Below are 72,089 nucleotides of genomic sequence, written 5' to 3' on the forward strand. Positions count from 1 at the left end.
AGGCGATGTTTCGAGTAATGGCCCTTGTTTATACAAATTAGATAGAGTATAACCTTACCCTAAATTTCACCTATGCGTTTTTTGATTAGTTATTCATGGCAATGTGACTGTATTAACGGTATGTTGAGTTTTTTTTCTCATACACTACTCCCACTGCAGTAGCAACATTATTTGTCTTGTATGTAAAAAAAGAGTTAACTTAATGTCGTGGAATAATGAATCTGTTTTCCATTATGCATATTTTCTGTCTTAACAAATGGCATTTACAATACGCTATAATTTAGATTTAAATTCGTCTTACATGCAACCTATTCTCTCTCAGTGGATGTGTCTACAATAGCAGTTGGGGCATGGCTTTCCTGGGGAAAATTGGCATCTTTATTTCTTGCTACCAGCAGCCAAATTCTATATAATTCATAAACAGTATTTTCTATGCGCTATGTATTATAAACGGTATACACGGCAAGTGACTATATATGGAAGTACTTGTACTGCACACGATATACTGTAGTTTATACACACTAACGTATTTGTCTGTGGGCTGCCAGTGGGTATAAATCGAACGCATGTGTGTGCCAACATGCCCCTCTTACACGAGTGCGGGAATTGCTGTGTTCTGCAACAAAAGCACCGCGGGGGAAATGGAAACATAGCAAAATAAATCTGGGTTTTAATGGTGGAGGAATCCAAAGTAATTTAAATTGTAATTTTAATGCCCCAAAACACGCGGTTGTATGTACAAAAGAACGAAATGCCAGGGTGAAAAGACTGAAAACGATCCTAACTAAACGTGGTTATACTGATTGAGAGTTTGACTAAGCAAGTATATTCCACAAGGTAAGGTAAATGTTTAAAACTTTTAGGCACATCAAACATGCCTCAGAGCATGTGAAACATGCAATTATATTAATCGAAAGAACCATTAGCAAAATGAATAAAACACTTAAAAGGACCCCCGTGGTATATATAGGGGGTGTTCTTACCGAAAACATTTGGTCAACCAGCGGAATGCGTTAACACGCTTACTCTGCGTGCTAGAATACTGCTGGCTTACAAAGCATAGAAAGCTGATAATGCTATCAACTAATAACATATATTTTCATGGGATGAAATGGAATGGAATGTCAACGGATGTATTACTCATAACACTGAAAAGGAGCTTCATATTTTCATGATAACACGCAAACTATATGCAGTACCCAGGTTTAAATTCACACTTGTACAGTATTCGAAAAAGTACTCTGAGGATAAAAGTTATTTCGGTCCTTCGTAAGAATCTATACTCTACGAACAGATGAAAAACGTAACATCTCGGGAACGGCAAGACAAATAAGTCATTTATATTTTGTTGATGCACTCAGGTGCACAGTTAATGCGTTTTAGTCTAAATAAATTACGCGAAACGGACTCTATCCAATTACAGTTATAACACATTAATCATGGCACACGATGCCAATAATGACCCTTAAAAGAAGAGAAACCCATTTTTGTAAAATCGAAAATTGTGCGGTGGATACTCCGTTGGCAGTGGTGCAGACACAAATAACGCAAAATCAACAAATTCGTCAATAGCATTGCCCCTAAAGAGGAAACTTACATAATTGGCGACCTTTTGGGTAATGTTGCGTACTTCAAGGCAATGGCGCTAGTGCGTTAAGTTACTTATTGGGCATAAACACCGACAGGGTAACTTTAACTCAAATAAGTCACCGTACTTTTTTGTTATTGTAAAATCCACTTGCTCACTCACACCGTCAAACCAGTTTCACTCCCTTTTTAGTACCCCCCCCCCACCCCCAAAACGTTCAAGTGAGCAGCAGGTGATGCGTGTGCGTTGTTGTTGCCGCAACCACACAGTAGTAAACGGAGTCTCAGTGCAATCGGCAAGAGCCACAAACACAGGAACACAAGACGTTGAGGGCGAGGGGGGGGGTGGAATGAAGCAAAAGCAAGGGCGTGCCTTGCCCGCGAGTATTCGCGCATGTGATGCATTTAACACGCGCTCGCTGCGTGTCAACAGAGCTCGGCGGCGAACATCAAAGGCGCCGGCCCGGCAGCCAATGGGCTCGCTCCTCTGCCGCTCGGCCCAAGCTCATTGGCCCTCATCCGCCTCGGTCCTTGTGCTCTTTGCTCTGCGGGGAGGGGGTTTGGGGGAAGGGAGATCGGAGAGTTTGGTGGTGGTGGTGGTGATGTGGTGGGTGGTGGGTGGTGGGATGTGGTGGTGGTGGGTGGGTTAGGGGGTGGGGTGGTGGTGGTGATGGGTGGTGGGTGCTGGTGGGATGTGGTGGGTAGATTAGGGGGTGGTGGTGGTGGGTGGGTTAGGGGGGGGGTGGTGGTGGTGGGTGGGTTAGGGGGGGGGGTGGTGGTGGTGGGTGGGTTAGGGGGGGGGGTAGTGGGTGGGTGGTTAGTGGTGGTGGGTGGGTTAGGGGGTATGGTGATGGTGGGTGGTGGTGGTGGGTTAGGGGGTGGTGGGGGGAAGAGTAGGAGTTTTATGGGTGGCTTTTGCAGTAAATTAAAAACGTTAACGTTAATTTAAACACCAAACGCATGCAAATATGTACGGTGGTGTTATGTCAAGTTGCGTTGTTTTGGTTTGATGAAGACGTGCGTGGGAGTCTGGTGGGGGGGGGGGGTAATTGAATTGACGATAGATGAGGGGGGGGCTGTTATTATTGGTGGATATTGCAGTATATAAAGAAAACCGTGCATTTAGAAGAAAACAAAAAAAACACATTAGCAGTTTAGTGTCGGATAAGGCGTTTCAATGTAGTCGTTGCTGAAATGTTTGATAAAATTTTTGGGCGGATATGACACGCGGTGTTGTTTCGTTTTAAGTTTTTTTTTGTTATAGTTAAGAGAACAAAAACAAGACGTGGAATGGTTAAACATGTGCCGCGTTTGCGGACAACCCCCCCCCCCCATTCTTTCAGTCACAAACGACAGTGTGTTTAAACATAAATGCTAGGGCAATGTATCTTTGTAGGCGATACAAAGAAGCAATGAGCACTTTTTTTTCTGCTCTCCCCTCCGTTTAACTCTTTAACCGATGTCCGATATAGACTGTAGCAGCGAGCTTCTACACGGATGAGAACAGCGACTTAAAATTGACAACGGAGAGACACAGACGAGCAGCAGCAACAACAACAACAACAAAAACATCGCGTTACGGAACAATCTTTGTCATCGTCGTCTATAATAATAAAAACCCCAAACCCGTATATTTAAACAAAACCACCCGATTTAAAACCCAAGCTTGTCAATACAAACCACGGACACGCGCGTGTCGCCTGCAAGGGCTTCAGCTTAACATTCAACGCACAAAAGCATCCACTGGTTGTCGTAACAAGAAGCCTCCGCTATACTTTATATCCTTTATGCATATCGGCGCTTTAACGATTACGCCTGTGTTCCAGCGGAATAGTTGCTGTGTCATTTGATTAGGGTTATTTCCTCCCCCACCACCACCACCTCTCTCCTGGAAGCAGCTCTTTCTCTCTGGCTTCTCCCTCCTCCTCCTCTCTCGCTTTTCGCCTCTTTCTCTCTCTCGCTCTCCCTCCCCCACCACCACCATCACCACCACCACCACGACGACGACTCCCCCTCGCCTTCGGGGGAAGCTCGTGTGAAAAAAGAGACTCGCACACAAGCGCCCTCGAATGGAGCGGAGGCGGGTGGCGAGGATTTGGGGGGGTGGTGGTGGTGGTGTGGGTTGTGGGGGTTCTAGGCCAGCCCTGACTGATGGGAAAACAGTTTAGCTTCGCACAGAACGTGGCCCGTGTAATGCATTATTAGCGGATACAATTATCACTGAGAGGGAATGCCCCCTTTAGTGCTTGTGCGTGCGTGTGTGCGGATAACGCTGTTGCTCAGACTGACGCGTCCGTGGATGTAAAATGAACTCACATCAGCAACTTTTGACCGTCTGACGTGCCGGGGGTGTCAACATTCCGACCTATTTTACTTCGCCGCTGTCTTTTTTAAAAAGAAAAAAAACCGCGTGCGTCTGCGTGTGCCTCTCTGTGCGTGTGTATGTATATACCTTAAAACCTTAAAACAACAGTTATTGGCTTCAAGCGCAACACACGCGCACACAGAGACGCATCACGCCGATTTTAGTGGCTTACCACCACCACCACCACTACTCTTTCGCTCTCTCCCTCTCGCGTTTTTTTTCTTTCTCTCCCCCCCTTCTCTTTTTCTCTCGATGTCGCCTTTTGATGTGGCATTGCTCTTGCGAAGACAGAAGATGAACAAGGTAACGGTTGAACAATAGATGCTTTCACTCCACGGTCAGCGAGAGTGGCACGGAGCCAGACCGACATTTACAACAAGAACAAGAAGTTTGTGTTCAACCAGAAGGAGAAAAAGCGAGGATTTGAACCGTGTTTGACAGGACTTGTTTAGGAGGAGGGGGGGGGGTGAAGATGGTGATCTTAGTTTATCACCGCCGAGTTTTCTTGGGATTGCAACCGGCGGTGTTCTTATTTGATAATCCTCATCGCGTGCTGGATGGATTAGCCGCCGCGGTTTTAAAAGGAGGGTGGTGATACTTTTGGATATTTTTTTTTGTTATCTCCCACCCCCCCTCTCTCTTCTCTCTCTCTCTCTCTCCTCCGTTCGTGTTTGTTTGTTTGGGGCGGCCGGAACCCGGCGTGGGAGAGACATCACTGCGTCTGGTTATGTTTCTCCACACCTACTTCCACTACGACTACTACGAACGCCGCCGCCGTATCGCGTCCTGGCCGCGCTGCCTCTGCATCCTCTCTGCTGCTCCTCCTGCCGCTGCTGCTTCTCCTCCTCCTCCTGCTCCTGCTTCTTCCACGTCCTGCAAGCGGCGACTGAAATCGTTTGTCGTAGCCGGGGGGGAACGACGACAACAACAACTGCAACAACAACTACTACTACTGCTGCTGCTGTTGTGAATGTGAGGACCCATGGAGTTAAAGCGAGCGGCGGCTGCGGCGGTGGTGGTGGTGGCGGTGGCGAAGGAGCAGCAGCAGCAGCAGCAAAAAACTTGTTAATGCGTTTAACGGTGACATGTTACGCGTTTGGAGGGGCGCCGCAAGTGCAACGCGCCTCGATCGCACTTGCTAAAGGCGCTGTTCGAATCATTTTACTCTCTCTCTCTATCTCTGTTGTGTGTGTCTATCTCTCTCTCTCTGTCTGTGAGTGTCAACATTTTTTGTCGGATCTAATTTGTCAGCATTTGGGTGGTTTTACGTGCGCGGGGGAGCCGCTTGCTAAAGCTGTATTATTCAGCTTTTGACGTGCGGCTGACTAATCGACATCATCAGACCTTCATGGTGCCAGGGCTGCGACTGTGTTGGATACCAGCATGTCCGTGGTGAGCGGTGCTGCATTAGGGGAACCGAACCCGGTCGATGCTGCGTACGATAGTGGCGACGACTGGGAAATTGGCGTCGGAGATCTGATCATTGACCTGGACGCCGATCTCGAGAAAGACCGACAGAAATTGGAACTTGGTGGAGCAGGAACCCTGGTGGGCAGTGCCACTGCAGCCGCTGGTGGCAATCGGAAAGAAGCAGCAACAGCAGCGGCATCAGCATCAGCAGCAGCGGAGTGTGTAGCCACTACCGACTGTTCTGGGAATATTAATCCCGACATAGCAGCTGGGACATCTCTGACGGAGAGCATGAAGCTCGCTGCTGCTGCTGCAGTCATGCAGCCAACCCAGACGAGCCCCGAAAAGGGCGGCAAATCCAAAGTGAAGCGAAGCAAAAACTCCAAAAACGGGAGGAGGTCGCCCTCATCGGCGGCGGCGGCATTCGGCGGTGCGGAACGTGGCGGTGCCAAGAAGGTGGTGGTGGTGGACGGGCAGTCGGTGCGATCCGGAGATGTGAGTGCATCCTCTCTGACTACTACCACCACCACGACCAACAACACCATAAACACTTCCTCCGGCAGCGGCAGCAGCAGCAGTCGGAGTAGCAAGGAGGAGAAGCCGACCCGAGCGGGTCGTGGAGGCTCCAAGAAGGCGGCAGCGGCGGCGGCGGCGAGGAAGGAGAAGGAGGATGTGCTGCAATTCGTGTCTGGAGGAGGGGCGCTAAGCGGTGGTGGTGGTGGTGGCAGCAGCCCTCAGTTTCGGCTGGGATCAAAGGGAGGTCCTTGCCACAGCGACAGTCTCCAGGGCAACAGTGTCCTGAGCAAGGAGGTGTCATGCCGTCTCTCCGACTTCAGCAAGGCGACGAATCTCGACTCGGGCCTGCTGGGCAACTGCATCATCGTCAAGCAAGAAGACGACGCGGATAATGAAGACGTGCCCCAGCCCGCAGCCAAGAAAGTCAAGAGTGAAAAGGTGAAAGTTTTGTTTTTACTTGTGCCCCCCCTCCTCCCCAAGTTGTTTAGCCACTGCTCTCGTTTGCTGTTATCCTTTTGGCCGTGATTGTGGGTTTTTTTTTGCCCCCCTCGGATGTCACAATTCAATGACTACCTGGATGCCTCTGCACCAGCTACCACTTTTTTTGGTGTGGATTTTGTTGTTGTTCAATCGATGAAAAGCAATTGTGGGATGAGTTTGTGCAGTGGAGGTGGTCACCCAATGTGTGTAACGCGATTTACCTGGGTCCCTTTCAAGTACAGTACTTATAGACTGTATAGGATTTTAAAAGTTACAGAAAAGTGCTTTTCTCATTTGAAATCGAGTACTCCACAGTGGCAGTTTCAGCAATTGTAAAGTGTTAATTATAAAAAAATGTTGAGATATTGATAAGCGAGCTGTAACATACTCGAATTTAACTCACGTTGTGTGAGGACAACATGCCATTGTTGCATCGTACCGTATAACGTTTGCCTTGATGTGCAGTGATTGAGCATTGAACGTTATACAAAGTGATGCTATGTGTGTACGTAATGGAACGTGCCTGTAACAGAGTGCCTTACATGATTATATTCACGTGAAAGTTGTGTAATAGCTGGAGGAGCCCCATTTTAGGAAACCAAGAACCTGTGGTGCTTACAGTGACTTTCTCTTCCAGCTGATTTATGGTCTACAGTACTTCAGGATTGAGGACGTGTATCAGCTTTATTAAGTTAATTGTAAAAATGGCACTGGTTAACAAGCTTGATTTTAAAAGGAGAAATTAACTGTGTTATAAACGTCCTCTGTCGATGGACAGGGCCATTGTTAACGTATTAATAGCTTTTAAGAGTCGTGAATACATTTTAATCTTTGACACATTTACCAAAATAGGACTTTTTGTTTTGTAATACGAGACACTTCAGTAAGATATCGCCAAGATACAGTACAGTACTTGAACCAGATTTCTGAAACTAGTACTTTAAATTAGAAAATATACTTTGCATTTTAAATATAGTGGTGTTGGTTGTGGAAATGCCAGGTAATCTCTGGGGTTTGTTTAGGCATACTGCTGTGTCTTGATAAATGTGACATCAATTTAACGTTGACCAGCTAATAACTTTTTATGGTTCAAAATCATGTTCATGGTATTTTAACAAAGTTGTACTATTTAAATGTGGCTGGTAATTGGAATTATGTTGAATAATTAACTCTTTTTAGAAAGTTTCCAATGCAATTGCAAGTTTATTTGGTTAATGTTTGTGTAATGCAGTACCAACATGGACTTGGACTTTTGTACATGTGTTCAGTCAAACAATACTATAGTCAGCTAGATGTTTAGAAAATGCTGAGGTCAGCAGCTTCAGTTCCACTTATAGTAACAACATCCAAACAGAGCTAAAAGCGTAAAACATTTTCTGGTTTCCTTTTCCCTTACGTAACTACTTAAACTTTGTGGAAATTCGTTTTGCTTACAAAAATATTTTCTCTTGGCACAGTAGCCTCAAAGCTACAATTCTGTTGGCTGAAGTTGTTTCCTAAACTGCCAATAGTATTTGCTGGCCTTGAGCAACTTCAGACATGCTGTCACATGGTACCAGAGAGTAAAAGAAGGCATGTTGAGGTCATGATAAACATGCCCCTGTGTGTCTCAGAAAAGTGTTTTGTCTGGCAAAGTATCCCTCTGTAAGAGTTTAACAAAGTTGTACTATAGCTTCGTATTTTCTCTCTCACTCTCTCCATGCCATTACCCTCATGCCCATAAAATAAATGTCAATATTCAGTAATTAAGTCGTTGAGCATAGATGGTATATTTTAGCATAACTGGATGTAAATTGAGTACTCTATACAATGTAATGCAGCAGTACATCTCAAATGTTCTCATATTTATATCTTTCATTTTGTTCAGCTTACTTTATGCACCTTTTAAAACCGCTTGCAAAAGAACCCAATTGAACTACTACTTTCAGGTAAATTAAGTGATATTGCGTGGTTGGGTGAGGTTTTTTTTCGGTTGATTGAGTGGAAGAGTGAGGCATTTTGTGCAACACTCACTGGCGTGTTCGTTTGAAGAGCAGCTTTCAGTTGCACTTGGAATGTTGAGACGCTTTGCTGTTCTGTGAAACTCCCTGTCTCCTTGATCTGCTTGATAAGGGCACTCAGCCCCTTTAGCCACTTAGACAATAGGCACTTTCAGACTTTGCTTTGCCACTTATTGTTAGCAAATTTCACATTTAAGGCGTGATTCTTTTTTTTTAACCCAAGGACATGTGTTTCTCATAAATGATGCAAAACAGCCCTTCCTTGAGCAGCTGTTATGAGGTCAGAGCTAACATTTCAATATTAAAACACATTTTACATATTTAATTAGCGGTCACATTTGTAATGCAGTCAGGGTTGATATTTGTAAGTATTCGATGTGTGTATACAGTGCATGATACAGAACAATACTGCTGTTGAAGTACACGTCACTGGATTGTGTACTGTATTTCAGTATATACTAATGTTACAGTGCTGCACTGTGATTGAATGCCCCTTACAATTACTCTCCTGCATAGAAAAATCATACTGCAAAGTACAATAGGAAAGCACATATTAAGGTAATAACATTAATTTTACATGTTTTTTTCTGATAAGCGCAAAACATTTGGGCGGTGATCGAAAATTATTATTTAACAGCAATATTAGGTCCTTTTTAAGAGTCGGCATATGCATCTTCCATGGCATACACATGTATAATTTACAAAAAAATAACGTGTGAACACAGTAAGTGCTATATTCGCAAGATATGCAGACAAACTGTTGGTGAATGGGGACGTTGCAATGCTTGTGCACAAGGCTGGTGATGAGGGTAAGGTCGTAGGTGAGACGAAATGGCACAAAAACAGTGATTAATCTGGGAAATTGCTAAAGGGAAAATCTTGAAAGGTGCTGAAATCTTGCTTCCAGTTTCACCATCTGTATGTTGCTTGCCAGGTATTTAAGATACTGAATACTGCAGTATTCAGTATCTTAAAGTGAATAATATTGCAAGCTGTATACAGTATTGTCTCTTAATTGGGACTGGTTAGAATCAGGATCAGAATCTTTATTTATCCTGAAGAAATCCGATGAGCTGTGAAGCTCTTTTTCACAGATGTCCAGTAGGGGCGGGTCATAAAGTTACAACGAAAAACAATTCAATGGGCAAGTGGTGAGTCACGTATGTTGCAACAAGTCTGACATTAAAACAGTGCAAGTGTTGCATTTTGAAACCCATTAAGCGGTTAATTTTGGTGTTGGAAAGATCTTCTTGGTTCTAAAGCTTGTTCCCTACGTTGGTGACTTTACCGAAAGAACCAAGAAGATGAATCCCTGCAGTCACGAAAGCTTTAAATTGTTGGAAAGATGTTAACTGTTGACCCTAATTTTTTTCAAAGATCTGCAACAAACTCCACAAACCACAGTTCCGTACAGGACTTTTGTGTGGTTCACGATCCCCTCATTGTTTAAGATATTAAATCCTGTTAAGTTGTTTATGTACACCACTGGTTCATTCCACTGTTAGTCATGGTGGTTGTTTAATCATGCTTCACCACACTGGTCAGCGCAGAATATTTGTGAATGGGGAGGGTTAGTGGATGAAGGGACAAGGTTGCATATTATTCACCTGGCCAGGACTCTAACTTGGGTGTCCAGCCAGGTTCGTTGAACAAGTGCACTCACCACTGCGCGATTATACCGTGACGCTAATTATATTTCGTATTGCGACAGTGCTGTAATAGTACGGAAGCCAATAAAGCATGTTCCGTACGTTGGTCATATTAAACGCAGTAGTTCAATATCGGTCACGTGGAATGAATTTGATACTCAAAATGTCCAGCGCTAATGAGCTCAAAAAGGCAATGCCTGGTGCCTAGAAAAGATTCCATTAAATATTTTACAGTAATTATTTTCATACTCGATTTTGTGATTACCTTGAGATTACCGAGGAGTTGATTCAAGACGGGCAATGTGACAGTCACAATTTACTTTTATTACAGATTGTAAAGCATTGTAGGGACATTTTTTTTGTATAATTGTAGTGGTGATGTTAAATTGTCCTCAATCTCTAGTTTGTCCACAAATCTTCACCAACAATGAAGTCTACAGTAGAGCGCAAGACCGTAATACTGTGCAGTAATTCTGTAATTTGTATGGCTTTGTTGTGAATGTCAATGTGGAAGGGTATACTAAACAAGCAAGACTGTTTTCACTGGCTCAGTTTTTATTAACTTAGACAGGGCTGGAACTATGGTGATCAAATTCTGTCTCTTTTACATAGGGTTGGTGACAATAACATGGAGAACTGGCCTCCTTATTAACTCTGGCTGTGTTTACACACACATCAGTTTTAATTACATCCGGTTTCTGAAACCAATCTGGAAACAGTTGTGGCACATTTACACAGCGTTTTATTGCCGTGTTTTAAATCATTTTAAGTCCGCCTGTTCACTGAAAACAAATATAAAAGGGCTTCCAATGCATATTTACGAAAACATTTTCCTTACTGTATTCTATTTGTATAGATCATGAGATACGGGTGATATATGCAGCGCTTGGAAAACTAAATTAGCGTCATGTTTGTAAGATTTGTAATTGTACCTAAAGTGATTATGACCACCATCACTTCCAAGACATTCCTTCTCAGGATCTCTGTAATTTGATTTGGAGTAAGAACAGTGCAATGCTTAATTGCAATGTATTATTTTGTTTAATAATATATTCACCTGCTCGTCCCCACACGAAACAGCGTTTTATTTCCTAACACTGTACAGTACGCCCACACTACAAACTCCTTTACTTTCATTTCATATTTTAAACAGGTTCCCATGGCCAACAGCGAAAACCTTGCTCTTTGCAAAGTCATTTTTGTGGAGGCTGAGTTGTGTTTTTGCCACTCTACCATCCCTTCGAAGTCACCGTGATGCGAATAATATTTAGCCTCTTGATCCACTAGGAGCGGATTTCACGTGTTTGATTTTGCACACTGGAGAGACACCGTGCACAAATGTTGCTGCGTGATAATCAGCTGCTTTTTCGGCTTAATATGATTTACAAAAACAATTATGATTTTCCAATACAGTGACAGGCACTTTGCATTACTACAGTTCACAGCAGAATTCCAATAATCCTTGAATCACTGTAATGTGTGGATCACTGGCGGTTCAGAACTCCTCCCCGTAATCCGTGGTGGATAGAAACCGCTTCTGCAGACCACAAACCGCGATCCGTTGAAGTAGGTGGGGCAAGTGCAAAGCTGTGGGAGCAGATCTGCGGGGAAAAGCAGGATTTATGTAATGTTTAAATGTTTATTTGTAGACATTGTTATTAGTTTTGCCATGGCGGTTCAGTAGAACATAATATAGGTTTATTTTTTACTTGGATATCAAGTGAATTTTTTTTAACGAGACGATTTTTTTTCTCTATTTGGGTCTTAGAAAATTCAACCTCATTCGCTCATTTATTGTGGATAAATAAAGCCACATGCCTGCGCTTCCCCCGTAATCGATTATTTTTTTGCACGGATGTTTGCTTCCATAATCTGCGGCTCACCACGTTTCTGTGAAATATTCGTGGATCATAGAACGATCCATGGATGATATGGTCTCTTCATATTAACGTAGGTTATTGGAGGTCTGTTGTAATGGTCTGTCTTCAGTGGGGACGTTATTTTGTCAAATGGACATTCAGTGGCATCGTCTACCATTTGAGATTACAGTATTGTCATTCTTTTATTTTCATTAGGCATTTGAACGTGTGCTGACTGCTTGCATAGATTAACAGCATGCGTTCATATTCAACCCAATTGGCCTAAGTAGGATCTGCGGTACTCAATACTCTTAACGACATCTTCACCAGCCTTGAATCTCGTCGCCATTATGCCCAGCATGTTCCTTGACAGCATTTAATACTGGTTGACTACAATGTAACATTACAAATATTAAAATGCCTACATGTTCAAAAGGTTGTAATCAATTGGATCCACAGCTACCTGTCTGACCGGTTCCAACTAGTCTCCATTAATAATGTCTTCTGAAAAGATCCCTATTTATTAAGATGAATCTGCAAGGCTCTGTGCTCGCCCTATCATGTTTTCCCTGCATGTGAACAATCTAGAAATCTAAAACGTGCACCCTGGCATTAATATATTTGCCTATGATACAACCCTGATGGTCTCTGGAAGTCAAGGGATGAATTGCAACTACAGCTGTAACAGGCCTTTGATAACTTATAACTTGAGCTTAATGGCTTAAAGTTAGTCGTGCTAAAAAGGCCAAAGTCACGTTCTTCGGCTACTCCAAGCCTAGTTTTCACTGCCTGCGCATTGTGTCTCTGGACTCACATCCCATTGAACAGGTTGATAACTTTTAGGTATCAAGGTGTTATATTGGACTCGAAACTGTCCTTCAAGACCCACATTAATACTTTGGCCTACACGAAAAAAATGTATTCCTCTACAGAAATAAAACAGTATCCCACCTCAGCTCCATCTTGATATTTTCAAAGCCATCATCATCCCTATTTTTGCAATAGTGACATCCTCTACCACCTCGCCTCTGAAACCACAAAAAAACATCTTGTTCCATTATACAACTAGGCCCACGACTTTGCCCTTGACGCTCTCTATTGAACACATCATTGTAACCTCTATATCACCTCCAATTTGTCCCCTCCCCCCACATCCAAAGAGACCACTGGGCTGTTTTCATCCTAAAAGTCCTTTTAAACAAATCTGCCAGATATCTAAATCACCTTCTAACCCGGCAAATTCCTCGCCGCAACCTCAGAAATACCTCCCCGTTCTTATTAAAAAAATACCATACGTTAAAACTAGATTTGGTAACACGTCCTTCCACGCTGCTGCCCCAACGTTACTGGAAAGCCCTTCCCTCTCAGCTTTGGCTTGCCTCCCTCCCTTCATTTCAAATCTACTCCGAGCTCAGAGTGCACAGTTCTGCGGCACCTGTACCCAACCTGTTTGCGGTTACATTTTCACATTCCCCTTTAGCATGGTTGGCTACGTACGGTGCGAAAGAAGTTCAACATACACGCATACATGTTTTGCATGCACAAATATAAACAAATTGACATCCTTGAATGGTGTTTTAATGACTGACCACACATTTGCATGTGTTTGTATGTATGTATGGGTGCTACTGTGTATTAGATGCCTGACTGAATTTACAGTTGCTCTGCTGTGGAGGTGTGTTCTCACACCTGTGGATCTATATTACAAGTCGGACTCTTAGTGTGGTATATGACATGTCTTTTTCCCCCCATCAAATATTACTGCGTAATATTTTTTGTAACTTTCTTTTCTGCGCAATACGAAAAACATTGCGCCAAATAATGAATCACTCGCACGTTTAGTAAACAAAAGGCATTTACAAATGCAGTACATTACTAGAAACACAAAAAAGATGTGTTAGGAAAACAGGCATTTTTGTTAAGCTCTCTTTTAAAGATCATTAGATGTTGCGGCCATGTGGCTGTTTGGTGACGCAACTCTATTACGCCCTCCGCTTTAAATGAGGTTAAATCACGCACCCAGGACCTTTGGCACTCTTCCCACAACAACCCCATGAAATTCAAAACATTTACCTCTTGATCTGCATGAGGCCCTAGTTACAATAAGACCTGGGATGTAGGTTTTTTTTTAGAAGTGCTAGCAACTGTTCCTGAAGTGCCTTGGGACATGTGCATGCATGTGCAACAACCTTCTGAGGTGGGTTTTTTTACCCTCTTCTCTTACACATTTAGGGGGTTATTAACCTTGTATATAGGTCAGTAACTTCTTGCCTTTGGGCAAGGAGTCTTTAGGCAAGAAGTCGTTGGATTATTTTTCAACAGCAGCTTAAACTGTTTCCATTGGGCTTTTCATGCTTAAAGTCCACATGGGTAACTGCTGTTTACTCTCATGCCCGTTTTAAAAACTCATTGTTTTTGTTGGAATACCTGGCGTGTTCATTACATTCCACACTTGCTGGTGGTCAAAGTTACAATGTAACTTTATTTTTTTTTACAAAGTAAAGAAACCACTTGTTAAGCCTTTTATTTTTTCATTATCTTTTCGACACTTGTATTTCAGGTTTTTAACTGCAGTAAAATATAATTGTTATCAGCATCATTTGTAGCATGTTATTACTTTATGCAGTATTTACATTGCAATCATATGAAAAACTTTTGCATTGCATGAACAAGTTAGAGAGTAAATGGCATCTTTGTGAAAAATTATTATGGGATAATCCTTGTCTTATTAAAATGCTAAATCATGTAACAAATGTAATGTATTTCCAATGCAAAATGTTGCCAACTAGCATCAGGGGTTGATGTTTAATTATTTCTTGCAAGTGATGTTTGTTAAAAGCAAAAGAGCGTTAAGTCATTTGTTACAGTGAGAGTACAGCCAGCTAATTCTGCTGTAAACAAGTTAAAGATAATTAAGTAAGCAAAATTAAGTTGCAGCTACAAACATAACCCATTACAGTAGATGTTGCTCTTGATTTGGTAAATGTTATTCTAGACTGTATTGAGAAATAAAAATACTACTGTACTGTCATTTCATCATCATCAGCCTTGATCAATCCACTGCTGGATGAAGGCCTCTTCAAGCTGCTGACACCTTTCACGATGCTGTGATGTAATAATCCACTTAGCACCTGCAGAGCAATTGATTTTTGTTTTTTATTAAGCTACCTCCTCCCGTGGGACGTCCTCTCGGATGAATTCCATTCCTTGGCTGCCACTCCGTCATTTATTTTTGACCATCGGCCACAATCACTTCTAGTAATGTATCCGGCCCGAGCGCCACTTAACACTCGTTTACTGTGGCACAGAAAAAGAATACGTAATAATTATTCCTGTAAAATTGTAAAAATAATAATTGTAACTCGTCGAGAACCCATTGCGCTGCAATGGAAAATAAGAGACCCGTAATTTTCATACTATTCTCACAATCCTGTGCTCGGAACACTAAAAATAAGCTGCTTTTTACGTAATAAAATACTTAGATAAGATGTATTGTGAAGGTTTTTTTTATATATATTTGAAGATGTAAAGAATAGTTTGGTGAAATATTCTTCAATTACATTAATGGCACGTCCAGTTTAACAATTTTAAATTTACCGTGTCGGTCTTCTATATTACTTCCTCCCGCCTCTTCGGTTAAAGCTATTTATTACGTCTTCCGAACTTCTTCATCCACCTTTTCAATGCACTTCAATGTTTATTTGTCACACGGAAAATCTCGTTTAGCCAGTTACCCAGCAAACTTCAGTGGCAACAGCACGCAGACACGAACAACAGAGTTATTGTTAGGGTAGAAAGGAGCCCATCTAGCAGCCAGCCATGAAACTTCGAGACGTGTTTTTTTTATCGTATGATTGAACAACATTGAAATTTGTATAGCATCTAAATGCAGCTGCAACTCAAGACAGGGACAACGCTGGAGACGAAGGTGAAACCTGCATGGGGCATTCATGAGGAGAGTGAGGAGACTCATGGGAAAGATCGCAATCCCGCAAGCATAACCCTTGGCCAACGAGGCCAAGTCTAGGGTCGGCAAAGTCACTGGGGGCAGCATCAATGAGTCCCAGGGACAATGGAGCTGCCAGGGCAGTGCTGGCATGTCCCAGACACCAGGGCAGTACCAATAATTCCCAGAGAAACAGTAACAGGAAGGAGAAACACCAAGTCCCATGGTAACCAAGCTACCCAGGACACTCAGAGCAGCATGAGTGAGGCCCGGGGCAGCCAGGGCAGTGCCAGCGTGTCCCAGACACCAGAGCAGCACCAATAATTCCCAGAGAAACAGTAACAGGAAGGAGCCAACACCAACTCCCATGGTAACCAAGCTACCCAGGACACTCAGAGCAGCATGAGTGAGGCCAGAGGCAGCCAGGGCAGCACCAATGAAGCCCATTGATGGAGCAATGGGACTCGTTGGCAATACCAATGAGTCATGTTGCTGTACAGCGTAGCTTTCTTAAGCAGAATACTGTGCTGGATATAGTACAATACTTTTTGGAGTTTTGGTGTGTGACGAAACAATTACGATTGCTTAAAGGTCACGTTTAAGATGCTTTCCTAATAATTTAATTCCCCAACAATGTATGCAATGCTTATCTCCCAAATGGCCTTGCCACATCTTTTATGGCTATGTGTTTATAGGCCAATTTGTTGTTTTATTATGTGTGCACACGTGCTTAGTGTTGTGCTGTATATATATTATAAGGGCAGTTTACTATACACGTGTGTGTTCCTGATTTGTTGTTACAGGTATTGTAAGTTTGTTTCCAAGAATGTTCAATTGAAATGTAGAATATGTAGATTACATGCAGACTCATTTGAAAATTGTAGGACCGTTCTAATGCCGATCCCCATAGAGCTGTCCTCCCCAAGCACATCCTCAGCTGTGTTGACGTTACAGACAGGTGACGCTGATGAAGTATTTATAACCAGCGGAGTGGAACACGAGTGTTCAGATGTGGTGGGGTGTGACTGGAAACAAAATTAGTGTGGGAAGCGTCCGACCAAAGTCCCTGGCAAGTCTTTTGTGCGGCGCTCACAATGCTTGCTTGCCATAGTGGTTGCTGAAGCCCACTCTGTATGCTCGTTCTCCTGCCCTGTGGGTCAAACAAACTTTCGGTGGTTGAACTGCCAGTGACCTCATCAGCGCTGTCAGTTTTTGTGGAGAGAAGATCTGAGCTTTGGGCAGCGCACTGTGTTGACCTAGCAACTGTTTGGTACATTTGAGGCCATTTAATTTTGACCCGCTATGGCTTTTCATATCAAAGACATTTAATGATTATATATTTGCCCACCTTTTTGTATGTGGTGCATGGCCTTGATGTTTGACCAATCAATGGCAAGCAATTAATTTAAACATCCATATTCTGGTTAGGCTGTAACTTTCAATACATCAGGACTGATTAGTACTATATGTAAATGTATACCAGAATATTTCATGGAATCGACAGGACTACTGTAGTTACATGTGTAGTAGGATTGCACTTAAGGTGTCATCATCATCATCATAAGCCATGATCTACATGAAGACCTTCCTCACGCTGTATATTCCAGTTTCACTTGGAAAAATCCATCCAGGTCCTGCAACTGAGTGTATTGCTCTGTCTTTGCTTTGGATATCCTATTGGGTTTCCTTCGTTGGTTGTCACTCTATGGTTAGGCTCAGTGTGCCCTGCCCAAACCCACTTACTCTTCTCAACAATGTGATGTCTCTAACTTGTGTGTCTCTGATCCACGTGTCACTATTTCTTTTTTTTTAGAATTCCAAGCATGCACCTATAACTGTTTCTTTCTGCACTGTTCAGCTTTTGTTCCATGCTATTTGTCAATGTTCATATTTGTTCATGGATCATAGCAGCTAATATGCATGTCCACTGATTAAAAACGGTATCCTTTCAGCACATGGTTTTCTTGCTTTTCATTCCTGAGTTCAGTTTTACAAAAACACTCAAACCTGCTCTTGTCCACCTGTTTTTTCATCATCATTTCGATCCCATTCTGCCTTTAGTAACTACACTAGGAATGTGTGCTCGGGTGTGTGTTCCAGTTGTCTCCCAACAGATACCTCAAAATATCTTCATTTCCGTACTTAAGATGTAACACTCTAAAATACATTGGCTCAATTATTAAATATTTGTTGTTGTTGCAACATAGCCTTTGCGGTGCTTAAAATAGGCTGTGCGATTGCTTTAAAGACCCACTTTTGTCTGTGAGAAGACCACCCCCTCAGTCATTTTCAGTGAATGAATAGTGTGCATGTTGAAAGCCCACAAGTGTGCCAGGCAGGGGGAGCTGGGATCGTGTGAGTGTGTGGGGGGAGGGGCACATACGGACCAACATCGTGGACGTTATACATCCTCGGTCGCCTGAGATCTACGGTACTTGCTCGAGGCTTTTGTTTTTGTTCTGTTCCTGTTTTATTTTTCTCCTTGCCCCTTTTTTAATTGTCATCTTAAACACGTGGGTTTTTTTTTGTTTGTGTGCACGCATTTGTCCTTTTAAATGAAACCTATTCTTATTTGTCCTTTTGTTATGTTCGTCCAACAGAGATGTACATAACTGTAAATGATGGTCTCTGTATTGGTTTCACTATACTGTAATTACATATGGTTTATTCAGCGTTATTTACAGTCATATTTGTTAAGCAATGTGCAAAGTATAATGATTGTCTCTGTGTACAATGGCGTGCAGTAATATTTCATTTAGTCGAGTTTGTATTACTCTTCTGAACTTAATCTTTTATCGCGCCAGTATTTTTAGTCTTTATGCCACCACATTTTGTCTGCCAATCCTAAAATTCGCGATGCCCTTTGTGGTCCACTCGAACGTCGACACATTGGGGAAAATTAGCGAATTTTAAGAATCGAACGGCTAAAACCCCTCCTGAAAATACACATCGGGGTTTTTGCCACTGATTTGAGAAGTTTGCTCGCTTAAAAAAACTCACTCAGTGATTTTCCACCAGTTTATTTCATTGACAAATTTAGTTTTTTTTTATCGCTATACATCGTCAAGTAAGAGGATCCACGGATAGTGTTTCCCACATCAATGGAGATTAGAGGAGTTTAACTGAATTATGTTTAGTACTGCAACTACTTAATCGAGCAGTAGATTAACATATACGACTGTAAATTGTTTCTTGTTTAGTTGAACCACGTGATGTAACAAAAACATGGCATCTTTACACTGCAGGTGCAGAAGATGTGCTGTATAGATTTAAACTCGTTTAACTCACTAAATCCATTATCTTCAGGCTTTCCGACTACAGTATTTAATTGAAACACTGTACTCTATTGCTCTACAGGAAATTAATTGCTACAAACATGCCACAAGGTAATTCTATGCTTGCAGTTTCAGCTGCTCTGGGAATGTGGATTAAAAATGCTTTTTTTGTGTGCAACCCGGCATCTGCACAATCACATAGCATGTGTTGTTGCTTAGTGTCCATGGTAATGCAGCCCACTTAATGGTTTATAATAATGTAATTTATAACGTGGGGTCGTGGAGCTGTGGCACAGCAGTTGGTGAACTGTGATATGAACCCAGAAACTTGATTTTGATTTACAGCCACGACTAAAATCCAATTGGCAAGTGATGACTGTGAGTGTTTGACCATACTGCCCCCTTCTACCATTCAACGTATACTGACCAGCGTGGTGAAGTATGGTTCAACAATGCCCATGAACTAAAGTCGTATGGAGCTCATAGTCCAGCAGTGGATAGACGAAGGTCTGTACTGTGCAGTGTTATGTAATGTACATAATCCCATGAGTGTAAGCAAAGCTACAGCATTTTAACAGTATTGAACACGTGTTTTATTGTCTGCCTAGTAATTTATATTCTCTTTTATTTAAGCTGTGTGGTTGCTTTTTGTTTTGTTTAAACACAATTAGCCGTTGATTTAATTGTACCATTATCCAGCTGCCAGATGCACTCTAAAGCAAAGAGGCAGTTTTTTCCCATACCTCACTCAAGAAGTTGCAACACAAATTAGTGAGCTTTTAGATCCAGACATCCTGTCCTTATGCGGTTGTCATTTCCGTCTGTTTTGTTCAGGTCACGTTAAGACTTGCCACTCCTATGAAAGGAGGTGTAAATTTAATCACACACCATCTAGATCAAGTAGTCAAGGTTATCATGACCACATATACTGTTTTTTTTAAAGGTTTTTCTATTCAAAAATAAATCCCCTACTGAGATGTACGGTAATTTTTATTTTATCAGTCAACTCTCATTTTCGCAGTGTTTATTTAACCAGTGTTTAGGGGTGTTTTGTCAGAACAAAAATATAAATGCAGCTCCAGCTTGTTTAGTTTTTCGCAGAAAGAAAGCTGAAAATAAATTCGTGCAACTTTTTCCTGAATATCACCTTGTCACGTTCTTAAAATGTTGCAAAACATCTGTTAAATAATGCACCGTCTCATTGCTCATGTTTTGCAACACAGTTTGTGCGTTACTGAGCCAATACAATCTCTCACAACCCATTTTGTCTCCAATAAAGTGTTACGCATGCAGGCCCAATCTCAGGGAAGCAGCAGGGGATACAGTAAAGACATGACACCAGCTTGGCCTATACAATATTTAGCAAAAATATATATGCTGCCATTTTAGTGTGCATACGGTCAACATAAGAACCCAACGTAAATATAGGTGACCATCCTTTTCTGTCATTAGGACATTGATCCCAGTGTTATTATGAAACATCTACTACCTTTTATAGGCGTGAAACAAATTCAGCGGCGTTGGATCAGATTGGCCCTGATGAACACGTGGACTTCTCCAGGACAAATCGGTGCACTTGTGCTTTGTGCAATAATAAAAAAAAACATTTTGAAATGGTGTTTGAACAGAGTTGCAATCGCATGCAAATATTATACTCACTCATGCCGCCCATGTTAAACAGCAACGTGGAGAACATTGTCAGGGTGCACTGCCTTGGTGTGCGGTATAAGTCTTATTTTGTATAATCAGGTGAGAACTGGAGAGACCGGGATATTGATTTACAAGGATTTAGGGAAATGTTGGTACTGTACGTATAATTTACTGTTCTATGTCTTTTGTATACGGTAAACCTTTTACGTCCTAACAATAGCGTTCATTATAAAACACATGTTTTATTGTAATGTATTGTATAAATTGTTTGTGGCACTAGCCAAAGCGCCTTTTGTTCATTTAAAGTGTCTCAAAAAATATGATTAATATAGGTCGTTGGGGCCAGGATGTGGACATTAATTCCAGTGTATTGCTTGGTAGAATGATCTCATTTCAGAAACAACAAAGAATTTTAGCTGAAGACATCGAAGCAATTATAATGCTTTGAGCTCCACGCTACCAAAGTGCAGCCTGTCACAGCTGCTAATCCTGTAATGGAACAGAATTTGGTGGTCTGGTGTCAGAAAGCGTGTTAAAATAAAAGCTAGGAACTCAATGGCAAAGCAAGGGCTGCGGCAGATAATGGCATAGCCAGCAGGGAGGAAAGCCTTCATGCCTGACTAAGCACTGAGTAGATTGCTATTGATTGGAAGCAGACATCTCGATAATGTTACTCTGGCCCTGAAAGGCACTCTTTGTCCATGTCATTTTTGGGGGCATGTATGGAGGTCCCTAAGATGGATAGGTTGTTGTCTACTTTGGATTCTAAGGATTCAGCAAACATGTCATAAGACTAAAAATTCCAAACCTGGGGACCTTACAACACATTTTTTTAAATTGTTGTTTTGACTTTTAATGTTTTTAGGTTTTATTTTGGCACAGGTAAAACCCATTGGGTAAATAAATAGCCATTTTCAGTCGGAACCTGGTTACATCATATGAACCTGGTTACAGCAACAACAAAACACGTGAACAAAACAATCCAAAAACAATTGTACATGGTCAAGTTCTGAGTGGCAAAGTTGTTTAGAACACGGTTATAGAACACATCACATATAAAAAAGAATGATTGTTAAAATAACAACACATTCTCAACGATAACATTTTTCACGATGTAAAAGTTGATGTGCTGTTCGACTGTTTAGCTGAAAAAATGCAACCCAAGTAGTTTTACTGCAGAAAAACTACACTTACAGATTTGCTTGTTAAGCATGTTTAATGTGACTCAAGATTGTACCTCAAGATTGTACCTCAAGATTGTACCTCAAGATTGCACCTCGATATGAAACTTACAAAAATAATTCAACCATTTACCTCCGTAAGAATAGCATGAAAGTCAAACCTGGTTTCAGATTGGCATAAACAACCTTTTCATATTTGAGCAGCTGGCCTATATTATTACATTTAGACATGATCTGGTAGTTATTCCCAAGATATTTTGCTGGCATCTTTGAGGGGAAAAAATGTAAGCATCTCTAGATAAGAGTTATATACCTGTAGAAACCAAAATATTTATACATCCAGAAAGTGGTAGCACACACAAAGTGGTAGAAAGGAAAGGGCAGAGTCGAGATTTGCATCACAACTAATGTGGGGCTGAATGTGCTTTGATGTAGAGTCCTGATTTAAAATGTTTTACGAGTCATGTTAAAATTTCAAGGGCATTCACGACAGTAGTTGATTATAAGTAGGTATTTTTTTTAAACGGATTGATTGCAGTGTAACACTGGAATAAATTACTATTATATTTGATTCACTTTGTCGAGTATCAAGGTATTGTCATGTTAAAACATGCCAGTTGACTTAAGCAGTCATAGCCTTTTGTGGGCTGTTTTATCGTCTTGAGCCATCTATCATTTTGAGAGTAAGTGGGGGAGCGCACTCTTGTTTGGACAATAGGGCATCACCCCTATTGTTAAAATAAGAAATAAAATAAAAGCAACAAATACAGCCTTGTGTTGTTTTTTTAGGAGGGTTTGTGCTGTAAATGAGTCAACGGACAATCTGTTCAGCGTTTGTGTGTTTCAGGTGCACTTTAAATGAGTTTCACGTTTCAATATTTTTTTCATCCACACCAAGGTCTTCTCTCTCTGTAAAGGAACACATGTATTTAAAAAAAAGGGTGCCTTCACTGTTTATGTCAGTGACAACACTTTTACAACTAATCTTACTTCAAATTTAACAGTTTCAACGAGTGGTGAAAATGTGTGGTCTGTAATTTTAGAAATGATCGCATATTTTTGGATTTGTAGTTGGCACTGGCAATGCAGCATTATTTTGGCAACAATTATTAATTAATGCTTGATGGCAACAAAATATATTGATTTAAAGTGCGTGCCCACACAACGCTGACGTTATATTAGTACACAGTACAGCATTTTCAAAATATACCGCTGGGCAATTTGCACAAAATCCCATTCATTGTTTTAACTTTCTAGTTCGCAGAGAGCGAACAAGTGAGGTTTGGCAGGAGTTGTTTTTTTTGTAGCGAGCCAGAAAGAATGCCTGTTGAGATGGACATGTCTGCTAGTTTCAGTTATAACAAAGCATTTGTTTTAAGCTCGTTTGCAGTCCCCAGCCAAACATAAAGGCCGGCTGGGGGTCCCACCAGCACTCTGCTCTTTCCAGCCATTGGCGTCATTTGCAGTCTCCTCTCTCGGAGGTTTTTTCTTTTGTGTAAATCTCTTGGCTTGACTTTTCAGAAAATATGTTGGTCAGAGGACACCTGAGGTTTGGGTTGATCGGCATGTTGAGCATTAAAAAAAAGATCTAATTGCTTGTCTATTACACTGAAATAGCCATAGATTGTTTTTGCAAACATTTGCAATGGTTGTACGAATATTAATCTGTTTATATATTATAATGCAGTACTGTGTGTACTGTGTAGTTTTATATTGTACTGTAGTGTAAAATTGTAGAATACTTGTTTTGCAGTGCTATAGTTTGTAGAATTAATGTTTTTTCCATCTCCAAAAGCCACACACTGTGAAATTGTATTGGTTTGTAAAATGTACGTTCATGTACAGTACAGTCAAACTCCATTTATTCGTAACCCGATTATCTGTGAATTTGATTATTTGGTACCGTATTGCCGAAACCCAGTTGTCTCTTTCAAATATCCGGGGTCCAGACCATGGTTAAACAGAGTTACTTGGCAAATTATTCCAATTACTCTATTTTATCCATGGTCACGCCCCTGGATAAACGAGTGAATCCCCAGTTGGGACCCCGGATATTTGGAACCGGGTTGCTGCCCCCCCTCCCCACCCCCATTTACCCCCGAGATAAATGGAGTTTGACTGAACTGAACATGAACGTACATTGTAAAGAGGTATGTATATTTCCATCATCGTCATCTGCCAAAATAAACCTCCTTCCCATGCGGCCAGCATTTCACGATCATGTTATGTAATAATTGGAGCGCCACGGTGCCGAGATGTTAACTATCTCACCTGGTATACAGGAAGTCGTGGGTTCGATCCCAATCCGTATGCCTGTATATTTGGAGTTTGCATGTTCTACCAGTGTCCGTGTTGATTTTTCACGGGGTCCTTCGGTTTTCCCTCCACATTTACAATTAATGTGAATTTTGAGTATTTGGCTGCTAGAAATTTTTCACGTGATAAGCCACTTCGTTGAGCTATCATTTGTGACAGGTCGCGTCTGAAAAAAGAGCTATACAGCTCAGTGGGCCTTACCTGGTAAAAATAAAAAGTATAGTTTATGTAATAATTCATCCAGCACCAGCATATAAGCTGATTTCCTCGGTGGTCATTCTCGTGCGCACGTTCCTTTCTTTAGCTGCCACGTACCCCCAAAACACTTACATTTTACACTGCACATATGCAGTGCTGTATAAAAAAAAAGTTAGCCCTGTACATAACATTGTACATGTGTGTAATGTACATGTTTGCACTATTGTATTCCACAAACAATATACGGTAGTCCACCATATTGTTAAATGTTATTTTCTCTGAAAAAAAAGTTATTGGAAAATATATTATATTTCTCCTGGTTGTAATAGTGTTGAGGTTAGTAGGCGGCGCATTGAGTTTGATGCCCACTCACAGCCACCAATACCAGTGGCGATTATTTGAATTGGTCCTGGGCCTCCTCTAGGTCGAATGAGTACCTGGTGCGATGTATAATGTGATGTGTAAATATTGCCACTTGGGAAACAAAGGTGGCTGGGTCTGGTACTGGCCACCCACCCCTTTGTGTGTTGTGCTTGTCTTCACAGGTGCTCGCTAACAGCACTTGCCTCAACAGTCTGTTAAGGCTATGCAGGGAATCTTTTTATTTGTCCATTTCATTTCCCCAGTGTTTATGTTTGAACGCAAATTGTGTTTTGGACGTATCTAACAGGATGGGGCCCTTAAAAAGCTTTTGTCCTGCTTGGAATTCACATGGGGTCTGTAAAGGCTTGGGAATGGGGAGGGGGGGCTTTGTGATTCATTTGCTAGTTCACTGATGTCTGCTTTCCCCAGTCGACTGTCACTTCCTCAGCTCCTCCCCTTGGATCTCAAGGGCTTTTACCCAGATGAGGTTGAAAAGCGAGCTGTGGCTGACTGCAATAACAATCTTTGTTTCAGTAAAACTAAAATCGACAGCTGTGCAGAAATGTTGAGCGTTTAACAAGAATTTATCTTGGAAGTTTAGCTATGTTGACATGCTTGGTGGTTGTACTTAAGAAAACATGTTAACGAGCTTTATCATAATAAATGTTGAGTGGTTGTATGTGGTGCAAGCAGCATGGGCAGATGACATTTGTAGCTGAAAAAACAATGCATTTTTCATAAGTCATGGTAAAATATTCATGCTTTGATGGGCTAATAATATCCTTTTAACATTTAACTTTTGCTGGAATAGCACATTGACATACAAGTGAATAATGGACATCATTTCATACATTCAACATTTTGAAGCCACAGCTATTTAAAATGAATCATGCGTACTCATTAGTATTTTGTTCACTAAATTCCATGACATTTACTATTTTACTCTACCTCGGTATGAAATTTGCAATAAATAATGCGTATATATTTTACATTTGAAGTGCCATGTGGAACAGGGACGTAATACAACAGTGTATGTTTAAATGACTTTACCTGCACAGGTATTGCCCTTAAAGTATCTAGATTAGGAAGACTTTGTTCTAATTTAAATCCATACAAAATATAATTTTAAAGCAAATCATTGACTTATCGCATGGGCATGTTTCTATTAAATTTGCATCATGTGGGGTGGTCTGACTGCTTGTGGAGTTAAATGCATTGTTGCTTTCATTTACACAAAAGAGCTCGGCTTCAAAAAAACAGCAATTGATTTCCCTGCTTAAATTAGCACTGAGGCAGGCGCTTTTCTCTTTTTTACAGCCCTGAATCAATTGCGCAAATTCCCCATTTCTATGGCAGGTGCAGATCTCCACATTGGTCAACCACTGTTGAATTTACCCACAAAGCGGTACTCATTTTGTTGACCCTGGAAGGATGATGGGTTTAGTCAACCCCCAACCAGGTTTTTAACTTGCAACCTTCCGATTGCGTGCCGCTTACTCTGCAACTGAGCCACCTGGCCAGTGATGACAGCTGTTAATATGACTTGCAGTTGACATTGATCAATATAAAATGTTGCAGATCCTCTGTGAGCTTGCATGTCGTTGAACAGTCATTGCCTTTTAAGGGCTTAACGTGTAGATTGAACTGCGTATGCTATTTCGAATAACTAAGAGAAAATGTATAAACATGTACAATAATATTTTTTTCAATACAATAGTGTATTTACTATACATTAGGAGTGTTATTTATTGTCTTCTAATATATTCTAGCTCTATTAGGCACTAATAAATAGATGTCTCATGGGGTAAAAAGTGAATTCTTGCTTTCATTACCTGGGATCACAATACATACAGTGCAGAGGGTTACACAGAGAAGCAATTACCTGGCTTTGCTTGAGAAGAGAAGCTATAAAGTGTAATGGCTTGTGCCCAGAAGCAATCGTGCGGGTGTATGAAGTCAGATCAATTACTCTGCCCTGTTATAATGACATTTAATTCAAAAGCCCAGGTGCAAAATAGCACCGTATAAGGCCATTCTTAGCGAGATGAAATTAATTGTAAATTATAAGCAATGATGGAAAATAAGTGCACTATGGACAAACTGTGGTAATCCCATTGATTTATAGTGACGCGCACCATGGTTCAATAAATCGCAATGATCGCTGGAAAAGTGTGCGTTACCAGCTTTGTCCGCAGCACCGAGTCCAGGCCACCGTTAATAGCTGTGACAAATTATATCAAAGCCCTCTTTGTTCACTGGGGGTGGTTTATTCATGCGTCACTGGTGTAATCCGCAGCTGTCCCGCAGCAGGCTGACAGTCTCCACAGAGTCTGAGATGGCGGGTATTGGCATCTCTTTGTTTTCATGCCTGTTCTTTTACACAATATGAGCTCATTTTTCAATCCTTGTTTTTGTTTAAATGTGTCAACATGCTGGTTTTTTTTTACTTTCGTACTGTGCTTTAGTCAGCTCCAGTGTTTTATTTAAATAGTGTGCTAATTTTAAAATCAAAGGGCTGTGTAATGCATTAATACAAATTATCGTTTCATATATTCCATAGAATATTGTATACATCGTAATTGTCATCAGCCATTCTGTTTCACTACTGCATGAAAAAGTCACTGGCATCAGCATCTTTTAATAATGGAAAATCTACTTGCACTTCATGTCATCATCTTTCCTGCCGCTAAACATGTTACTTCCTTTGGCTAAAATTAACTCATTAGTTTTATAAATTGCTGGTCGTGCATTATTGCTAAATATTCTGCTCAGCGTATGTTTTCTGCCAGATTCTGTTGGGAATAGTTGAGTACTAAATTAACATTATATTCTACTGTTGACCACATACAGGGTATCGATCAAATGAGAGAACATTTTAATCAAATACCACTATGCTTGGCTTTTATCGATTATGAAAAGGCATTTTATTTATTGAATATGGAAGCAGTCATCCAAGTTCCTCACAAACCAATCCATAAAAAATGAACATCAGAACCATGTATAAAGAACGGACGTGTGTACATTGAGAATGCACAATGAGAGCTGTGAAATAGAAACGAAGAATCGAGCAAGGAGATGTGCTCTCACCAAGGTTATTTACAGCAACATTAGAATATATTTTCTTAAATTTACATTGGACAAAAATATGGATATTGAAGTGCTTCACAAAGAATGCTGCAAAGTTGATCTCAAGATAATTAAGCAAAACAAAAGTAAAGTAGAGTAATCTACAACACATTTTCTTAGGAAATAAAAACGATGAAGGGATGCAATGTTAATATTAAGCAGACAATCAAAAACGAGTAATGAAACAGGAGTAGAATTAAATTAAGAGTATGACGGAGTGCCTTTGGAATTTGAAAATTATAAGGAAAAGGAGCATAACCAATGTGGCTGCATCCTTTTATCGATCCTGAGAGACAGAAAAAGAAACGCAGGGATTGGGGGAACAAGCACAAATCGTATCAACTACAGTATAAAGAAAAGTAAATGGCCTTTGATAGAACATGTTGCAAGACAATGCGATGGCCAATGAATGAGATTTGTGGCGGCTGGAAACTCATCCAAGAGGACGACCACCGTGGAGATAGCGCAGTGAGATTAGTTCATTAGAGTGAGATGGGTGGCAGCAGCACTGGACTGTGAGGAATGGGGATTCATCTAGCAGTGGGTAGACAATGTCCGATGATGAACACATTATGTATAACGTACTGATAATTCAAAATAATATCCAGAAGAATGCTCTATAACACATTTGTCAAGGGAATATTTGACCATATTTGATCTGCCTGCCTTTAAGCGCTGTGCGTGTGGACGTATGCGATCATGCACGTTTCAAGCTCAACGTTCCTGTTTTGCTATCGATTAATCAGCTGTTAAAACAACCATTCTGATTAATGATAATCAGGTCTTTGGTGATTTTATGGATATAATGGCCTGTTTAACATGCATACCGGGCTCTTTGTGAAAATCCAAGCAAGCGTTGTGAAGCAAGTGACCTGTTAAAAGTTGGGTCTGGCATGTGTTTGTTCTGAAGGCCATTAGGCCTGGGCATGCTCCACTGCCAGCACTGGGCTACATCTCGCTTGTAGAACAACCCAGGGCTAAGTAAACATGCCTGAAGTGCTCTTCAATTTCTTAGAAATTAACACTGTAGTGCCAACTACTGGATTCGAATTCAGTACTGTATTTGTAATGGATAAGCAATCTCAACTAAGGCACGAGTATAGTCCTCTTTTGCTAGCTGTTAATGCAGCAAAATAAATGATTGTATATATTTTTACTTTTAATTTACAAAGTGTACAATATCCTAGTAGATGTCTAATGCATGATGAAATACTCAACTCATGCTCTAAATTTAAGTTTCCATGAAACAAGGATCATAGCTATGTTGTATGAAAGGTAAATTAACATGGGAAAAAGCAGAGGGCACACCACACTTGGCAGTGTGGGTGGCAGCTAAGGCATCATAAATAACTAAATGATCATTAATAAATTTGCCTTGGTTTTACATTCACAGCCTATTTTTTATAAAATTTTTAACGACAAATGAAATTGCCGTATTCTCTGGATTATTAAGACACTCTGAAAAGTGAGATGGACCCCCAAAACTTGAACCTGGTGTCAAAGTTATACACATCCGACACGCAGATACCTACCACAGATCATATGTCACATCCCAAACGCTTGCTTGAAAATACAGGGAGGGGGAAATTGCGTCATTCTGGAGAAGATGGCATTATAGTCCTGGACAGATATGAGTGTTTAAAAAAAAGTGCCCTGTAATGGTTGATTATTTATGCCTGGAGCCCCTGAAAGGGCCGCGGGTAGCTTGTCTGCATTTTCCAGTGCGAACTCTGTAATTTGTACCCTATAAGGCCTGTTCAGCCATCTACTATTTAAATGCTAAGTCTCTGGGTGCCTACTCCCTTAATCCAGCACCCACCCCACTTGGCATGCTTGAATAGTAAACCTTTGGGATGCACGTTTGGGGGAGGGGGAGTATTTGTAATCTGATGTTGGTTTTAATGAATGGAAATTAAAATTGGTAAATGCCGCCTCTATCCCGCGTCCCCTGCTTTTGTGTCAGTGCCTTGATAGCCCAGGTGAATGCTGAGGAGATCTTGTTCAATGAATATTACCTTTACACTGATGTTCAATAACATCACCAAAAGCAAGCCTATGTGTTAAAATGCACTCTTTAACATTCGGCTAGACTGCCTATTTTGATAAAATTTAGTATCTTGACTTTAAAAAACGTTATTTTTTTCGTGGTGTGTGTTATTAATTAAATAATTTCCCAGGTCATAGTATCGATTTCAATCTCAAAAATTGTATTTACCCAACACATTTTTGTATTTTCAGCTGTGTTGCTGTGTTAATGAAGCAAATATATATTAAAATAGCACCGGACTTCTAATTTATACTTTACAAAGATATGCTTAATTTATCACTTTCAAAGTGCAATAATTAGTTTGAGTTACCTATCGGTCTGCCCAACCATTATAATGTTTAATTTTTACTTAACTTTCGTGACTGCAGGAATTCATATTCTTTGGTTCTTTCGGTAAAGTCACGTAGATAGAAAAAAAATAACTTCGATGTTTCGATCACAACACAAGCGATTGTCATCAGATGGATCGTCATCAGGAGCGATCGTCATCAGGAGGATCGCTTGTGTTGTGATCTAAATGTCGTAGTTTATTTTATTTACTTTTAGTTTTTTCTATCAAGGTGACTTTACCGAAATAACCAAATAATATACGTTATAACGTTGTATAAAAGTAACTGCCACCTGGATTAGTTAAATGCAGTTTTGTATGTCTTTGAATTTCATCTTGTATCATATTAACTTTCCAATTTTTTTGTACAAATTTCCTCAGTGAATGGTATGCTAAATTAGACTATCTACTTGGGAGGCAGGGTGCTATTTAAAATGCGATTTATTAGTTGTTACTTTATCATATAATCTTCCAGCATCTTGAAAGTTCCGTTTTTTTTTTTAATATGCACATAGGGGTTCACTCACTTTGTTGAAAATGACTTGTGAGCAAAAGCACATTTAAGTGGTTGACTATCTTTCACAGTTTAAGAAGATAACACAAAAATCATGTACTTTATACGCATATTTGTATTGTTTTGTCTGTTGAATTAAACAAAAATGTGTCATTGCATGTGTGCATTGTGATATGTTAGTTAGGCTTAGCTCATTCGAGTGAATTTGAAAAATTCTCACAATGCTCAACTCCAAAAAAACTTGTCTCTTTATGTGCCTGCTCCTGAAATTGCACATTGTACTCATTTGTCTAGGTTAAGGCATGGACATATCAAGCATGACATCAGTTTGCTGATGGCAATTGTTTGTTCAACAATCCCATTGTGATCCTTTATTTGTTTTGATTGCAGGCCGATTCACAATTCGTCATGCCAGCACCCCCACCACCTCCCACAATGCTGCTGCCCTCGTCACCGCCCTGCACACCCTCTCTTGTGGACTCTCTTGAGGTAGAGGACCCTCGGCTGATGCGGCCTCAGCAGCAGCAACAGACTTTGTCGGGGGCAGTGGGAGGAGGCGGCAGTGGCACCACTCTATGCCCCATGGCATGCTCTGCTGGGGGGGTGTGCGCCTCCACGCTGGTGGAAGCCGAGCCGGAAGAGCAGATCCTCATCCGCACACGCACCGTGGGCGTGAGCACGTGCGAGGCGGCCAGCGTCACGGAGCCCGACTGCCTGGGACCCTGCGAGCCGGGCACCTGCATCAACCTGGAGGGCATTGTCTGGCATGAGACTGAGAGTATGTTATTCTTCCTCACCCCCCTCCCTCCACTAGTTGCACCTACCTCACAGCATTGCGGTGTCATGCCATTTATATTATTTAGCAGCATATTTACCGCATAGCCTTGAAGACTCTTGATGCTGCCCGCGATGTGTTGGCGAGCACAATGGACTTCAAGAGGTTGCCAGTTTGAGCTCGATCCCGGGCGCTTCAGTTGAAGGACAGGACACGTTTCTTAAACCCCACCCCCTCGCCTCTGTCTACCCAGCAATATCAATGTGTACACCGCATTTAGTTGATCGGCAGGTCATGCCTGGTGGGGTAAAGTGTGAGTGCTCCTAACTATTCCAGGACATCTGGCCAGCATGAAAGAGTAGGCCAAATGCCCTCTGTAGGGGTTTTCTAGAGCTCCCCTCCAATAGAGGCCATTCCATCAGCAGTGATTTCAACAAAACATTGCAATGTAGAATGGTGGTGCTGTGGTTAGTACACTGCACTATAATCCCGGCGACCTTAGTTTTATTCCTGACTACTGCTAACATTAGTGGCAAATGATATATGAATAGGTCCTGGTCTCCAAATCTCCTCTTCGCCGACACATACTGACCAGCATGTTGAAGCATGGCAAAACACCGCCCAAGTTTGACTAAGGGGCTGAAAGTCATTACCTGTATATTTTTGATACTTTACTGCAGTTTTGCCAAGAGCCTTTTGACAACAATTACATTTAATATTTAATTGCGCTCTTCAGCACACAATGGGTTTTTTGTACCCTTCTATGACCATACATCATATATCGTTGTGTGCCTGAGAATGTATTCTCGAGACGCGAATACAACTTTAACTAAGCCCATTGTTCTTTGGGTGCTTTGGTGGTTTTGTGCATAATACTCATCAATATTGGTTTTCATTCTTCTGCACAAAAGGCAAAGCCTTCCCCCCACAGCCTTTGGCTTGACAGTGCATCACTGGAGACTGTTAGCCATTGTTTGTCTTGGACATATATTTTCACTGCTTGGTCACTGTTGGGCTTCACTCCTAGAAGTTGGCTGCTTCTCTTGTCATATGTTTGTTGGAAGATCTGCTCAAAATCCCAGTCTTTCCCTGTTGTTTTTGGGTACTTGGTTTAGGAATTCTGCCGTTAATGCTGCTTGACTGTCTCCAGCAATAGAATTATACTTGACAGCATAACATTTATATTTGTATAATTATGTACACTAAAAAAATGATTCACCATATCGTAAAAAATTATCCATACAAAGCAAATGCATTTGCACAGTCATATTTATTGCTTTCATCGTGCGGAGCATACAGGTTTAAAATATGTAGATATGGAAATGCTGTTGTGGTGTAATGGTTAGCACACTGGACTTACAATCCAGAGGTAACCCGTTCCCATCTCCAGACATTTGCACCTCCGATTAACACGGTTGGCTACGTACGGTGCGAAAGAAGTTCAACATACATACATGGCGGTTGATACAATGGGCAAGTTTTTTAAATCCTCCCCACCTCTCTTCACCCAGCAATATAAATGGGTGCACCATCGTTCGTTAGGTCCACCCTAAATAACACCCACTGCACAAACCATGGCAGATGCGAATACCTGATGCACAAATAGAACATTAAAAACTCTCCAGTGTGTGACTGGTCATCCAGAACAGACCATACAACATATAACGACGCAATGCCCGATCCACAAATATACGAAGGAGACTTCACGGCCGACACACTAGGCTGCTCCTGATGCGGTTATTTGGCTTGACCGCCTGAATGTGAAATTGTAGTTGTTGCTCTGCATCTCCATCAGCCGCACGAAAGAAGAAGATTGGCAGGTTGCATGTGGTGGAGTAAAGTGTCGGTACCTCCACTTGTCGTCCCAAGGCCAGTGTGTAAGAGTATCCCCTCGGATACCCTCTAGATGGGCTGTCTATAGTTCTCTTTACTTTTACGATAACATACTACTATACAGGATTTACGAACACAATACATTTTGTTTGTATGTTGAACTTCTTTCGCACCGTATGTAGCCAACCGTGTTAATCGGAGGTGCGTGATTTGGCACCTTTTGTCAATATCTCCATTGCCGTAATTAGAGCAAATCGCTCTAATGACGACTACTCAATCAAGATGTGAAATGGCACTGTATGTAAAATCACAAACCAAAGAAACATTGCTTTATTGTAAGGGACAACAAAGTCAAGTTTTGAAATGGTTAAAAAGGCTCTGGCTATTAGACCACGTGGGTCAATTTAATTTGTCATAATATTGCTACCTCCCGAGTAGACACAGTTATTCCACATGGCAACTGTTCAACGACTTTCACCTTGCCAAGATATTTATTGTTGATGTCTTTGACTCCTGGTGTTTGCATTGTTGAGCCTATATTAACGATTTTTAACTGCGTGACAGTTTTCCTGCACGTAGCTAGAACCATGTGCAGACAACCATGTAATTGTTCCCTAGTTTAGCTAATACTGATACAACTGTGATGAGAATGTATGAACCGATGGAGAATCCTGGAGTGCTGCTACATTTATTAAGAACAACTCTTCATTATCCGCAGTATTATAAGCTTATGCACTAAATATAATTTTCAGATATATGCATACAATAGTAATTGCACTAATGGGAGACAATAGGATTTTGATAGAATACTTTGTCCAGATTATGCAACACAGCATTTGTTGTGTTACAATAAGCCTTCAAAAGTGCAATACATTCTACTCGGTAATGTCCAAAATTTAGCTTTCAAATAGCAACATAAAGTAATACATTGTAGTGTTTTTTTTTATTTCATTCTCATTTTTATCTTGCCAATGAATAAGTAGTTGTATTAAAATTCAACATGCAAAAGACTGTATACAATAATACTAAAAAAATATGTGTGGCCCTTTAATTAAGGTAAGGACACAAAACGTGCGTCGATACTATTATTTACTTCCATAAGTGTCGCTTTGATACAGAAAACAATGACAGGAGCCAGTTATTTTTTTTACTATTATATTCATGGACACTGGAGTATAGAAGAGACTTGAAAATGGCATAGTTATGAACGGCATGGTCACATACATCACAGAAACACTTCTCAGTTTAACACGTAGGCTTTCGCGACCAATATTATTCATAATAAACGTTTTTTTGGCGAATTGCCCGATGATGCTGGATGTAATTACCAGCGAAACGTCGTACTCAAAAATTGATAATGTTGTGGATTCACTCTAACACACCGGTGGGCTAAAGCAGTGAACTATTTGTCTTTTATCAACGTGACACTTTTTTTGCTGATTGGCCGTATTGGATGGTGGAGGGTTACGACACATTTATAAATAACGCGATCTCACCCAAAAACGTTTATTATGAGTAGAAGCACCTCTTTTGATTATGGGTATTCCACGTTTTTAACATAATTATTTTGTATGTATAATTAACACGAGAGTTAATTCTCAAAATCAAAAACTAACAAACGCTAACATTTCCCACAAAGCACACAGCAGCTTATACTGCATGTTACATTACTTAGTTTTACCACCTGTAAATGCAAATTCTCATTACGTTATTTTTGAGTAGCAGAAATTTTCACAGGATTTTACTGAATGGACAGGGGCGAATGTCTGAAGTCCCGTAAATATTATTCGTGCAGTTACAGTTATTCTGCTTGCAAACGATTGCGAGACATGGAAACGCAGCCATGAATGTGCACTCAGTCAAATTTGATTTGTATAATGGCACCGGAGGTACCCTGCTGCAATTCTCAAAGGCGTGCGGGATTGTTGTACGAAAGTGCCATATAATTCCTCAGTCTCACACGATTGTGTCAATACGTCTACAATTTATATTGCTATCCAGTTGGGGTATTGAATGCAGTGTGTAAAATTGATGGATACCACTGAATTTTCATATTTTTGCATTGAGGATTCTCTGTGTGTGGAATGAGTTACTGTGGCCTGGCATTTAGGTCCCTGAGGAGGTTCAAGAAGCAGCATGTTTCAGCGGTGCCAAGTTCTGCTACATAAAGCATGCAGAGCATATGTGTCGTGCTAATGTGAATGCGGGAGATGGTTAGGCCGTAATTCTTGTGGAATGGAAAGCGCAAGTGCAAATTGTATTAATAATGAACAGGCAGTATTTTCCAAAGCTTTGCAAACTTGAGAATGTGCCCATTTTTATTAATTTTCTCAGTGCTGTGTTGTGAACATTTTTTTATTCGGTTCTTACCATAACATTACACTGGAAAACATCAAGTGTGTTTACATTGATTGCACAGAAAAGTAGACGGAATGTATCACGGTACTTTCCCTGATGTTAACTGCCTTGAGGGTTTTAAAAGGGAAAGAAAAAATGCGTTAGGGTAATTGGTAAAGGGTTAGGAACCTGACAGTAGGGCAAGATAGAATACGTCTTGTTTATTTAACCTTTGCTTTGATTCAGTTACAACCATTCTCCTGTATAACACCGTATATTTGAACATGCATGCGGTTTTTTTTCATTATTAAAGCTGTTTAGAGCCATTTCTATTATACGTTCATACATCTCCAATTTAAAATCCTACCAACTGATTTGCATATGATTGTTTTAAACTGCCCCAAGTGAACAGTGTCTCCTGGAGCTATTTATTGTTACAATTTGAGCTCATTAACAGATATGAGTGATGATACGCCAAAAATAATACTACTTTAATATATCATTGACGCGGTATATGATCCTTATGGCGGTACCCTGGGGTACCAAATAATACAAAATAGCCGAGGCAATTAAATATTTCATTTCTGGGACACTATTTTTCCAGGGGTGTACTTAACTCCACGACTGGGGTACCAATCAATCCGAAATCAGTGCTACTCCGCGATGTCGAAATGCAGCGAGGACGATTGCGCTGAAACCCTGAACGCTCGTACGCACCATAGTGCATCGTGTACAGCTCGTCGAGATGAGTCGATTGCCGCATCGCCGACCATCAACAGACTAAAAATGACTGCATCACGGACATTATGCGAGAGCCGGGGTACCATGGTACACCGGGGTACCGCCATAAGGTTCATATGCAGATAAAAATGCGGGCTTGTGGTGGTGTGAAGTGTTAACGATAGCATCTGTCTTTTAAATAAGTCATTGTGTGCATTTGTTGTCAGTATTAACAAGGCGTACCCTATTTAAAATTCACATAGGTTGCAAGCCTTTATGATGGGCCAATGGTCGGCCTCTTAGCGTAATCCTCTGCAATCCCTCCTGGTGCTTTAAGCAGGCACCGTCATGCCAGTGTATCTGTTGGGATGCACTTAACGCAACAAGGCAGTCTAATCCTCGTGTCTGTGTCTTCTTCACAATGCCAGATTACTCAGTTTTCACTGGTGAAGCATATTTTCGGTGTCCCTCGTAGCAAACCCAAAACAACAAATTGCCGAATAAATGTTTTGTAGCTGTAATTATTTGTATATTTTGAATGTGGTCGGTGACTCAGTATGTCTTCCTTAAGGCTTAAAGTCAAAACCGCAAAGTCAAGCATTTGTTCAAGCAAGCATGCGACTAGATCTTGGTTACTCCAGTTTTGTGTCGTATTTTGAATACGGTGTTTTCGAATGTGAGAATCGTTTATACTGTGGTTGTGAAACGTGTGGAAATCCCGAGAAGCTTTTGGTTTTTTCGGTTCTTAAAAAGTCCAGTCATTTCAGAAATAAATGAGCGTGAACTTAAACCACTTCTTAGTTACCCTACGCGTAAAAAAATGTTGCATTAATCTGCAAATGACTACGAGACACGAGCAGCTACAGTAAAACTGTAGCCTTATTTAATTTGTGTTTTGAATTGTATGTAAAATTCAGCATTTTTCAGAGCATAGATTTACATTTTATTTTCGTGTACATTTTGAATATATTTCTGCAGCATTTGGACTTTGTTTACTGGATGTATGTACTGCACAGTATTCATTTATTTCCTACTGCGGGTATTTTTATTTGTATTGCTCCATTAAATGTGGAGGATTCATAAAGCTAAGGCCATAATAACATCTGTCGTTTGTCTATCTCCTTCAGCCAGACGGTTTTATTGGTACATGGCAGCTGCACTCTTATACGCTTCTCAGTAGAACATTGACACTGATTGTTGATATCAATTTATTTCAAAGGCTCAAAATACATATCTGCGGTGTATGTTTTTGCTTTTATAGCACCGCACTATCTGTCACGAATAGAAAAAGCATCGCATAACAAGTGATAGTAAAACCACTTGTTTTGTTTGCTTATTTGCTTCATTACAATTATTTTAATGCAGTGTGAGGTAATTGCTAGTCCTCTAGGTCTACAATTGTAATGAGTGTTGTTTTAGGCTTAACTGACCAAAGCAAGGCCCTCACCGGACGTCGGGACTGGATTCCAGGCTGGGTCACTGCGATGGCAAAGTTGTTTCCTATCCATTAATGTGCCCCTCTGCTACCTTAATTTGCGTTAAGCCTAAACATTCTCAAATGTTGTCCAGTGTGCCTAAGTGTTCTAATAAGCAAGCGATTGGTTAAAACAATACTCTTTGCTTTTGTAAGGGCCCAATGAAGTAAAACAAAAAAATTCTACATCCATTTGTATTTTTCAACAGTTGTTTAACATGATGGAAACTCAAGTGAAACAAGATGCAGAGGCTTTTTTTTCGTATCCAAAACTGCTTGACATTAATTGAAAAAAGCAGGGCAAGCAATCTTTGTGCCAGACTGTTTGGCCTCAGTTGTTTAAAAGGTCACTATTCAAGATCTGCTAAGACTGCTGACAATGCACATTTCCCCTCTCGCATGGCACGGCATCTTAAGCGCACTCCCAGTTGGGTTTCATAAGAACCAAGCTTCTGAAACTAATAGGGTTAGCTTGCAGTAACAAAAGCCTCTCTTTTTGCATTTCACTGTGACATTGTTCCGCCGTTGGCTATTGATTGATTCTTTCAGCAGGAAGAAATTACAAAATAAAAACATAGACCTTTTTCGTTATTTAATATCACTCGGGTGTTTTTTAGTTGCTATGTTACCAAATTATTCCTTTAAATACGGTGTTTTTTTACGTAAAAAAACACATTTGAGAGTAAATCGAAGTCGTTTTATGTAACACTGTAATGAGTGTATCCAATTGACCATAAAATACTGACTTTTGTAAAAATGTGTCAAAACACGTTCTGAGAATGGCCGGGCTGCTTTTGATTCTGCTTCTCAGCAGTGACACTGCTCTACTAATCAATCTCTAGGTTACACATTTTACAGGTGTTACAAGTTAGAAGTCTAAGTGTCAATGTTTCCGTTTTCTGCTGTAATTCAGGTATTTCATGCAGGATGTATGACTTTATTAATTCAAAAATGAACTGCAAACACAGCTAATGGAATTAAACTTCTGTGGCATTCCTGGTCTAAAAAAAACATTGAGGTTATTAGATGTTAGCAATGGCTTTATGTAACCTTTTGAGATTTTAATGCAGTATGTATGTTTCAAGAATTGTTTCCAATTTTCAAAAAAGAATAAATGTTTGTTGATTATCAAAGCATTTCAGAATATAAGCAAACGTTTTTCGCCAAGTGAAATCACACTTACTTTGAAGCACTTAATTTACTCAACCTTATAATGTCATAGATTTGTTGATGATAGTTTGGTATTTTGGGTTTAAATATAGCATGATGAGTGTTAACCATTTCTAAACTTTGTGATCGTGCCTTGCATTGACTCAGGCCATCATCCCTTCAGGGTCAATAAAATGAGTTCCACTTGGTGGGGTAGTCAACAGTGGTTGTCTTATGTATGGGAGTACTTATCCCCCACCATATGAAAGTGGAATTTCCACCACTGGGTGAGGGCTGTAAACGGTGCTCATTTGGGTAGGGAATCACAGTTTTTTTTGTTACGAAATATGAAGCAAAGTTGTAAATGTGAATACGATATTTTGTACCGAGTTTCTAGCGTGGGGAAAGCTTTCTGTTTAAAAAAGAAAGTCTGAATTTTAACCAAGGTATTCATTTTTCTGATTTTCAAGACATTTAAAATATACTGCTTAATTGTTCAGCTAGATATGTGCTGCACTCGTTTGAACAAAAAAAAATGCAAGCTATTTGAATTTTTAAAGCAGCCCTAAGCATTTTTCATAAGAGGTTTGACACTGGATATTGAAATTTTTAGCTCCAGTGATGATGCGGTAGAATGTAAATTAGGCAGGAGTAGAAAAGTGCTGTCACTTGGCAGCTGGCTGTTACAACTACAGTGTGTGTAACATGTCGAAATTATAATGACCTTAAATATACCTGCAGACACACAAAACATTGATATAAATCTCGAGGTTGGGATACAAACGTTGATTATGTGATTTTAAGCCAATAATGTTCCACGTTGAACATTGTAATGTGATTACATTACTGTATTTTGTTGTATAATGCCATACAGTGGTTGTAAATTGTACTGTTAAGGATAATTTATTTTGTAATTAGATTTATCTTATCTTTTTGTAGTATGGAGTTATGACTTAACGATACTGATACAATACTTAAATGTTTATTTTTTGTTCAACAGGTATGCTGGTTGTTAACGTGACATGGCGTAACAAGTCTTATGTTGGGACTTTGCTGGACTGCACAAAACATGAATGGGCACCCCCAAGGTATTATTGACTTGTACAAAGTACATCCAACATGCTAAAACATTTATATTTCCAAACACATCGTAATGGGTGATGCACACTTGTACTGAAAAGCACATACTTTTTTAATTTCCAACCCATCAGCGTTGTGAATTTACGCCAGGCATTTTGACCAGAAAATGATTGAAAATGGCACGTTTAATACACATGCTAATGTTTATCGTCAATTTAGGCTCACGACGGCGTGTGCAATTTTAATCATTTCCTTGTTGCGTCCCCCGCTTTAGATTTTGTGACTCTCCTACAAGTGACCTGGAGGCACGGGGGGGACGCGGCCGGGGTAAGAGAGCTCGCGCAGGCTCGAACGCCTCCCAAAACGAGATCAACAATCCCGGCGAGCCCCGAGCCCCACACGGCAAGGGCAGGGGAACAGGCGGCGCTAACGGTGGCAAGGGTCGCCGCGGAAGCCTCACCGCCAACGGACAGTGGAACTCGTCACACGTCAACACCGGGGACGATGTGAAGGCGAGTCCCAACGGGAAGAGGAAAGGACGGCCTGCCTCCGACCTTCCTTCACCCCAGCATGGGTTGGAGGAGGGCAGGCCAGGCAAAAGGTTAAGGCCAAGCCCAAGGACTACTAATAACAATCTAATGACACCAAGTGTAATAAACTCGCAGGCCAGGCTGGAGCTGACCCCTTTGGAGTCACAAAGCTACAAAACTCCATCTTCGTCAGTTTCATCGCCTGCCCTTATCGACTGTCCTCATCCGAACTGCAACAAGAAATACAGGCACATCAATGGCTTGAAATATCACCAAGCTCACGCTCACTTAAAGAATGAAAACAAGCAGGAGGATGGAAATGACAATGAGGACAAAAGCACCGAGTCGGAGCACAGCAGCAGCCCTGTGAAACTAAAAGGTTGTGATTTGAATGGCAGTTCTGCCTCCTTATCAAATGGTAGCCAGTGTTTGGACCTCTTAAAAGAAAAATCGAGTTCTCTGCCAGTTAGTCCTCTTGACACATCTTCTCCTGAGACTCTGCATACATCCCATTCCAAGGGAAAAGGCCTAAGCAAAAGAGGCATCCGAGAAAATGGGACCAATGTGAATGGAGATGTAAACCCGAGCGAGGACAATGCTAGTGGCAGCCCACTGAGTGAAATGCCAAAATTGGAAGTAGAAGGCCCTTTTGGTGGTAAGTCTCCCAAGGAGGAAAGTACAGAAAAATCAAAAAGAGTGACCAGCATCAAAATTGAGAATAAAACATCCCCAAAACCCAAGGCAGCCAGGCCAATTGCCCCCGCACCTCCGCCACCCCAGTTGGTAGCTATGCCGGGGGCAAACTATTCCAATTCCCCCTCTGCGGGAAATGCAGCTTCAATTGGAATTCATGCCGCTACCGTGATACCAACTGTTATTAAGACAATGCCAAAAAGCCCACCGCTTAAACCTATTCAGCCAAAACCAGCTTCTATACCGGAAATTGTCGCTACGTCACCAAACATTACTCCAACGAAAGAGAAAAAGAAAAAGGATAAAAAGAAATCCAAAGACAGAGACTGTAAGGAGACGGTTAGCCTGAAGTTGAGTTTGAAAGTAATCGGGAGATCAGATGATGGCAAAGATGGGAAAGAGTTTTCAGATCCATTAACAAAGGATTACGTTGTTAAGACAGAAGGGATGTTTAATGGATCTGCAGAGGTACCAGAGAAACGAATAGCAAGTATCAAAGCAGAGGCTGCCAAGGTGTACAATTTCACAGACAATGCTCCGAGCCCATCCATTGGCAGTGCCTGCCGTGTGGAGAGTGCCCGTACCAGCTTATCAAATGGGCGGCTGACTCCACTGCATGCTGTTATTCAGAATGGTCTGGAGGGACTCATGGCCTCAAACACCAACAGCCCAGCTTACTCGGACATATCAGATGATGGTGAAGACAGGGAGGGTGAGCATGTCAAAAAGGTACCACCAACCAAAGTGCTTGGCTTCAACGATGCAGAGCTTACAACTCTGGACACTCGTGCAATACAGAGTGATGATCAGACGTCGTTTTACTCCGACTACAATGCTTACTACTCGCCGTCGTCGAAGCTACAGTCGAACGTGAATGCTCCCAATGACAGCATGCTGACCCAAATTGGACAAATTAAAAAGGAGGACGATGGCTCAGGTTGTGGAAGTGGCAATGGACAAATGGTGGACGGTGACAAAGCTGACCTCACTTCGCAGCATCAGTCCGTCATCCAGCAGGGTGCCCCACTGTCTCCTCGGTCACTTTACTACCAGCAGTACGCGTATGGTTATGGTTACTATGACCCCAGGTATCGTAGCCAGCCGTTCAACAGCAGCCCGAACTCTGACCCGCCGACGGCAATCAAACACAACGAGAAAAAGAGTAAGCATCGGAGCAAAGACTTGTCAAAATCTGGGGAGGGAAAGAGAAAGTCTGTCCCATCAGCTACTGCTAGTGCCCCAAAGTCTGCCTTAAACTTTGACACTGCCAAAGGCACAGGTTCCGAAGTCCTGAAAGGAGGCTCTGTGTTTTCTGAAGAGCTGCCAGTGATGTCTACTCAACAAGAGGAAGGTCTTGCAGCAAGGCAAACCCAAAACCACATCCCCATTACAGAGGAACTTAAGCCAACAACCGAATGTGCTGACCACTCTGGAATGGATCAAAGTGGACTCTATAAACAGGTACAGTCATACCGAGATTTATTTTTGAATGTATGAAATAATATATTTTCTATAAATAGCAAACCAACATGGGATAGCTTTTACAAGTGTAGCAGACAATGTTTGTTTTTATTGTAAAGGTTATACTTTTTTTTTATGGTGCACTGTATTTGGTTTAACTTTACTCGTTACTGCAAGGGGGGGGACCAGTTCTTTACACTCAGCAGCACCAGGAATCCGTTGCCCGATAAGGCAGCCGAGTGTAAATAACAAAGAGCCGCCCTTGTTCGCTCTTTCAGGAATTCGACGTAAACCAGTGGCAGCAGCTGTATTACGCACAGTACCTGGAGCAGCATCGAGCAGAAGAGGAACGCTGGAAGAAGATGGAGAAGAAGCACAAGGAGGCGAACAAAGAGGGCGAGAGGAGTGAAAGCAAAGGGGACTCCAGGGATGGCAAGAGGCCCCTGTCGGGCTCAAACGTGACCGACGCTGGGGAGGACAAAGACGATGGGAAGTCGAGCTCGGCTTCAAAGGACTCTCAGCCAGGAGTGAACGCTTCAGGCTCCTTCCTTCAGTACATGTCGCAGAATCCTTACGCGCAGATGTACGACCCCAACCATCCCGCGTACCGTGGCGTGCCCCCCATGATGATGCATTTCTATGCAGGTATGCATTGCTCGTAAAGTTGTTTTTACTTGAGACGGTTGGTCAATACTGAATAATTAAAAATGCATGTCAGTTTGTAAGTATCAAGAAGATATAGAAGTTGGATTTGAAGCTTTCGTGACTGCAGGAATTACTCTTTGGTTCTTTGGGTATAGTCGCGTAGAAAGAAAATAAATGAAATAATACAATACGACGTTTCGATTGCAACACAAGCAGTCGTCATCAGGTAGAAAACAAACCTAGTGAACGTCTAAATTTGTGTCTTTGTGTTGTCTCTCTCTGCTTGTGTGTCCGTCTATGTGTCTCCGTGTCTCTCTCAAATTTAGAAGTTCACTAGGTTTGTTTTCTACCTGATGACGACTGCTTGTGTTGCAATCGAAACGTTGTATTCTATTATTTAATTTATTTTCTTTCTACGCGACCTAACCGATGAACCAAAGAGTAAGATATAGAAGTGCAAACATTGTTAAAAAATTAGCATCAGTTTGAAATGTAATTAATTGCAACCTATTGTGTACAGTAGTGACATATGAATGCTTGAATGCTGTACTTGTACCATCATTCTCGAGTTACTCAAATATATATATATGCATGTATCTTTAACTTTTTTCACACCGTACATTGCCAACCGTGCTAATCAGAGGTGCGGGGGAAGAGTTTACTGCGTAGATTTTCACACTTGTGCTATACGGCTCTCTGTATTTCCGGGTTGAACCGCATGTTGTTTGGCACGGTGTTCTCGAAGAAGCTGCCAACACGTGGAGCAAAACGTCGAACATTGTGCCGAACAGCACGCGTTACAACCCGAAACCGCATCGTACAGCTAAATATATTTTTGGAGGTTGGAAGGGTATGATTGATTGTGAGAACTCTGCTAAAAAATAATTAACTTTTTTTTTTTGCTGCTCCCAGGAGGCTACCTTTCTCCAAGCCTGTACTACACTGGCTATGGGAAGATGTCTGGCCAAGAGGAAGGCGAATGTGAGAGGCAGACGGGAGGAAAGTCCATGGAGGGCAAGACTTCTGATCAGCAGCTTTCCAGGCAGTCACCAAACGTAAATAATTTAACTTGTGGTTAAATGTAAATGTGGATTAAAGTGTCCAGACATTTATTCATTACACTTATTTGCAAGCTCCTGAGGGGAGTAGAGTTTATCTTGAGTTGATAGAACATTTGCTGCTGGTATCGTCTAGATTGTCACTGTTTAAGATTGTGTATCGCATGGACTGCATCAGCAGTGTAGTGGATCAAACTTTTGCAGTCAGCTTAATGATATAGCACTGTCCACAATATGTTAATTTTCAGTGAGTGTGGCAATCATTGTTTTGACCGGCTGCGCTAGGGCCAAATTATGGCTGCTGAAGTTGATTTATATTTCATGAGTGTTGAATATTATTATTCGTCAGGTGTCAAAGTGCATGGATATAAAGGAGCACTATTTAATTAATGTAGTGTTACTCAGTGATGGCTTTGAGAAAGGTAAAGACAAATCCGTAATCCTGATAATCCGTTCCTTGCATTAGATGAGTGATAAGTCGACCTTGGAGAAGGACAAAGAGGGTGGCGGAGAGAAGGGTAAAAAGCGCCTGACGCCTCCTCCACAGAGGCACTCCCATCACTCTCCCCACACGGGGGTGGGCTACCCCGGTCTCTCTGCGCAGTACGAGCACTACCCAGGTGAGGCCACTGTCCAATGTAACCTGTACCTCGCTCCCTCCCGTCCGAGTTCCCGGCCACACGATCGTCTTAATAAAATAAAATAATTTGTACATTTGGCCGAAGTACCATTCTTATCGCGCCCATGGCTAATCACGAAGGCGCAATGTTTTGCAGACCTATCAAAATAAATCTTTGGGAACAATTAGTGTTTTGCTCCATTCTTATATCATAAGGCTAATCATGAAAGATAGCAGAAGTTTTGCAGTAGGAGGGTGATGTTGCTATATGTTTCCCAATTCAGTAATTTGCAGGTGACTTTATAAAATTTTGGGCTGTGATTCTGGCACACGTGGCCTACCCTTTGTTGAATAACATTAATGTCCACTGTAAAGCAGATGGCACGTATTTATGAATCAAGTACCCGAAGTATTTACAAAGGACAGAGGACAGTCGTGGGGCTGAAAACACAAACGTCTGCAATGAGCGGCAAACCGCGCGATCGCTCGGCCATGTCACTGCCCTGCGAGACATTACATTCATCAAAGTTCGTAAAACTTTGACAATGTAATTTACATTAAAAAGATTATTGCAAGATTGTATTCTTGTAATATCAAATCCCCTTATGCAATAATGAGTCTTTAATCTCCTCATATTTCCATTAATGTTGTAGTTTTTATACACATTTATATTCCAAAATTCAAGTTGGGTGTCCTTAATACTCTTATCAAATGACCAGCTTGAGTGAAGTTTAAACGATCCATATTAACATGAGCTGGGACATGCATTCTGGAAAACCAAGGCGGCTCATTGTACCAAAGTAACAAGGAGCATGCATTAACCCTTTTAAATTATTGAGGCTTCTACAAAGAAAGAATTACACTGAGCATCAAACAAATATCATTGCAATTCTAAAAACAGTATATTCGAAATCTAGCCCAAATGAGCATGATTGATTTTTAACTGAGACTAGTGGGCCCTAATTGATGATCAATGGATAAACCTAACATGCATTTGAAAAGAGAGTGCAATTCGGTGGCGTCATCCAGATTCAACTGGAATCGCTCAGAATTGATCCGAAATACATTAACGCTGATCATTTGGCATGCTGCAATTGTGTAATTTTTTTTGCAATGAAAGTTTGTGCAAAGTGGGGTCAGAGTTCACATATATTCCACCAACCACGTGCTTCTGTGTGTGTCTGTCGTTGTCAGCAGGAGTCCCCTCAGGTCCTCCTGCCACTGCCCAGACCCCGTCCTCTTCATTTACATCCCAACAGAGGTGAGAAAGTGAGTACTGTAATATTTTACACTTGTTTAATTAATACAATCACAGCCTCGCTGCTGTAGCTATGAAATGCAGTTACATGTTTATTAAACTGTCTTTCAATTTACATGCAGTATATATATACTTTACACAAACCTGCGGGTAGATTTGACAGTATTGTATATACGTTTGTGGAAAATGTATGGGTTTATTTTCAAGCAAGTCTAATGATTGTTTTTCTCCTTGTTTTTGCAGAACAGAGTGTAAAGGGACTGATGAAGCCTTTTACAGTATCATGTGATTGGATCACATGAAATAATTCTAGCTGCTTTTAGACACATCAGTTCAATGGTGTACTTGTATTTGCCTTGCTCTTGGCAGATTAAACCCAATTCCCCCAACCTTCCTTACTCTTCCCCTTTCCAGCTTTGTATAAAGATATTGTTTTATTACTGTGGATTAGAGTTAATTTTGGCCAATATCATACCTTGAAAAAAACAACAACTCATTTTGTTTTGTCAACAAACCACATATACTTCACAATCCATGTTGTATTAAAAACAGATGCTCAGTGTTCCTTCAAATTAGTTTTATTAAAAATGTATTGTTTTACAATGGCGGTATGTTAGTAGAGCTGTTAAAGGTGTTACATCCTCTTGCGCTACTGTCCATTTAATCATGCACATGTGCCCGCGAGTTGTAACCCGCATTTACCTTCCACCAGTGTCACTATAATTTATTAACCGATCTTTTACATTGCAAAGCAAGAGCACGCTTGACAGTAAAGCATTCAAATACCATGAGATGTTCGAAACGCGTGTAAAATGTAATTTATAAGCGATTGGACCGTGTCATCATTTACCCGTTCCTCTGATCCCATTTGTTTACTTATAGGATGTCCATTCATGCACTTTGTATCACAATGCATACTAGAAAAGAAAAATGAAACGTTTGCACATTTGCGCAACTAATCGTAAAAAATAGGCCTACCTGTAGAAAGAAAGATATTGGGGGTTTTTGATGGTGCTTTTATCGCTGTTTTGTGAGATTTCCCTCAAGCTGTGCCTCATTGAATGTACAGTAGCACACCTGCATAACTTCCTTGCCCATGACTGCAGTGCTACAGGTACTGTGGTCAAGACCATCAAAGGCTGCTCAGAAATTTGCTTCAAAACCGATATGTGAATTTATCTTTGCCTGGACATGCGCTGCTTGCTTTGTCGAAAATTTTCGCATCTTGGCAACATGAAATTTGAAAGTGGCTGCCATTAGAGAAAATTTTTACATCCGTTGTTTGGACCATGGTTGTAAATGTGTTTCCTCAAGAGGTGCATATTTTTTAGCAAGCCGGCTTTGTGTGTGTTTTAATGAGCATTTTCTGTGTTCAGTACAGTTTGGCAGTTACCTGTACATCATGGGTCAGGGTTTGTGTGTTTTGTTACTTGAAGCTGTAGTTATTATATAAAATGTTTACACTAGACACCTGTACAGTTTTTTGGACGTCATGACAAGCTGTGTTCTGGTTTTATTTTATGTACATTGCACATGAAAAGTTTTACTTTTCATTTTGTAAACTTGCCTTGTATTATTAGGCGGTTCAATAAAAGATTACTTTTTTGTACAATGTATCGCAGTCATGCTTTTTTGTCTATGTTGTCATGCATAGGGCATATTCATTCCGTAAAACGTTCTACACAGCTTAAGTATCGGTGTCTTCACAATGTATCCAGTTTACTTAGGCAGCCTGAGACTAAATAAACAGAGTGCTGTACTGTGATATAGTGAACAATGGAAGAAGTTAAGGTCCAGTTGACTTTAGTGACATGAACACTATGTAGTGCTGTCCGAAACACCCTGTATGCAAATTGCATTTTTAAAGTATAAAAATTAAGTAAGGAAGAACAATCACGCATACGCATGATTACAAAAAAATGCAATTGTCTTCAGAAGTATTTAAATTAGCGATAATGATACATTCGAAGCTGTGCAATGAGGATGACTTCACAACACATGACACGTATGTTTTCGTGTGTTTTTGTGTGCGTATGTCGTTCCATGTTTTTCGTGTGATAATGTAACAACACTCAACACAAATGTCACAGTACCGCTGCATCTGGCCGTACACTCCGTGAGGACGTTCTTAGTCATACGGACGCCTAGATAGCGAATCGTGAACGTTCAAGTGCCAGTGTTGGGGCGAGCTTTGGGTATGAGTACCGTGGTGCCGGACGAGTAATGGAGACGGGGGTTTTGTGTTGAGGTGAAATTGAAAAATAAAGATAGTACTGTACACACACAAGATATGGAGAATGACTCTGCATCCTGGGGTGCGACGGTGGCGAGATGTTTACTCCCTCGCCTGGTATTCAGGAGGTTGTGGGTTCAATCCTGACCCTGACGCCTGTATATTTGGAGTTTGTATTTCCCCATAGTCGTGTGGATTTTGCCTCCGGGTCTTCTGTTTTTTCCTGCACATTTAAATACATTTGTTTAGAGTAATTTGGCTGCTATAAATTTCCACATGATAAGCCACTGCATTGAGTTATCATTTGTGGCCTGGTCGCTTCCAAAAAAAAGCTAAATAGCTCAATTGGCCTTATCTGGCAAAACATAAAGTTCTGTTTAGTGTTTACAATAACAAGGGTGGAAATCATGTAGAATTAGTTAAGGAAGGAGGGTGTGATCATTTTGGAGACAGGAACAACAACCCTATTTTTGCCCAACAGCATTTTCCATGAACGTAACCCCCGCGTTCGGCGAGGTCTGCCTGATGCTTAAAAATATATATACAAGTATATACTTTGTAGATTTGAACGTATACTCGAAATATTACTTTTCTTCATAATCCTTTAAAATGATAATTATATACAGTTGTGTTTTCATATTTTTGTTTATAAAGTGATCACATTTGTCAACTTTTCTGCCAAAGAAGGATCCTTTTATCTTTCCCAAAAAAAAGTGAACTGTGATAATTTAAATCCCTGTACATTTTAACGTTTTTGCTTTTGGCTGCATTAAAGTTATTTTCCAAGATCAAAGGAGCACTACATTCCTTCCTCCACAGTGAAACACAAGTCAATAGCTTCCAGCTGGGAAATTAATGTTTAAATGTCTGACTCAAAGAATTAGCATAGAGGAGGAGCAATGTGGGACAAATGGATGGCTGTCTCAACCCTGCGGAAACTCACCACGTTACCGGCAGGCTAGTGTGTTGGGACTTTCCATTTTGCGGTTGATATTTTCACAGATAATAAAGCCAATAAACGTGACATGCGAGTTGGAAAACGGCCTAAAGTTATCAATACATAATTTACCACCACATGTTCGTCTCCACTGTTTTCTCTATAATTGTGCGTGTGTGTTTTTTAACGCACACGTTGCTGCGGGTTTGGTGATTGTAACAAAACAACACCCTCCACAACCTACAAATCATCCATAATGGTATATTGCCTGTGCCATTCAATTTTGTCCACTTTCAACCCAAAGGGCAACAGCTGCTGCTGTAAATATGGTGTTTACGTTGGATGTGAAGAAGGCTATTCTGAATTTAAGGAATTTGGCATCTTCACACATTTTGCTCGGTGTTGTAATTCAGGACAAGACATTTTCCTGACCAACCAAACTCCCTTTTCGCGACCCCCCTCGTATGTGCACTCAAAGAAGCTGAAACGACCTTCAAATGCACTTTGACAGAAACTATGGGAGCACGAAAGCGCAGCCAATTATTATTACAAACGATATACTGTATTTAAACGTATTTCTTGTTAATAGTTTTTTTTTATATCACTTATTGTGGCAACACAGATTAGGCAGTAGCAGTGAATGATACTGATCCGAACACAACTGTTAGCACAGCAGTGAAGAACCAAACTGCATGAAAAGCGTTTTTTTTTGCCAGATTGCCACAAAATACCCACCGTGTTTCTCATTACTTTTTTTTGTTCACTACACGACAAGAGCTTTCACATCAGTCACAATTCAAGATTCCATTATAGTTGCCTTGGGCTTTTATCACATTAAAGCCACATGCACGGGCACCCAAGACACAGGCACAGGGAACAATTCGCCGGCAGCGGACCCACCTCGCATCTCTCTGCGCACGAAGCTGGAGTGCTTTCCCTGACATACAATCCTATCTTTCAAGTTCCTATAGTTGCCTTTAAGCTCTGGCTACCCTATTTGAAGAATTCTCAGTGTTTTTCTGTTGTTGTTCCCTCCTCTGTGTTAACTGGCGACAGGAATGTACAAGTTCCGCACTTGCCGTGAATGGCGTACAGAGAGTCATCGTACTTGGAGTGGCCGTCGTCTTAATGACCGAACACGTGTTTTTTAATGTGCTCCATTTCATGTTTTGAGTCATTGTTTTGGCTTTGTATAGCTATTAATACATGTAATCATGTTCATTGCGACGTACACATTACATATTATAAGGGAACTGTAAGCATTTTTTGACAAAATTGAGTGAAGCAAACTGATGAATTTGCATTACTGTGTTTCAATTGTCATATGTGTAGTCGTTGATCAAAGTGTATGCGTCGCTGTAGTGTGTAAATGGGAGAACGTCTTGTTGTCTCACAATCTACTTGAGATCGTATTTACGATACGACTACTTATAGCTCTCCCTGAAGAAGCTGCCAGCAGATGCGGCGAAACGGAGGACATGCCAAAAGACACATGGCATAACCCTAAAAACACGTTGAAGAGCAATGCAGCACAACAGAAAATACCTACACAGCAATATGCCTACTTTGTTCATCGTAAAAAAAAATACACGGGTGGATGCTAACGTGATGGATGTCCACACACATTGAGTGTTTCTATAATGTCTTCACATCCCTTCCCCGCATACCGAGCTACATTCACTTCTCTGCCACATCCTTAACAGGAGTGATGTCATCACTCAGTGTGTCACCTCGCTGCCCGGGATGTGCTATCACAATCCCGTGGCCATCCCCGCTCTCTCGTTTGGGTTCTGTTTTCTTTTGAAAAATAAAAAAGTATAACTGTAAACCATGTAAAAAAAAATTCTGAACGTCTAAAGAGTTCAGCTAGAAAACTCCAAAATAAAATAAAAGGCATGGGAGTTAAAATTGAGGCCTCTCGTGCAAAAAACGTCGTCGGCCTCAATGGGCTCTCACCTTGTTAACGAAAGGACATCAATCAACCGACCGATCAATCATTCCATCAATCCAAAGAAAGAGTTGGAATTTGTAACCATCATTTTTTTCCATAAGCGCAGCAGCCACTCCCAAGATCTGACAAAAGACTCAGGAGCCAGACATTTAACGTTACACAAAAACAAATCACAAAATTCACCGCAGGAAGGAGAGGAAGAGGAAGAATATATAAGCGTGGATAAAAAGCAGAGACCAGTCCCTTAAAATGTCTCATTGCTGCAGTGGACACGTCCGGGGTTTGAACTGCACATTCCATTACCTCGATCAATTTCAGACCCTACCAGCAACACCCAACTCGAAGCACCCCCATCTTTCTGGCACATTGTAATTAACCTTGCCGCTTGGCTGGGGGTACAGCGTTGCCCTTTCAAAAAGCACGGCCGGGAGAGGAAATGGAGGGCGAGAACGATGCCGGTTATATGTAATATTAACCACCTCGCCACCCCATTAATCATACGCAGAGAAGTGAGTGGTTAAAAGCTGTCTTTATATACTTATGCCGCTGTAATTATTGTGGGCCTTTATGCTATTGTGGTAAGGTGATGTTATGATAATTCCCACGAATTCTTTGTCATAAATATTGGAAGTTCTAAACGCGAGGCCACATGTGAACATGCAATTAAAATGTATATGGATTTAATTTTTCACGTGTAACAAAAAAATTCCACCCATTTTCACAGTTTTCCAAGGCCGTGGTGTTTTTATATTCTTTGGATCTTTCGGTAAAGTCACGTAGATAGGTTCAAAGAAAATAACATATTTTTCTCACTAACCTTTTCTAGAGTGGGTATCAAAACTTCAAATGCTAAAATGTGTTAATTTTAATGCAGTAATTGTATACTCATTTAAATGTTCACGTGAGTTCTTAAAATGTATTCCTTGGCTGTTATAAAGACTCGTATGTCAGCAAATCTCAGAGCTAATACTTTATCTATTTTGTGTTTATGCTTTTATTTCTCCAATCTAATGTTTGGAAAATGTCTTCTGATGTTCATGTGAGGACCTTTGGTGAGCGTTTCTCTTTGACTGACTGCTTCTGATTTGTATTTTCTCTCTCTTCACGCAACCTCAATGTAGTAGTTCCATGTTTATAAAATGTTTCATAAAATCTATTTTTAATTAACACTTCAGTGTTTCAAAACCTTTGGTGACTGCATCAATATCCACGAAATAAAATGTCCTTTCATATCCTTTAGAAAAAGGTTCGTAATTAATTTCTCTTTTCAATGATCTGATGGATAGTTTGTGGTCAATGAGGTTTGATTATAATCATTTGTCTTTTCTAGATTCTGTGTGTGGTCAATCATAGAAAACAACAAATCGCTCTTGTAGTTGGTCGGCCTCCGAATATTTTGATTCTCTGCGACCTTTCTGAACAGTTTATATCGTGTCATAAAAGGCGAATGGGGTTTTTAACTCTTCACGTGGTGGGTTTAGCTCCCTTTTTGAATATAATAATGATTGAGGGCATCATTCCCAGATCGAGGTACTTAATTTCTGTGTAAGCACTTAATACAGTGCACGGTGGGTTATGTACAGTGTGAAAGAAGTTCAACATACATAAATAAATATGGCCACTCATTTTGAGCCCACAACCGGTCATGAACATTCAATGATGTCCACAGTTTTTCCATTTGTTCTGGGAGATGTCTCTTCTTTCATAAGTGTCTGAAACATCCTCATTTGCCTCGAATGTGCATTTCTTTCCGAGTGTATATTATTTTATTGCTGTCAAGAACCGGATATAATTTCTTCACGAGTTTTATGATTCCATCTTCATCATTTGTTATGTTTCATCCTGTCCTCTAATGGCTACTATTTACGATTTACCAATCATTATTAACTTCCTTTTTGCTGATTTCACGCTCCAGTTGCTTGTTTTGACATCTTCAATCATTTGCGCGTGAATGCACGTTCTCTAATTACTTTCCTCATTATTTTCCTAATGGTATTACAAAGTTCTGCATTTTCTAACCCAAAAATCCTCTATTATGGATTCTGTGTTTTGTTTGGCTTTTTCATACATCTGCTTTTTTTACGCGCTTTTACGTAGTTTCACACTATGGAGAGGCATTTGACGGGAGTGAAAACCAACGCAGACATCCTAGTTCTAAAAAAACAATGCTTTCACAAAAAGTATAGAAATTATCAAAATCCTCTATAAAGTTGGAAAAGCTACATTTTGAGATTGCATAACGAAAGTATTCATATAATAACAATGCAATTCACAGCAATGGTTGAACATATTTTCAGATTTTTTTTTATCGCAAAACTAACAGCTTGAAACTGAACCGGGAAAGTATTTTCCCTCTTATGAGCTGCTAACGGCAGAGTCGTTATAGCATACAAATTGGACTTAGCTACAGAAAATGATCGAGTAACTTAATAAAGTAGCTACAATGTGAGGCTAGGATTAATAGCAGCAAAATGAAAGTCACATACAACATCTTGCATTTCATGTTGTACATTCAATATTTTTCGTTGAACAAGAAAAACATGTTTCAGGGACACAACTGAAAAATAACAATGTACAGCAAAGGGCGATTAATGAAGGTAAACTGGGATCAAAAAATTTAAATAAAGTTCAAGCTAATTATTGATTAACCAGGTAAGCACTCAAGAGACCTGAATGAATCTCATTTGCAAGCGTAACGTGGAACATTAGTCTGCCAATAGGGAATGATGATTGCTATATACAGTAATACCCCAGTTTACGTGGGAGATGCGTTCCTGAAAGGTGTGCCGACGAATATCAAAACGACGTCAATCAAAGCAATTTACAGGGTAGGTGGAGGCGAAGGCTGAGGAGATAGATACGAAAAAGGACGGACGATGCTGTCAGCGACGTAAGTGTGGTTTGAGGCGACACAAATCAGGTAGTGGTATTAATAAAGAGACGATGTATTTGTGAAACAACGTATAAGGGGGAGACGTAAATCGGGGTACAAGGGAGAGCGCATGGATCAGAAAACAACCAAAAATTTGAGGTGCATTAAATTTTCACAAAATAAATGGTCTTGGGTGGGACACTTTGCGAGAAGGAACGATAGCCGATAGACACGACGAATGAGGGAATGGGAGCCAAAGGAGAGAACGTGCCGGACAGGCAACCACCGTGGAGATGAACCATTTTGCAATCGCAGGAGCACCAGGAAGGGCAATGGCATGGGAAGACCTTTATCAAGCAGTCGATAGATTATGGCTGATGATGATGATGGATTATTTCAAATTATGATAATGCAACTATCAATTTAAGAAACCAAGTTAAGCATCAGCATATGAAAGGCCAATCATGACAAGGCCACTGTAAAGGGACCTATGTGACTGTGGATGGCCATGACATTGATACAAATACAATGAATATGAACAAAAGGCCAAGGGACAATACAATCACTTTCATGCATTAGCAGCATTAACATATTAGGCTGCTTAATGACTTGGAGAATGCACATAAACAGTGTATTAAACACATACATGTACACATATTATGTAAACAAGTGCCCACGATGAACGGAATTTCACATATATTTCACCAATTAATTTTTTTTATTTTTTGCAAGAAAATAATGACATCCACAAGCACAACATTTACATCAAGGTTGGCAGGGGCCAGTGGTGAGACATGTAACATACTCCAGGGCACCATTACCATTGCAATAAAAATAGAATACTTAGCGATTACAGGAGCCCATGACAAAACATGACATATTTCATCGCATTCCCGATGCGTTTAAACACTGCGTTGGCCCATTGTGAATCCGTTTAACCGATTGGAAATAAGCGTTTGCACAAACTGAAAAAGGCTTGCGTGTTTTCTGCCGTTTGCATCAACTTTCATTATTTGTAAATTGGCCTGATCTTTTTTTTACTTTGTCAAACCATAATCCACAATATATTTCCCAACAAACGGTGGTCGTCAAACAGTATTGTGAATATTGTCTACGTAGTTCAAATGGCAAACGTTACAAATTGTCATGCCGTGCAGTCTGTCATAAAGTTTAATGGTTGATATTTAACTTTTTTTTTTTGCAATACAATTGGATGGCCGTGTCTTTTGGATGTTAGTGATTTTGACATTGTACGTCGGCATGGACCTGCCCGATGGGGTGCCAAGTCAGGCTTTCTTCAGCCCAGCGAGCAGCAGTTACTCCCACTTCTGACATGTTCCCAATGTGTCATTGGCAAATGCACATCGGAATGAAGGAGCTAATTGCTAAACAGCTAATGTTTTAAAGGATACTCTTAGCGTGCACAGAAAATTGCTTCACCATATTGATTTTGCATGCTTATTTAATACGAGGACAAAGGGCATCAATGTGCTATCATGCCCAATCACACCCAACTCCAGTCACTTGATTTCATTGGCAACGATCAATTGGTTTCCATCGATCAAAAGCAGAAATAAAAGGAAATGAATAAATAAGGCTGCGATTCTAATTTGCTCTAAAATGCTAATGAAATGCAATTTGGGTTTACGGAGTGTGTAAATGTGACCAGTCGTCTCAAGCTGCTGTAGAGAAGCAGTAGGCATATTTGCCATTATAGAGAGACGAACAGTCGGTCAAAGGCAGAGGTCAAAAGGAAGGCCTTTGAAGCATGCACTTGAACATGACAGGGAGTCGACATCTCAGAAGGCTGGGGGACGGGAATTCCGCACAATTCAGTTGATGGAGGAATATTAGACACCTCCTTTCTGATGGGGGGCTTCAACAACAACCACAGAGCTTAATTCACGTCTGTTAAGTTCACTTTTCATAGGTGACCACCGACATGCTCCATCCTTAACATTAGGAGCGCCACCCCATGCCCACAACCCAGTAACATAACAGAGCAAACCAATCACAGCTCCCTCTACAGGGAATCATCACACTCGATCCTACCCTGTTTCATAACCTCAAGCCATCGTTTTCCACAGTAACGACACTTCCCAAGCCAATTAACAGAGACCACCACGATCACACCCAGAGAAACATATATAATCAGTTAAAGAATCCATAATTAACCCTCGAATTAATAAATGAGTCAACATAGAACACTTTGTAAAATAGCACGCACACTGGAATGTGGATATTCCAATCAAATTTATGAAAAACAGTGAAAATTGGCTCGAAAGAGCCCGGACAAAATTTTTTTTAGAGGACCTGATAGGCACCCCATTGCCAATGACTGCCACTCGCAGCGTGTTCAGAAAGCCTTCCACTGTGCATTCCAACTCTTGGAGCACTCCACAAGTTATGGGATCCCAGGCACCTTGACACCACACCAGCTCACACAATGTTGTCCGTGGCAGTTATAGACCCCCCTTGGAGGGGGTCTTTGGGACTTTAATCAGAGGCATTACATCCTCGCCCCTTCTAATAGCCAGGCCCGGTCTTATCCCGATTTAATCTCCTGGTGCCAGACGCCGGCCCCCAAGGTCCGGCTTAAGGGAGAGAGGGCAAAACTTTGTCTGCAAACAGGGCCAAGAGGTCTGGATTGGTTCTAACGAGTTGGGGGCTACCAGGATTTCTCGTGTTCTTTCTCTGTCTAGCTTTACGGGAGGAGAACAAGAGCTGGGGATCAATAACAACTCCAAGGTGTCCGCACTCTTTGATTGGGTTATGCCAGAGTTTAGGAGGTGCATGCTGAAAGTGGAGGGGACTCTTTGCCAATGAAGAGGACTTCGATCTTGATTTGAAGCTTTCGTGACTGCAGGAATCCATTACTCTTTGGTTCTTTCGGTAAAGTCACATAGGTAGAAAAATATTATTATTATTTTTGGTTCTTTCGGTAAAGTCACATAGGTAGAAAAATAGTATTATTATTTTTCTACCTATGTGACATTACCGAAAGAACCAAAGAGAAGAGGACTTCTTTTTTGGCAATATATCTGGAGGAAGTTGGAATCAATCTAGTATGAGACCTTGTGAGAGCAGGATGTGAAAATGGACAGTCGGATTAGGTTCATGGATCCAATGGTGATGGCCAAGTAAGTCAACATTATTTTAAAAGCCACTTACAAATTAGGAGTCAAAGTAAAAAAAAAGAAATCGGAGGCAGACTAAGTGGAGATGATGGTATAGAGTGGGTGCTGGTTCAATCGGTCAAAAACTAAACTCCAAACTTCCTCCTACCTCGAATTAAATTCCATCATGTCACGAACCAGTAGCCAATGAAAAGGATACCAATTTTGTTAATTAGAACGCTATCCAATTCCTACATTCTACATGGCTCAATCTGCATTTTATTACACTTCTCGCTTCCTGCCTCATTCCCCATACACTGCTAGGCTTTACGAATCCCTTCCCAGTGTCTATATTCTTCTTCCACCCGTTTGTCCCACTCATGTGGGGTCCGCTGTCTTTGCCACCCTTCTCCACGCTGCCCTGTGCTGCGCCATCTCTCTTTCCGCTCCACGGCCACCATGTCCTATCGCACCACATCGCCCCCCTCCCCCCCACCACCTCTTCTTCTGCCTTCCTCTTGACCTCTTTTCTTCCACTTGCATCACTTGCACATTCTGACCCAAATAATGTTCCTGTCGTTTCTCAACATTACAGAACCACACCAGCCTTTTCTATTTCATCTTCTCTGTGATTTCTACCACCTTGAGTCTTCTTCTCACTTCTTCATTTCTCATCCTGTTCTCGCATTGTCTCTATTCTCCTAGCTTATATTACATTTGTAATGTGAGGATATATCTGGGTTGCTGATGGATCACACCTCGTTACGATGAATGGCTCTACCGGTCCTGGCCCATAGCCAATGGGGGGAAGTCTAGGGGCGTGGCCCTGACGTAATGGGAAGGTGACATCTGTAAGTAGAGGATTGGATCTGCTTGCTTTAGCCACAGCGAATGGGGGGACGAGTCAGGGGTGCGGTCCTGGGAACGTACGATGGAGTCTAGAAGATTCCATAGAGGTTAACCAGGATTGGTGGAAAGGTACCACGTGACCCGGGTATTAAAAGGGGTGGAGACGGGCAACACGTGGTCAGATCTGGAATGAATGGAGGGTGAGGCCACCCTGGATCGGGGTCCAGGCTGCCACGTGGCCACGCGTGTCTCTCTCTCTCTCTCTCCCTTTCACGCTGTCTGTCAGCAGCATGAAGGAGTAAGATAGGAGTGTTGTGAACGAAAGACAAATAAAGACCGGATTCCAGAAGTTGCTTCCACGACCTTTATTACACATTTTTCAATTCAAGAAAGGTACTACAAACTCTTATCTCTTGCAACTTTAATGGCGGTGTTTGTTATTGGTCACTGGGCATTTTTGAAGCCTTTTGGCCCAGTGGCTCCTCGGCAACCGTTGGGATTCTGGAACTTTCATAACCTTCTCTGGGAAACCATTGAATATGTTTTTTTTAGGGTCTAGCAAATGCTTTCAGCATAAAAAATATGACTGGGTCTGCAGAATACGTTTTCCTTTCCACTGAAAAAAAATCCCCAACACTGTACTATTTATATTTAAACTGGCACTCTTATTTGGCTACACAAGCCGTTAAAGGCAGTGCCCTGGGCAGTCCCTTAGCTTGCCCACTCTTAATTAAGGCCAGCCCTCATGCACAAACCTTTCAGTATCCATAAAAAAAATATATTAGACTACACTAATTAAAATAATTATGTTTATTGAACACAAATAACATTTTCCCCAGGTAATGCTGTGTTTAAGGCATTACATATGGAAATGTCACATTCCACCACAGTATTAAACTTTTAAACTTACTCATTAAAGGTAAATGTTGGCTGAAAGCACTACTGGACCCAAAAAATATATATAATATATAAATATATATAATCCAATGTTTTCACAGTGAGCATTACGAAAGTTTAAATAATTCAGCCTTATAAATATTGCAATGCAATGTGATGATGGAAACAACAGACAAAGGTGCCCAGAAATAAACCTACTAGGATATTGTGATTATTTTGAACGGAAACGTTAACCATCTTCAGACTGCCATGCCCAATCTGTCTTTTTGAACTGTATTTATTTTTCGCAGGAGTGTGCAACTGTCCTCATGCAGAGTTAAATAAGTGTGAGAAACGAAGCATAAACAACATAGATTCCTTGGTGTCTACTCCAACTACTGCGAAAGAGGAAACATTTTTTATGGGCTTTGATTTGATATCATCTGATTCCAGGAGCAGAGCAAGATTGGCTCTTGTCAGGGCTTGCTTGGAGGCCCACCAAGGGGAAATTATGTTATTGAAAGATATGCTGCTGTTTGCCTGGTGTGTAGCACTCTTTATTCTGAGTCGGATGTTAACCAATGGCCCAGCTGTTACTAGGGGGAATAAAACGTCGTAAAAGGAGCAGCCCTGCATTTACTTGCTCACACCACTGCTGGCTGGAGATCCTCCACTCGATGTCACTCTTGGAGATCCCCCCTAAGAGGGTGTTTTGGTCTACTCTTCCAAGCTGGTCAGACGTCGTGGAAGAGGTCGGAGTGCGCACACTTTGCCCCACCACAAGCGACCTGCCGATGACCGAACGGTGGTGCACCCATTGGCACTTCTGGGTGGACATTAGATTTTATGTCCTGGTTAAATAAAGGATACTTAGGTGGGGTAGGAGAGGGGGGGGTTAAGAAACCTTCCCATTGTTTCAACAGCCGTGACCCACGTGAGATAGAACCGGCGACCTCTGGATTGGAAGTCCAGTGAGCTGATAATTATTACACCGCAGCAGCCTCCCTTTGGAGATACAACGCTGCGGGGAATCCTGCCCTTCTAATCAAGGCGCTGTGGGCATTGTTGACATTAAGTATCTTTTAGCACTCTTACAGTAACAGAACAGCTGTTATCGTACATGTATTTCCAAATATCTAACCGCAGAAATATTCCATTTTTGGTTCGGTAAAAAAATATGTAAGCTTCACATTCGCGCATAGTTATTTTTAACAATTGTGGCTATCTTCTCTTTTAGATTTTCCGAAGAGCATTTCAAAATAAGAGCTGTGAATTTAATCATACGTTGCATCACAGCGCTGCATTAGTCAAACTAAACATCATGCGTGCCCAGCGGAATGCTTGAGCTGAGCACAATTTCTTTTGCGGACGATTCCAGTGTCATTAATTGCATCATCACGCCAACAGGCGCACCTGCTTAAAGCATCAGCCGCTATTCCCCTGACACCGGAGTTGGTGTTACCTTTCAAACATATGTGGCACAGTGGTAATGTGCCAGTTGGCCCGTGTTATAAGACTCGAGTGGTAAAAAAAAGAACCTTGCCAGAAACTGAAAGGTCAGCAAACATGGCAAGTCAGTAGCAATTAAGTTAAACGTTTATTGCATTGCCATGGAGAAAAAGAACCATAGTGGGACTGCACAACAGAAGAGAAGAATGGAGACTTTACGACATAGAAACAGCAACAGAGACTGCACTAATCTACTTTAAAATTCTCAGAGTCACTTACGCACTTCGTGACGTGCAGTTACACAAATATTATATGTTCACTGATGATTTTAAACAATACAATCACTTCCAGAATGACCACTACAGAGGATTAAGAGCTGTTTCCCGAGGTTGATAGCACTAAGCTTTAGCCGAATTGAACCTCAGTTTACGAGGAAGTCTGCCATTCAAAGCGGTCACGTATTTAAGCCACGCATTTAAACAGGCAATTCATTTCAACCGGAGGAGTAAGAGACAGATGGGCTTTGTGGTTATTCACAGAAATCTTCCAAAACTCCATTTAACTGTGGATGAAGCATTTTCATAAAAAAAAACATAGGAGAGCACGCCTGCCCTGGGATGTTATCGCAGCTCAGAATAACGCGGTTCCTTTGTCCCGGCTGTAAATTATGGATGCCAGCACTGCTTGTTATCTTGCTGCTGGTGTAGTCAAGTATGAAATGGAAATAAAAGGGGCCTGAGGTGACGGGCACCCACCGTGGCACGGTACAACACATGCCATGGATATGGATGCTTTCAGGGAAAGGAAAAAAAATCCCCAGGGTAGCAGAGGAATGTTTGGTTTCATTAGTTGCTGCTAAAAAAAATTTGTTCTGCAATCATTTAGTCGTAGCAGCTCACGCGTTATTTGTTCTCTCTCTCTCTGTGTTGTCACGGAAGTCATATCTGTCGAGGTGAATCGTCATGGGTGATATTAGCACCTTTAATAAAACTTCATAACCTTCACCGATGCAGAGCTATGATGGTCTGTGTTTTTTTCTTCATATTCCTCCTCCCCCCCCCTAACACACACTCACTCCATGAGATAGGAAATGATGGAAGACACTTCAACCACTGAGACAGACTTCCTATAGGGTTCAATACGAATTATATTCAGTTTCTCTACTTTCATTATTTCCCTATTGGAACATCATAAAACAGTGCAGTTGCTTTTACATTACGTGTGCATTTATTTAATGGACTGTTACCAGATGTAGGTTTAAAACGTAACCTTAATTTACATGTTTCACTGTCGTGACTAATTACTGGGTCCTCCAACCCCGTTTCCTCCAGTTCTCCTCCGCCAACCTCCCTTCCCCCAAATGGGGGAGGGGGTGATATTTTCTGGAGCTCAGCCCCATCCGGGCAGCTCTGGCAGAAATAAAGTCCTGGCCATGAGTGTCTTGAGCTGTCAATACTTTTGTTAGACCAGCATTACTCGGGAATTATTTGAAAACGTTGAAAATGCTGTTCTAAATGGCACAAAACCTCAAAGAACGCTTTCCTCGTGTGAGTTGCTTGAAATCCATCATGGGATAAAATGATTATGAAAAAATATTCAAATAGGCCAATTGACCGGCGGAATTGCCTCTTCTACAATACCAGATGTATGCACTCCACGTCCAATACAAGTCTAGTGACATAGAATAGGTGCCTCACGCCAGTTCCTGATAGAGAGGGGAACTGGGAGTGTAGTAGCCCTCTCTGCCGTAGGGCATGCAATGTCATGGAATGGGTCCTGAGGGGGTGTACTGCTGGTGGCTGGCAGAGAGGGGGCATCTGAGGACGTAGCAGCCCGGTTGACTGGCAAGGGCACGTGATAGGCCAGGGTTAGGAATGTGGGCCAAAGGTGACAGAAGGGACACGTGGGGTTTGGCCCAGAACCTTCTGGTAGGTTCCAGAAGGGGGCGAGGCCGAGAGCGGAGCCAGGCCATGCTGGGGGGCATCAAAGAAAGGTCCCGAGGCCGGGTCGGGGCTGTCTGCTGGAATGGAGTCCTCCGTACTACGTCTTACCCTGGGTCTTTGGTCTTCGTGCTCGGCATAGTGGGTCAGGCAGTGTGTCGACTGTCCTGACCCGGTTTATGTCGTTATCCCGTTGTGGTCCATAGAATGAACGTGTTGCCTCCTGAGCTACTGTGTGCCTCTCAGTGAACCCACCACATCTGGTGTCAGAAGTGCTTAAAATAATTAGCAGAAACTTCTAGTGGTGTGCGATGCTCATGAGAAAGAAACTTCTCGCCATGGTGTCTTCGGACGAGGAAGACAGCGGGAAAGTGATTCCCCAGACAGTCCCGGGGACTGCGACCCCGGAGAATTTTCTTGAGGTGGCTCTCCCAGTAGAACAGCAGGAGGAAATGAACGTCACCCTGCTACCGTCGTCGGAACGAGCACCCCGAATGCGCCGCGCCCGTCTTGCGGACCTGTAGTCCACAGCAGCATTGGTAGTGGAGTTGGACATGGAGGAGCTGGAGGAAGACGCCGGAGTGCAAGAGCCACGTCTGGACAGCCCCGCCGCTGTTGGCTGCCAAGCGCGGGAAGCGGGGGAGCTCCAGCCTATGCGGGCGGCCGCCATTTTGCCGGCTGGGTGTGGAATGACGGCAGAAGTTTGCTACGCGAAGACGGGGGGAGACGGAGACGCCCCTTGCCTTCGTCACCGCGTTGATGTCGCTGGCGCAAGCCGCCTTCCCCAAGATGGAGCAAGCAGGGTTGGACTCTTTGGTGCTGGAGCACATGTTGACGCTGGCCCAAAAATTGAATGTTTTCCTGCCCGCCACGGAAGAGGACGACTTACCTTCACTCAAGGTTGTGCGATGCATTCAAGCACACTTTAACTTGTGACGGTGAGTCGGTGTAGCTGCTTGCGCAGGAGTTTCGGGGAATACGGGGGTGCCTGAAGGCACAGAGTCCCCCCAAGTCTGTGCATCGGTCAACGTTGATTCTCACAGCAAAGACGATGCAGAGACCAACAGTGTGGGACTCTTCTTCTAGGGTATTCCACGCCGACCAGGAGAAATTCTCTATGTCGGCATCATCTTCCACCCTTCCAACCTACGCTCCACCAAGTCCACAGGCGAGTCGCGATGCATCACACACCCAGCCGTCACAGTCACCTTATGCATATTGTTCGCGTGCCGGGTCGAATTCGTGTATCGTTACTCCTTGCCAGAGGTGTGGACTCGAGTCATGTGACTTGGACTCGAGTCAGACTCGAGTCATGAATTTGATGACTTGCGACTCGACTTGGACTTGCATAACAATGACTTTGTCCCACCTATGAGATGTGGACTCGAGTCATGTGACTTGGACTCGAGTCAGACTCGAGTCATGAATTTGATGACTTGCGACTCGACTTGGACTTGCATAATAATGACTTTGTCCCACCTCTGCTCCTTGCCGTGTTACGGAGCACGAGAATCAGGTTTTGGCAGGTGGTGGATGGCCGCGACGTCCGGGTCAGTGGTTGGCATTGGGGCATCGTATCATTGCTGCGGTGGCGGGATCATCGGCAGTCATTGGGATTGTGCAGGGTGTTGAGGTGCGGGTGCTCATTGATACAGGAGCATCCACTAACATCATTTTGGAAATGATTTACAGAACCTTGCCACAGAAATGGTGTGAGTCCCGCGAGAAGACCATGTTTTGCTGCTAATGGTGGCTCTTTGGGTATCATTGGACAGGTATCGGCAACAATCCAGATTGGAGATATCCAAACGACAGGTCTGGTGCTCGTTTCGAAATCATTGGCTGTACCCTGTCTGTTAGGTACCGATATTCTTGAGAGGATGCCCCTTAAGATCTCAGTAGATCAAGGGTGCATTGAGTTGCCTTCCGGCCGTCGATTGGCGTTTTGTCTTCCTCGACTCGATTGTGTACGGCTAACGCTACGGTTCGAGCCCTAGTGAGGGAAACTGTTAAAATTCCCCCTGGAGCGCACACAAATGCTGCGGAAGCAGCTCGACCAGGAAATCACTCCGGAGAGGCGTCTTTTAACCCTTTCGAACTAAGCGGCCCAGGGCCTTACGCTGGTGGGAGTGCAAACTATTGTTAGGAACAACCAGGAACCTTTTATCCAGGTGTTAAATGCTGGTCTGGGTGCCACAGTGATATAGACAGGCATGGTCCTGGCTCACGCGACAGCCGTGTGTTGCGATGGAACCAAAGGTGGGACCGCCCAAATCGTGGCTGCAGTGGAGCATGGAGGGGGGACGGACGAATCTTGGTTCGATGCACTTTGCTCCGAAAGACCCGATTTATTTAGCGAACAGAACGCCAAGTTGCGCACACTTCTCAGCTAATTTTATGATGTCTTCAGTAAGGGGAAGTATGACATGGGCCTCATGTCCCTGATGCATCAACCTCTTGATACAGGTAGCACTGCCCCCATTCGCCAAAACCCATATGAATTCAGCCTGAATGAGAAGGAACATGTTAGACAGGCGGTCGACGAGATTTTTGCCACAGATATTATTTCCCCATCTAACAGTCCGTGGGGAATTCCCATTGTCCTTGTTAAGAAGCAGGACGGGAGTTTAAGATTTTGCATGGATTTCCAAAAGCTTAATAAGGTTTCCGTAGCAGATGCGTACCCGCTCCCATGGATGGACAACTCATTGGACACCCTATTGGATACGTGGTTCTTCTCCACCCTCTATTTGTTGTCAGGGTTCTGACAGTTGCCTCTGGATGAGAGTTCAAAACCTAAGACTGCGTTTTGTACACCTCAAGGGTTGATTCAATTGACTTGCCTCCCAATGGGACTCCACTCAGCTCCAGCCACGTTTCAGAGACTCATGGAGTTGGTATTGTCAGGACTCCAATGGGATTCGTGTCTGATTTACCTCGACGATGTGATTGTTTTTGGATGAACGTTAGAGGAACATTTACAGTGATTACGAGCGGTTTTTGTCAAGATGCGGTCAGATGATCTTAAGTTTAAGCCACAGAAATGCCACCTCTTGAAAAGATCGGTTCAGTACCTGGGGCATATTGTTAGTGAATCCGGGATAGCCACAGACCAGAGCAAAACGACATGTGTGTGCACATGGCCAACCCCAACGTCGGTGGGTGAGGTGTTCAGCTTTGTAAGGTTTGCGTCTTACTATCGCCATTTTGTGCCTGGGTTCTCGACAATTGTGAAACCTCTCCATGTTCTCACTGCAAAGGGTCACGAATTTCGGTGGGGGGAAGAGGAGGAGGCAGCATTTGTCGTGCTGCGTGACAGCCTGGTCAACGCACCTCCCCTTCGGTACACCAATTTTTCATTGCCGTTTATCTTGGACACGGACGCCAGTGACACTGGAATTGGCACTGTACTGTCTCAGGTTGTGAACGAGGTGGAGAGCTTGGTCGTTTATGGGAGTCGAGTACTGTCCCCTGCAGAGCAGCGCTACTGTGTGACATGCCAAGAGTTACTGGCTATCATTTATTTTGTGCAGCAATACAGTCCGTACCTGTATGGTAGAATGTTCGGGGTACGCACGGACCATGTGGCTCTCCAATATGCAGCCATCTGGGCAACTCTCCAGGTGGTTTGAGATCCGACAGGATTACTCATTCACAGTCGCCTATAGGAAAGGTATCCACCACTGCAATGCAGATGCACTGTCGCGACTGCCGCCAAAGATCCAGTGTGCATGTCTTACAGGTGCCGGGCGCTGTAAACCTGTGGAGGCAGGTTTATCGCACACTGTTGTGGCGTCGGTGGATGTTCTACCACCTAACACGGCCGACGGGTGTGATAGCACAATTGCTCTTCGACTCACAGAGTGGGGGCGCCTCCAGGCGGAGGACGCCTCCTTGTTGAAATTGCGGCGCCACGTCGGGAAGGCGGAGGGTGAAAAGGGGCGACAGAGAATTTCCCTGGTGGTCCTCAAAGAGGGGCTGCTGATGAGGTGGGACAGAGAGATTCAGCATTATAACATCATTGTGCCAACCGCTCTGTGGGGTAGAGTTATACGGGCTGCCCACGAAAGGTTGATGCACATTGGGGTGCAGAAAACATTGTCAACTTTCAGACTCGATTTCTTCTGGCCCGGGATGGCAGAAGATGTCTATCATATGTGGAATGCGTTCGCCGAAAACCCCCACCGAGGATGGGCTGACCACCATTGCAGCCTATTAGTGTATCACGGGTGAACGAACTCGTTGCACTCGATATCCTTGGGTCCTTCCCCACCACTCCGTGGGGGAATAAATATTTGCTGGTGGGGGTAGAGTACTTATCATGGTGGCCGGTGGCTTGGCCGCTGCCGGACCAGTCGGCAGCGTCCATCACTGAAGCATTCCTTCATGGTTATGTGTTGGATAAGGGTGCCCCGGAACACCTCCTTACAGGCCAGGGCCGAATTTTTTTGTAGAAATTGTTGAAGGAGGTGTGTGATTTGTTGGGCACTAAGAAGGTTCTGATTTCACCCTACCACCCCCAGACTGGTGGGATGGTGGAATGTCCGCATAGGACCCTGACATCTATGTTGTGTCAGCAAATTCACAAGGTGCAGTCCGACTGGGATTTGCACGTTCCAGGGGTTTTCGCGGCCTATAGAATAACCCCTCATGCTTCTACCAGATTCTCACTATTTTTCCTTATGTACGGGAGGGAACGGGACCCCCCCCCCCCCCCATATAAGTCCAATTGAATATGGAGCCAGATAAGAAGAAGGTTGCTATACCGGGCATTATATATCTTACCCTTAAGCGGTTGTCGGAAGCGCGGGAGGCATCCCGAGGGAATTCATCCATTCGGAAAGTGGAAACTGGGGGATAACGCTTGGCTGCACTGCCCTCAAGTGCCAGTGGACACGTCCCCTAAATTGTATAGACCATGGCAGGGCCTGGTTGAAGTGATTGAGGTTAGGAGACCCCAGTGTATACGGATCCAGTTTGGTGGCAGGCGTTGGTACGTACACCCATCACGGATGAAACCGTATTTCCCGCCTTGCGGGATCCCTTCATCTCCACTACCCGAGGGCTGGATGTCTGATACGTCCAATGAGCTGGGACATGCGACTGCGGAGATTGTGCCTCAGCGGATATATCCACCAACAGGATCCCGGTACGTAGCACCCACGAAACCACTGGTTGAACCGACCGGAAGCCAGCCGAGGAGAGCGGAGCGGCCAGCATCCACTCCTTCTCCTCCTGCTTTTTTTTCTTCCCAGGAGGGGCCGCGCCCATTAGGCCATCTTCAAGTTGTCCCCGGGACCCCCAGGGGAACCGCTCCTGCCCCACCTGGAGGTCCGGCGACGAGGACCCATTCGAAATCCGTCTATTTTAAATAAACCACCTCCAGCGTCCTATTTATCCCAATGCCGTCTGTCGGGGATTGCATACACGAGCCGGATTGTGTTACCGGTTGAACTGGGTCCTTTCTGTGCTCGTGGGTTGTGACAGGCTGATGGGTATTGGGTGGTGAACATTGTCTGGGGGTTGGGTTGGTTATTGTATGTTGGCGGGAATTTTATTTATTTTTCAAATTTTCTTCTGTAAGTGTAGGTATTGTTCTTGTCGACGTTTGTTATTGTTTTTATCGTTATTATTGGAATTTGTTGTTGGAGATAGATCGTCCTGTTATTTGAGGTATGGAGGTCAGCCAGGACAGCTGAGTTTAATAAGGGGGGGTGGGGGGGGTGATGTAGTGACATAGAATGAGTCACTACGGCGCCTAGCACCAGTTCCTGATAGAGAGGGGAACTGGAAGTGTAGTAGCCCTCTCTGCCAGTAGGGCATGCAATATCATGGAATGGGTCCCTAGGGGGTGTAGTGCTGGTGGCTGGCAGAGAGGGTGCATCTGAGGACGTAGCAGCCCGGTTGGCTGGCAAGGGCACGTGATAGGCCAGGGTAATGATGTGGGCCAAAGGTGACAGAAGGGACACGTGGGGTATGGCCCGGAACCTTTTGGTAGGTTCCAGAAGGGGGCGTGGCCGAGTGCGAAGCCAGGCCACGCAGGGGGGCATAAAAGGGAGGTCCCGAGGCTGGGTCTGGGCTGTCTGCTGGAATGGAGTCCTCCGTGCTACGTCTTCCCCTGGGTCTTCGGTCTTCGGTCTTCATGCTCGGCATTGTGGGTCAGGCAGTGTGCCGACTGTCCTGACCCGATTTATGTAGTTATCCCGTTGTGGTCCATAGAATAACCGTGTTGCCTCATGAGTTAGTGTGTGCCTCTCAGTGAACCCACCACACAAGTAGAGGAAAGGACAAAAGAGCTTTGTAACAAAGACCATCGTGGTGTATTTTTAAGTCGTTGGCAAACGCTGACCACAACTTGTGAACCCGTCAACAAAACACCGTTTCCTTGCGCGCATAATCATTTAGAATTTTTCCGTGATTTTGTGCATCACAAAATCAATTTGTGATGCACAACGCTCCGTTCACTTGTGAGAAGCCATCTGTCAATAGGTGGCTCATCCATCAGCACAATACAGACCCTTCTGGATAATGAAATGGCTAACACGGTTGACTTTAGGGAATCTCTTACCTTTTGTAAAATAAAAATTAAATAATGGTGTTTTTTTCTTTCTTTCACATAGCCAACACAGATTTATGTTTATATATTGTGCCATCTTGTTTTGCACATTGGTATTTTATCAGTCTTGTCGTATACAGTGCAATAGCGGTGGTGCATTTCAGCTTATAGTGTGTTTGAACTCTCCCCGGCTGAAAATCAGCCTTGTGCAACTGATACATAATACATCATTCATTTTTCATGAATACTAATGCAGTCATCTGTCTCAAGCACGGCAAGCCACCTCATTGTAACGGCCGCATTAAATCCCACAGCGCCAAAAAGCAAGCACATGTTTTAAAGATAAAAATGCATATTGCGCATGTGCAAATATCTAAGCATTAATATTCCGTGCGGTAATAATTTAAATAATAATCGTTGTGAAGTAATTCACGTGCCCACGTATAATTTTATTAAATGTGCAATTTTCTCCAAACCGGCATATTGAAGCTTGCAATAAAATGGGACAGACCATGAGTACATACAGATGTTTCAGTCTTATAAGTATTTTAATATGTTCGCACCTTTTATTGCAAATTAAATTAAAATGCCACGGCAATGTATTATTGCAGAGGCATATTCCGACACATTACAGGGCTGTATTACACACGTACTGTGCAGGTGGAGCGGTGAGTGACGTGGACAGAGGGCGTTAAAATTATTGGAAAGCCATGAGCACCCGACATCCCCTCCATGGACAATTAGGGTTTATGTAATGCACACTGCGTATTTCAAATATACAGCGATGCTTATAAATAAGTGACAAAAATATTGCTGCCATTGCTTTATTTAAGAGACATCTTTGACGAGATGTTAATTTTCTGCTGCCCCCCCCTCACCTTGTAAGGATTGTAATCAGCTTATATATTTTGTGTGTGAAACCTTCAATTGAAAGTCAGGCGGTGTGTCCTTGGATAAGCAAACTGCTGCAGTTGATTGTACGCACGAATGCACAATGCATACAAACGACGCGTTCAGCTTTGCGCAAGTTTAAAAATCAAATTTGCCCAATCCATTGTAATGTTGCAATTAATCGCGATTTTAATGTCGTATTCCGCCCAACTGCTACTGCTTTGTATATATATTGGAACACAAAGGAAATAAACCAAGAAACGTGTAACACTGCATTGCTAAGCTAATTACAAACGGTGCCGTATTTGTACTTTGTTGACTGGTGTCTTGTCAAGCTCGATTAACATTTCCATGTAATCGCTTTATCTAAAGCGTGCTTGTTTACTTTTTGCAAAATAGATTTTGCCTCCGCAGTCTTGGCAGTAATGGCATTTTTAACACCTCGCTCAAGCATGAAAGAGGTAATTTGCAGCCGAGGCATGGTACTTTCAACCTTGGACCTTGGTGCAACTGTAAGCCAAATAAGGGCAATATAGATCTAATGCTGTCGATTCAGGGTGGTGCGAGCACATCGGGTTTGTTAGCCCATTATTGGTCCAACAAAAAAAAACAAAAATGAGTGCCAATCCATACTCACCTCTCTCTCTCTAATCTCTCCATCTTCGTATCCCCCATCCACTGTCTCTATCTATGTATCATTGGAGTGCCTTAGTTTGTCTTTTCGAGCCTCAGGCATGGCTGTTTAATAATCCTTAGAATCTAGAGAGTCCTAAACATTCCTCGAGGCCAGAGGATGCATTAATATTCACGTTGCATTTTTTTTAATGGAGGAAAATAACGTTTTAAAATAGAGCGACTTCAAATTGTCAATGAACACACGGGGATATGCAGACGAAATTATATAAGCTAGTGAACAAAACACATTTGCCATGGAGTGTGTGTGTGTATGTGTTTACCCACAGAGCCAAAGGCTCGAATTGAGATCAGAATTTTGCACAGCAGGATGGATGATTTTTTTTTGCCATTTAACATCCACCTTTATAAGCATTTGAACACATGTTGGGTAGCAGCATATGTTGAATATAAAGTTGACAGTTTAACACGTAGGCTTTCGCGACCAATATCATCCATAATAGAGGTTTTTTGGGTTAGATCGCGTCGTCTGATGAAGCTAGTTGTTATTACTGGCGAGACGTCGTACTCAGATTGTAAATGTTGTGGCTTGGCTCTCCAACACACCGGTGTGCTGTACTAGTGACGAATTGGCCACGTTCTGTTTACGTGACAACCCTTACTCGTTGGCTGTGTCGGATGGTGGCGGGTTTTAACGACACATTTATATATTTACGCGATCTAACCCAATAAAACCTCTATTATGAAAGTTGACAGTGATGTGATATTTCATCTCTAGGTTTTACCCACCATCCATTTTCAATTGTTAATATGCCAGATTAAATGCTTTAAAAAATACCCTTCATAATATTGCTTTATTGGGACAATATACGATACAGTACATCATTAAATAATTCAATGCATTCTTTTTTACATCGCAGATTTTTTTCACTCTAGGTTAAAATGTGCTGAAAAATTAATACTTATACACAGTGCTTAATTTCAACTCGCACAGTCTGGGAATTGTTATTTCGGCACGCCACATCTATCTCACCTCGTTTTACTCTCTTGATACTTGTTTTTTCTCATATAACTATACGTATGCAGGGTACAATAACAGTAAGGGATTGTCATGTCTCAGTGTGCCTTGTAAAAGCATCCCTCGATTTTACGAAAGGGATGCGTTCTTTAAAAAAACCTGCGTGAAAGGGCATTTCGTAAATCGGAATGGCTTTTCCAATTCATTTAATACAAAAAATTAAGAAAGTTGCCAGAACATGCTACCTGGACTGAAGCTCCCTTCACTCTGCTATCCAGATATGGAACTGCCTCCTTGAATACATTTGTCGGCGAAATCACTGATTC

The 72,089-nt window shown here is 42.1% G+C and overlaps 1 protein-coding gene across 4 annotated transcripts; it reads left to right on the forward strand.

Annotated features, from left to right (window-relative positions):
• The first annotated feature begins 5,184 nt into the window (after positions 1-5,184).
• LOC144721942 (zinc finger protein 608-like) lies at positions 5,185-48,054 on the forward strand. 4 transcript variants are annotated; one of them, XM_078599907.1, is made up of 9 exons: positions 5,185-6,316; positions 31,201-31,588; positions 40,099-40,186; positions 40,453-42,862; positions 43,141-43,507; positions 44,420-44,562; positions 45,032-45,185; positions 46,379-46,445; positions 46,686-48,054. In XM_078599907.1, the coding sequence occupies exons 1-9, from the start codon at positions 5,336-5,338 to the stop codon at positions 46,729-46,731; spliced, it is 4,644 nt and encodes a 1,547-aa protein (XP_078456033.1). In that variant the 5' UTR covers positions 5,185-5,335; the 3' UTR covers positions 46,732-48,054. The 4 variants fall into 4 exon arrangements, with proteins under 4 accessions (XP_078456033.1, XP_078456034.1, XP_078456035.1 ...); XM_078599908.1 differs by having other exon boundaries at positions 46,382-46,445; XM_078599909.1 differs by having other exon boundaries at positions 46,379-46,453; positions 46,686-47,205.
• The last annotated feature ends 24,035 nt before the right edge of the window (positions 48,055-72,089 follow it).

This window comes from Lampetra planeri, chromosome 13 (assembly GCF_965212315.1).
Source record: "Lampetra planeri chromosome 13, kcLamPlan1.2.h2, whole genome shotgun sequence".
NCBI lineage: Eukaryota > Metazoa > Chordata > Hyperoartia > Petromyzontiformes > Petromyzontidae > Lampetra > Lampetra planeri.

Bases quoted from the DNA above. Each gene is read 5' to 3' on its own strand.
- LOC144721942 (XM_078599907.1), top strand. From the start codon at position 5,336: ATGTCCGTGGTGAGCGGTGCTGCATTAGGGGAACCGAACCCGGTCGAT. The intron at 40,187-40,452 runs GTATTATTGACT...CCCCCGCTTTAG, and splicing joins CATGAATGGGCACCCCCAAG to ATTTTGTGACTCTCCTACAA. The intron at 42,863-43,140 runs GTACAGTCATAC...TCGCTCTTTCAG, and splicing joins AAAGTGGACTCTATAAACAG to GAATTCGACGTAAACCAGTG.